The following is a 53,271-nucleotide window of genomic DNA, read 5'->3' as shown; positions in this document are numbered from 1 at the left end:
CTTTAAATGGGCCATTTATTTTTTCTATTCCTGTCCAAATATTCCATTAATGGCACATGCATAAAATAATACATCTGTGTATCCAGTCTTTTATTATTCACAATGTACTGTAGATATGCACTGCAATGGCCTTAATGTTGAAATTATACCTCTTACAGGGTTTATCTACGTCTAACCGGACAATTTATGTGTGGCATATCAGTGTCAGTATAGTGCGTAAAACTGAGAGGTCAATGTAGAGCAAATGGTTTGCACTGCTGGTTCTTTTATTTTTACACATTAAAGTAGAGTATCTATTATGCAGTGATAGGTGCGCAGCCTCATTATGAATGAATGAGAGACATATCATTGTTATGTTTATTATGTGGTCACAGGTATATAATATTCATTAAATCTAATGATGGCTGTCCTTTTCCCCCTTCTAGGATGTTAGGGCTGAGATACCTGTGTGCCAGTCTTCCCTTTTCTTTGCTGTAACCACCCAATTCTCTCTGCACAGACCAACCTCCTGCAGGTCTACATACAGGCACAGGCACAGGCACATCGTGGTCTTGTTGTCCCAGTGGTGCTTTGCCTTTGCATTACCTCTCTGAACAGGATTATATGTGGATATGGTGGTCCTCCACCATTCTCGTTTGGCATACCATGGAACAGGTTGATCATTGCTTGTTTGTTCATTGCTCTTGTTACCAGCCAAGACTCACATAGTGTTCTTAGTGTTGAGTGTATTGAGCTTCGTATAGCCAGATGAGCAGACATATACATCTCAGAGCCGCATGGAGGAGTGGGTAGTACACAGGCATTGTAGATCTTTATTTTGGTTTTCAGTGCTATGGTTTGCTTCTAGGCCAACTGTAGCAACTCATTGAACTTGATCGCAACCAGCCTGATCTGACTTAATTTCCACCACACTCCCTGCATCGTCCTTGATCGTGCTGCCCAGGAATCTACTTTCTGGACCATCTGATCTCTAATCACTAGCTTCATGTCACCATCTTTCGAATTCTGTACCTATCTGCTGTATCTTTTTGACCATGACATTGAGGCCTGCCTCCTTGGTCTCCTCCAAGGCAAAAGTGAGCTCATATAGCTGGTCGTGGTTCCCAAAACATCCAGCAGATCCCTCTAAGGGACCTCACTTAAAACCTTCATTAAAAGTCAACTCAACCTTCTCTTCAGCCCCAGAACAGTCCATGGCTATGGAACACTGTACATGCACTTCCAGTACACCCCTGCCATTGCACCTGAGCCATGTGGTTCTATCACACACTGGGTGCCACTCTGAGATGTTTCAGACAAGACTCTTTCACACTGTGAGGGCTACACTATGCAGTCCTCCTTTCTGGTTTACCAAAAAGTAGATATAGGTGTAGTTACCTACTTTTCTCTGGCCCATTTCTTGCCCTTAACTTAACTAACACCAAACAAATTAATGAGGCAAGTGTGTGTGGTGAGACAGAGTTCTACCGGTTCATCCGTCAACTCTGTAACTTCTTTTGGGCTTTTGTTATGGTCACCTGTGTAGCCAGAGCAAGCTGGTTTGGGACTCTTCTCAGCCTTCCTTTGTGCAGTGTCCTTGTTATTTCTTGGTTTCATTTCTGGGTGACAGCCTTACAAGAGGCCCACCAACCAAGCGTCTCGGGGTGACTGATGTTCAACTCCTGACTGGTTGTACCGGCTAGACAATTACATTAGCAAACTGATCCAGGAGGTCCATTCTTGATCAGACAATCCAGATTTTAAAACAATCAAATTCTAATGATGCCAGACTAAGCCCTCTCCTCAAAACTGTAGTCTGCTCTTAATTACACCAAATAAACACATGGAAAAGGTTATTCTCCCTCTAAGTAAAAACCAACAGCTTGTCATTATTAGGGAAAAGCCATGCAAGCATGGAGAGGTCTATGTCACAGCTCCATGGCAGAGAAAGGGCGGCTCCCTGACGCAATGGAATTTTAGCAGCAGTGTATGCAGGCGGCCTGGCAGGCTATGGCCATGTCCATTCAGAGTGAGCAGGGGAAGCTCACTTGTATTGGAGGAGAGGAAAACTGGGGGAGTGCCAGATACTGTAGGCACCAAGAGGAGCCTTTGTCCAGGGCCGGGAGAGGAGAAGTCTTCCACTGGGATGCCTACTGTAAACATCAGCACATCAAAGTGAGCGAGGACATGCCATGAGACACTCCCAAGAACACACCCAGGGCTTTCCTTCCTCTGTGCCCAGTATACAGCACAGTGCACCTCCTGTTTAATGCAGCTCTCTCGCCTTTAGACCTACTTTCCTGTAAACATTTATGCATACGTGCACATATACCCACACACATGGTATATACACATAGAGTATATATTGTAGATTAATAGCCCGCTGGAGATGGAGTCATTTGAGGCTCTGAACATTTGTCACAACACGCCCCCTCCCACCTCAAGTCTGCGTGCGTGTGCGTGTGCATGTGCATGTCTGTGTCCATATTGGCACGCCCTCTTGTGTTGTGCACCTGATCCTTGTTGTGTGTAATTGTCATGAGTGTATATAAGTCTCGTTTCGTATCGTCAAACTTGTCTGTGTTTGGTCCAAGTAGTGTTAATATGTGTATGTTTAATGTGTAAATAAAACGTATGCTTATGTTCGATGTGCCTCGTCCCCACATCCTGCTTAACCCTCGTCCGTCACAACATTCATGTTTGGCTGTGTAGTGTAGTGACCTCATGAGCCTACAAAGTAATGTGTGTGACCTGAAATTCATAACTATAAACTTTTGTATAATGCCATTAAACTGAATTGAAAGTAGGTTCACCAAAATACCTTGCTTCAGGTCTCATGGAAGACAAGCATCAAGACTGTCCCGCATCGATTTTTTGTCCTGGCTCCAAGATGGTGGAATGAACTCCCACTTGCTGTTTGGTCAGCAGAGTCCCTTGCAGTCTTCAAATACTGACTGAAGACCCATCTATTTGTGGAATATTTAAACGACACCTGACCCTGCTCCCATATTGACTAAATTAGTACTTATTGCAGGGTATTGTTTATTACACTGATGTTGTTTAACAAACTCTAGCACTTATTGTTTATTGCACTTATCATTGTTTAAGATAGACCTTATGTATTTTGTACTTCTAGGTATCAGTATTGATCCCTGTATTTCTACAGTATTCTAGTTCATTGGTATGTAGGACTCTAACCTACTGTACTGTACTAGGATGTATTCTATCAGTAAATGACAAAGCACTTTTGTAAGTCGCTCTGGAGTGTCTGCCAAATTCCGTAAATGTAAATGTAATCAAGCAAGCACTCAAAAATATATGCGGTATAGTGTGAAATAGTTAATACAAATAATGAACTGGGAAACGTACACGTGTAAGCAATCAGTTGTCACTGTCTTCTTCATTACACTAATGCCTCCATCGCTCTAGGCACACTCATGTGAATGACTATGTCATACTCACACCACTGAGACCATGTTTGTGTCAAGGTAAAACACAAGGAAAGCTATGTTTGTGTCACTTTCCTTGTGTTTTACCTCGTTTTCAAGGCTTGTTTACAATCACAGGATCATACATTCCACTTGCAATCACTGTATTCTCAACACAAGTGATGAGTTTTGAAACCAAGACTCAAAAACAGTGCATGTCATTGTAAGTGGGCTGATGTGCACTATAGTCGTCTACTTATCACCTGCATTCTTTTGGTGTGCATACTCTGTTCAAACGGTCTGGGATGCAGTGCATTGTGGGAGCATATGATAAAGCCATTACCTCATGCAGCAATCTCATGACTCACAAAGCTTGCTGTCTCTCAGGGCCAAGCGCTGACCTGGAAAAGGTTTTTGAGATTTTTTTCTTGGTGTTGGTTGAGCAGCAGAGAAACATGGAGCAGTGTTTATGCAAGCAGGCACCTCAGGTGCTACATGAATGAAGGCTGCACAGCCTTTAAGGCACTGAATAGAGAGTGGCCAGTAAACTACTGCTTGCAGTTTCTGTTCACAGGACACACTTCCTCTAAGGCTCAAACCATAACGTATATGACAGCAATAGCAAAGCCAATCATAGATAAGAATTCAGACTATGTTACAGAGATTTAATACAGTTTCAACATTTAAAGTCACAATATAGGCTTCCAGAACAACACCCAGCACTGAATTTTCAGCAATCACTGAAGGAAGCAATTTGTGGTAGCTTGCCTTCATAGGCAGAACTAAAATGAATTTAAAGTGACTGTGATATGAACACTTATTGAAAGTATAAACAAAATCTCTTTTTTGACTTCCAAAGGGCTTGAAGAGCTGTATTTGATTTAAGGAGTATCTAAAATATGTTATTTTCAGTAATGTAACTGAAAATAGATTTACAAAACTCTGAGAGTGGTTTTAAAAATGTGACGGTGGCAGCATAGAGGGCGCGAGAGACGAGGCTGAAATAAAGTGATCTTTATTGTCCATAACTTAAGCGGCTGAGAAGCAGTGACCAAACGAAAACAGAACAAGCGCTGCATCAGCGTTGCACTCGGTCGTAGTGCGTAGCTTGAAGGTCGTTTAATGTGCAGCGCTGACATCAGGAACATAAAAATGAAAGATGGAGGTAAGGAACAGGTGAATAAGGTTAATAGGTGGGTGATTGGGAGTGGGGCTGGTGTGTGGTGAACAGGAGTGGGCGTGTCCCTTGTGCTGGATGTCCGGCCTACCATGACAAAAAAAGTTGAACTATAAAATGTTGTATAACCAAGATCAAGAACAGTGCACACATAACATTGAGCAAAATTATAAAATACATAGCTGAAAATTATCCAAAAATACACAGCATCAGTAACCCTGATAAACTCTGTAAAAAATGAAACGATATAAGAAAAAAAAACCTCAAATATGTGAAGCTAAGGGAGCTCTGAAATGAATGGGAAGGCTTGTGTAGTTTACAAGCTGGTAACAGGCAACACCAGATAATAATCCAAAGAGTGCAGTTCTTTATTTAGTCCCAGTATAACACTGTGTCCAGTGGAAGGTGGAGTCTTTAGTGCTCTTTCTTCCAAATGCTCTGTCTGGTTTTCCTTACGATGTCACCCTCTGTGCCAAATGTTTATTCTTGATACCTCAGTAGGTGGACAGTGCTGCTTAAGCTGACTTCTCTGTAAATGGGCAGAGCTACTCAGCTCTTTAAACTACAATGGAGGAATTGAGATGCACACTCCTGCAGTCTGCTATTCACTTCTGTACATTTACATAAAAATACACAGCTCCTGTGTGACTTCCTGTCAAAGATAATCATCCATTTTATCTGTTTATGAATAATACCTAGTTGTCTTCAATAACTGGCAAGTTGGCAGCGTTTAGAGACAAAAAGCCTGCTCAATAGTATCTGAATTGTTATTAAAACCAAGTAGGTCCTGGGAAGGTTTTGCAATGTCCTTGTGCAAATTGACATTAATAGGCCATATAAAGCTGCAGTTTGTGTTTTGGTTATGAAATTCAGTTCATAATGGACTGATTTTGATACACTTCACACAAAATGGAATAAGATGAACTAGACAAGCAATTTAGCTTTGTTGTGAAGAAGGCTGTGAAGCCCTCATTGCGAGAATGACCTCTCTAGAAATTGAGTCAATTCTTGCTTTTTTCCTCTTTCTCTCCCTTTAGATACACTTTTACACAGCATAGGAATGTGTGCAGGCCATAGAATTTGCCTTGACTAGTCTTATGTAATGTTTAGCCCAGATGGGTAAACTGGGCAAAGTTGAACAGAGGGGGCACCTATTACGTCTGTGCACTAGCACGTTGGAGTACTGTAGCCCAGTGTACCCCTGATGGAAGGGGTCAAATTGGGCCATGCACTGCATCTGCGAAACGTCCAATTTTTGTGATGGTACTGTGCAAGGTGTCTGTTTCTAATAATCCCAGTTAATATGCAATGATAGGACATTACTTAAGAGTCTGCCCTGCCTGCCAAAGAACATTTTTTCACTCTAAATCTCTTTGTGGAAACTTCCAAAGAAGTAGCACACTATGCTTGTGAAGACAAAGGTGCCTATGGCAGTGATGGTGGGGATAATGTGTGCCTGTATGCATGTACATATATAGAATATGAACATATGTACACACACATACATACACACTCACACACACACACACACACACACACACGCACACACACACACACACGGCATACGTGGCAATGAATTTCAATTCCTGTATGTCTCTCACTCACAGGCACACACACACACACACACACACACACACACACACATTCACATACATGTGCGCACACACACAAACACACACACATACACACACACACACATGCACACACACACACGTGCACACACACACACACACCCACAAACGCATAAAATTCCGCTTCTATTCTTAGGAGTGATCCATGCCTTTTTCTCCAGACATCCACTAGGAATAATCACACTCTGCCCTATAAATCTCCATATAATAGTGCTGAGTGGAACTCCACCCTGGCACGTGTTGTGTCTCTGAAGCGACAGGAGAAGCACCTTATGGAGTAGGCGGGAGATGAGTGACAGGTGGGGGAAATGATGAGAGCAGCTCAGCTGTGGCTCACAAGGGTCAACTTCATTGCCATAGAAACAGTAAAGGTAAATTAACTCCTCCTCCGCTGATGACTACAATAATAACTTTGTTAATTAAATTCCATCGCCCACCTCTGTCTTCTCTCTCTCTCTCCCACTCACTCTCTCTCTCTCTCTCTCTCTCTCTCTCTCTCTCTCCCACTCACTCTCTCTCTCTCTCTCTCTCTCTCTCACACACAAACACACACACACACACACATTCACATACATATACTCACACACATATTCAGCTGATGTATGGAAATAATGTGAATTACATGGCAGAAGATCAAATAAATTTACTCTTCATTCTGTCGTTGCTTTATGAGCATATACTACTGAGTTGATGTCAAATTTATGCAAGCTGCAGCAATCTCCAAACATTGTGGAATGTTGTCTTTATTGTGGAACCAATTAGACGTTAACCTTTAAAGCATGGAGACCAATATCCTCCTGAGAGTTCATCCCTCTCAGGTTACCAGGGATTCCAAGGCCTAGAGATCACAGGGGTGTTCAGATTCAGCAACCATCTTACTACCAAACTAGAATAAAAGGTGAAATGATTTTAGAAAACTGTTTTAGCATTGAAATGTATAAATGTTTTGAAATTATTAGTTTGCCTGAGGCTTTTTGTTATGTTCAGCTGCTTTAACAGTATAACATTGTAGGATAACATTGTAACAGCAGTGCTTGGTTCAGCACTGCTGCAGTTTAGTGGACAGCTACTCAAAATCCTGTAACACCATGTCTGGGTTACATATCAATTGACATCAGTACATGTCAGAAGCACTATAATGTCTCTCATAAAGGTGTGAATTTGGACACTGCCATTCCAGTAACCAAGGGTAAGTGTCTATATAACACAGGTGCACACTATGAACACACTGTGCATGTAAGCAAAAAACTCTATAAAACATCTGATCGCATCACATGTGAGTGTGACATTTTATGTAGTGTGCTACCGCTAACATGAGAGACGCACACTATGCTGCTGCTCCACTCTACCTGGTCACCAGCAATTATGGCTGTAATCATTTGACAAAGAACATGTGATTTGAGTTAGGACATATCAACTCAATGTCAGGTCCGGTAAGAAATCACTGAGATGTCACACAGACTTACACACACACACACACACACACACATGCACACACAAACTGGAATTACTTGCTTTTTTGCAGTTCTGTTTCTACTTTTATGTAGTTTATTTTCACCTGGCAAGTCATTTCATAAGATCAAAGAAAAACTAACAGGAACACAGGCTGCCTATTAATAGGTGTCAAAAATGTTACTGCTTTCCTGTGTCAGTGAAGGTTTTATTACCAGGGGAAATCTCACTGAGAAAAAAAAACACATTGCCTATGCTCTATAGTGTAAACTACACATATCTGTTAATCACACGCGACCCTATGCTCTAAAGTGTAAATTACACATATCTTTTCACTGTTATCTGTTAATCTGTTATCTGTTAATCACATGCGGCCCTATGCTCTTCTAACAGCATGCTCCCCTATTCACACCTCATGTGGTACGGCTTGTCACATGCTTGTGTCTTTGTTGACAGTGCTCACTGTGACTGCCTTCTTGTTTGTAACCACACCCCCTATTGTTGTCATTGCATTCCATCACACCTGCCTTGTTTTACATCATTTATGTATGCATTTAAACCCCTGTGTCACTGGAGTGGTTATTGGTCATTGCTCATGTTCACCACTTGTGCTCGTTGTTCCTGTGCTTGCTTAAATTTATACTTCTGTAGTTGTTAATCATTTGCTGTTTACTTCACGTTTCACAAGTCTGTTGTATGAGCGCCATCAACATTTATTGTTTATTTGTGTAGCATCTCATGTTAATAAATATTCGTCAACGTTAAGAGTAGTATCTGCATCATGTTCCTCGCCCTGTGGCACTCGAGCCATCACAGCTCTAAATTGTAAACTACACATATCTGTTAATCACACACTGCCCCATGGATGAAGAAGTTTCACAAGAAGTTTAACATGAGTCCTTTTTGTGTTCTGCATTGTTAACCTGTTTGTTTACCTGGGTTAAACAAAATGGCAGGTTTAATTTAACCTAAATGATTTTACTGTGCACAGACATACTTAGCCACACTATTGAATCTAAAAATAAAATATTGCCCCAAATAAATAATTAAATCTTTCCAAATGAAAAAGAAACATTCTTTGCTAAAATTTACTTATTTGGTATTTATAAAATCTCCATGTAATAAAGTCATGCTTGAGACATTGTAATAAATCTATGATGAATGCAAACGGGAATGGTTAAAACAGGATCAGAAATTCTCTTGTCTCCATGGACAATAATCCCTTGATTTTGGAGAGGAGCTGGGTAGCTTGTACCCAGGATCTCTGCATGGTGCATTGCATCCCAGAGCAGGCCGCTGAAGAGCAGCAGTATTGTGGGAGGATTACAGTCCCTCTTCTTGTTCTTTGTTGTGGCTCCAGAAGTACTGGAGAAAGTGAACAACCTTAATATTTTATGCAATTTAAAGCTACATCTGACCTAATGTACTCTCATAAGAATTTCTTCCATTGACATAACAAATCACTTTTGTAGCTTGCACCCTTTGTTTGGGAATCCATGCTTCAGAATTCTGTGGAATGGGGTTTGCTACACCTCTCTGCACCTCTCATACTGTTTCTACTAACTTCAGGTTTCGTCATAACAGCCTAGTGCCAGATGCACTCCAAATAAGCCTCAAGCAACAGTTAAATTACACAGACATTCGTGCATTTTAGCATATACATTTATCTAGTGACTTACAATTAATGTTGGGTTGCAGATGTAGGCAAACATAGTGTTAGTAGGACTCCCATCGGTTTAGTGTGGTACACTTGCCCAGACCACAGACTGAACCCCAGTCCCCCATGGGAAAGGCAATGTTGTTACCTATGTTGGTTTTCGACAACAAAAAGAATTGTAGAAATGCATGATAACTGAAATACAGGCAGATTGTGTAAGGGATCTTTTCATTGCTCACTAAACCACCTCTTCACTAGTAACACCATCACTGAGACTGAGTGATAGTCAGATTGACATATCTACTTATCACTGCAAGCATCTAAATATTTCACTATTTCATTACTGATCACTGGTCTAGGCTGGTTTTGCACACTCATGGAAGACACGGGTATAAAACACAATACAACAGTAATCCTAAAATGATCAGTAACATGGGAACTCTCTTCCCTCTTCTGTTTCGTACCTGCCCTGGTTCACTGAAAGCATGCCGACCTTGACAAACTTGACTCTGGAGAGAAATGTGTTGAAATCAGGGTGCAACATCAATAGCTCTTTCACACACTGATGTTTGAAGATCCTTAGGGGGTAGTTAGCCAGATGCCTTTACTTTGCATAAAAAAAGCCATCTCTGAATGAGCCAAGAGCTAACACCTGCACATCAAACACACACACACACACACAGGCGCGCACACACACATACAGACCATTGGGCCAAGTGGGAGGATTAAAGATCACACACTGTACCCATATTTGCTTGAGTGCTCAGTTAAAATGGGCAAAAATAAACACACACACATGCACACGCACGCGTACACATACACACACACACACACACACACACACACACACACAAACAATGAAAAAGAGCAAGATTAGAAAAAGTTTGAAGATGGGGGTTGGCCTGACCCTCTGACACAGTAAGCAAATTAAATGCCTCTCTCCCTCTGTGTGTGTGTGTGTGTGTGTGTGTGTGTGTGTGTGTGTGTGTGTGTGTGTGTGTGTGTGTGTGTGTGTGTGTGTGTGTGTGTGCGTGCGTGCGCATGTCTGATGGCACAGCTACCCAAGTCACAGCATCTGAAACAAAATTGATGACAGTTGCAATGAGGATTCTAAAAAAGGTTTTCAGTATTTTTGTGGTGCCTCTGGAATGACACATGTTCACAATGAACACTCACCCATCAATTCTTCATTCATGGTGATTGTGGTAGAGACAGGTCTGGCTAAAGTTGCAGTTTGTGGAATAAATCTTAATTACATTTAAGCAACATTTTAAAATCTTTTTGTGATTTTCATGTTTGCATAATGGTAAAATAAATATCAGCCGCTCCATTTTGAAAAATAAAAACAAAATACCCACACACATGCCTCATGCTGCTGAGAATGGTTTCCCCAGTCTGATACTATACATACTGTACATACATCATACATCTCTGCTTGCATGGCTTCACTCTCTGGGCCTCTGCTTGCTTTACTGTGATTATTCATAGAGTAAGATGTGTGTAGGGATTCCTGACTACACATTCTTGCTCAATGCTTTTGATGTGGTCTTGACTAGGTTCATGTTGTTGGCGTGCTCTGGTCTTTTTGCACTCTGAGAATTACACTGCTTTGTCAGTGGTGACAGACAGTAACATTGACTTGGCAGAGCTTTGGAACACAGTCTGTTTATGGCAAAATTAAAGTCTTGAATACTCATGGCAAATCACGAATTACTGAATGTTCCACACAGCCATAACATACACAAAAGGGAGAAAGTAGTGTGAGTTTGAGTTATGTAAAATGTTTAACATCGAGCATCATTAGTTTCATAAATTTATTCTGTTTTTGTGGAGCAACTTATTTTCAGTATATTTGTTTTATTTACAGTTTACTATTTCAGAATTATGTCCTCTTAAAAGACAAGAGAATTTTGGGAGAGTGTACTGTGAGAGACACATCAGCCATGAAGCCATGTTTAAACAAAAACTAGCAGCAGGAGTTCTTCATTTGGCATGGGACACGAAGCTGGAGAATGCTGTCTGAGGCAGAACTGCACTGCAATAACACACATAACTTCTTCTAAACCTCTCTACTGCCTAATGGAAGAGAGAACTGTCCAACCCCAAACTCCCACTTTGCCTCTTTATCAAGAGGCAAGAAGATGAAAGGCTTGTGTATTTCCTATTCTGGGGAATTCAAAACAAGCCCTAGAAATTGTAGCTGAACAATAACATGAAACAACCGGTAGCATAAACACTCAAATTTCACTAGACTGGGGCTATTAGGAAGCACAGGAACTTGTAATCATCAAGGCACAAAATGACGATAATGAGCACACGTAGCACTTCCTGTAAGTTTTGGAGTGGTAGTCCTTATTACCCAATACACAGAGCAGTGGCATTAAGAATATAAAGTGGAAGCAGAGAAAAGTCAACGAGATGATTTAAAACTCTGCAGCACAGATGTTTTCTGGTTTCTCCAAGTAGATAGGGCAGAGGATAGTGCTATTCAAAGCTTCTGTTAATACTGTCTCCATAAGAGATTACTATAATAGCTATTTGAAATCAGTGTATTCTCTATGCATATCTATCTTCTTGGTTTATCCTCTGCTGTTGTACATAAGGAGCTCCATTCAGGTGGTGATAGAATCTTTCTGAATAGCAGCCACTGTTGGTACCTGAAACATGAACCTCTGCACAGGTGAAAGTTCAAAGACAGGTAGATATATAAGCTACAACCACTGAAAAGAACAGATGGAATCCTCCATGACTAAATTAACCTATAAATTTTCTTACCAGAGCTTTGTGAGGGATCAAATGTATTTGTATTTTTTTTCTGAAAGATTTATGTGAAAAGCGCTATGGAAACTTTATCATATCTTTCCATCCACCCTACCTTTAATTAAGGAATGCTGTGCACCAGCTGTGTGATTAAAGCAAATTGATTAAAGCAAAAGGAAGACTGGATTAGAAAATCATTTTGAAAACATGGCCCTGTATGTAAAAAAAAAACCTTAACATGACCATGTGTGCTGCAGGAGTCTGGAGAAACACATACTAAAAGGACAACTTAATTCATTACACACCATATTCTCACCAGCTCATGTGTGGTTGCTTAAAGTTCCCTCATGCTGTGATTTCCTTTGTGAAGTTTTTTAGTGGGTCACAAGCACACAATTACCATTTAAAAAGCTATTACGAGAGAGAGGCCTGTTATTCGAGACAGGCCTACAGGAATAGTGTGATATTGTCTGGCATTGCTGGCAGAATTTTTAAACAGGAGGATGCATGCTACTCTTAGACATCTGACCTCATTCCTCTGTCCCAAAATGTTAACAGGCTATTTCCTGACTTTTAAGAATTCATCTAAGGAGTATTAATAAGGTCATCGATGGCCCAAGTCATGCAGTGAAAGTAACACACCACACATCCTACCAGTTAGTATTTCATTCTTAATATTTTTTTAACTTAAGTAGTACTATTAACATTGCAGCCTATCTCAGTGTTTTTCAATGAGAATGTGAACTTTATATCCTTCACTCAGTTTCTTGCATGCATGTCATGCAGCAGAATGCTCCTCACCCAGTGTCCCGTGCCTGTGTTTGTGTGGTGGCCAAATGCTGGAGGAAGCCTCAGCTTTGATATTGTTTGAAGAATTACTGGCACAGAAGGCCAACATCCTGAAATAAAGGACTCCATAAAACATGGGCTTTCTAATAAGGCAACCCAAAAGAATAACATTCAGTGAGTTACAATCTAAATGAAACAGACTGTTTTGACCCAAATGATAACAGACTTCATTAAAACTAATATAAATTCTTTTCCCTCATTTGCACTGATGGTCTAACTTATGTGATTGTTTTGAGCTAATAAGCCTCTTTATGCTTTATTATCGCTATAGCGGGAATAAATGTACAATTCAGTGTACAGTTCAGAGGAAAAGAATGTGCATGATAGGAACTTGGCCAAAATGGGGTGAACAGAACTGAAAGAATGCAGTCTACAGTGACTAATAAAAAACATTACTCATATTTCCACTGAGACACATGGGAAATACCTCGATGACGAAAACCAGAAGCACACTGCAGAGCAGAGATATCAGACCTCTTTACTCTCATCCTGAAAGCCAAGCTTTTTGAGATGAAGAATCCTGTGCAGAGCAGACCATGGAAAGTACTCTTTGCTTTTCCTGCTTTGTCACTATTTAATCAGCTCCATCTACCACACTGCAAATGTAGTTTGTCAATATAACATAGGAGTCATATGCCTAGTGCTTCAATACCCACCTCTAGTGGTTTTCTAGGCTATTTCACACAGCTCAAAGGGAGGCAGTAGGTGCAAGCCTCCAAATGTCATGACAACCTTGAGCTGAAGCATGCTGGGGTAACACACAGGACACATCCAACTACTCAGCAACCTTACCACCAGTGGAAAAAAGAGAAGTTCTGGAGCCTGGAACTTTCCCACACATAAACCAAGCTAATGATCCATTACTGCACTAAAAGTGGGAAGTTAGGTATTCAGAGAGAGAGAGAGAGGGGGGGGGGGGGGGGGGGAGAAGAAGAAGAAGAAGAAGAAGAAGAAGAAGAGGAGGAGAAAGAAATAATTACTCTAAAATGCATTGCTAATCAACAAAGATGAATGAATGATAAAGATGCAGAAATATAGCTGAAGAAGATTCTAGGTGCGTAACTTCAGTGTACTGTAGTAAGACCTGCAGAGATATTCAAAACTGCAGTAAAGTACACATAGTTTCCAGATAAACATGACGTGTCGCACAGAGGTGCTTCATCAGCTGTGCAAGCAAAGTACTTATGAATTACTAGTAAGAGGAGCCAGGTTATATATGAAAAAGTGGATGTTTAAATCATTAAATCATAAAACATTCATATATATATATATATATATATATATATATATATATATATATATATATATATATATATACATACATACACACACACACACTCACACACACACGCGCGCACACACATATATAAAGATAGCGCAAAAGAGAGATAGATAGATAGATAGATAGATAGATAGATAGATAGATAGATAGATAGATAGATAGATAGATAGATAGATAGATAGATAGATAGATAGATAGATAGATAGATAGATAGATGTCATCAGAAGTAAAGATTTCTTGTTTCCATTGGCAAGGCATTTTACTGCTAATGGCCACTGCATTAGTAACATATCTATTGCATTGCCAGTTGTTGCTATGGCAGCAATGAAGTTTGGAAACTCAAGGACACACACACACATACACCACACATACCAATCTGAATAATTCACTGTGGACTGGGACATCCAAACCAAAGGCCAGATGCAGTTCCCCCAGGAACTGTGGTTTGAGATGTTCTGACTACACAGAATGGGAAAGAGGTTTTTGTGTCTATGTGTGTAAGAATAATGTTCCAAATTATGAAATGAAATAAGAAGATTAAACCTGTTAAATTAAATTTTATTAAATTCCTCTTGCAGTAGTACCTTATATTAACCTTTGTCAAAATAAAAAGCCAAAAACATTTCAGTATTTCAGTAATATTTCAATTCTTCTTCTAACACTTGGTCTGCAATAGCCCTGTTTACTTACTGGTGCACTTTAAAATTTTAAATTATTCTAAATAGATGAAGTCTACAGATAAAAGGAAGTCCCAGGATACAACCCAGAGGCTGAGGAGTCATGTGAAAGTAACACAGACATGGTGGAATACTGACCTGAGATCAGCAGAAAACTAAAGGTTCAGTCAACACAACAGCGATTTACAAGAAGCATCAAAAGCCTTTGAAAACTTCTTCCTTTATTTCTTTTCTCTCTGTTCTTTATTTATAAAGGATGAATTCATGAGTTATGACATGTCTGATTCAGAGTGATTTGATTTACTGTAACTCAGTTAAGTGCATAAGCTTTCTCAAGTCTGCATAAAGTTTTAATAATACAATTTCCAAATGCATTTATTTATTTATTAGGAGGAGGGTTACATAAAGTAGTCACCAGACTGGTTCATATTTTGTTAAGGAGGTAAGGACATTTAGCTTCCTTTAATTGTGCAGGACAAGAGTCAAGGTCTCTTTAAATGACTACAGACAACTGTAGAGGAACAAGGACGTGAAGGGAAGAACAGGTTAAAGGAGAGAGAGAGAGTTAGTGAATACAACAGAGGAAGAAGAGACAAAAAATTAATATAGTAATATATCTCCACGTGTTATAAAATAGTCCTGCATTCTAGTCTCATAGGCAAAACCTTTTTTATATATGTTGGCTGAAATATTTGTGGAAACTGTGAGATACAAGCCATCCACAAGAACACGGGACAACATCCATGTGTCAGTGGAAACAGAACTGGAAAGAAAAATGCATGTGAGATGCTGAGCACTAAACAACACACACACACACACACACACACACACACACACACACACACACACACATTAGCTCTTAATGATATTTTTTTCCTAAACTGGTCCTTAACCTCCAGGATCAAATGCATAATGGGAGTAAATTGGGGTTTAGTAGTGAACATCATGGTAGAAAATGTAAGTCAAAATATGACAGAGCTCCCTTTTGTTTCCTTTGGTTACTCTGAATAGCTTAGCAAGATCAAATTTCATTCATATACAATATCTCCCTTGTACCAATTGCAAAACTCAGAAACCACATTATTAGCCCTTAACATGCATTGAACAGCTTCTGACTGCAGTGGACCAACAGTACAAGAATAAAAAACAAAATAAAATAAAAACTAAGAATACTATGCTTCTTCTTTAATGTGGCAACAGTGGGTTCCCCTGTTTTTTTATTCCCCATGTTTTGATGCTGTTGGATAACTGTCCACTCCATGGAGCCTGCAGTGCAGTACTAACATATTTATGATGGACTCTAAGTTTTCCGTGCTTAACATGCACAGTGCTAATAGCCTCAGTGATACACCCAGTTCATCTAGAGAGAGAGAGAGAGAGAGAGAGAGAGAGAGAGAGAGAGAGAGAGAAGTAAGTAGAATGAGGCAGAAGTTTGGGATGTCACCAGTGGGCAGGGAGGCTCCATAGGGATTGGAGCAGCATGCCTCGTAGGACAAGGAGAGTCCAACTGGGATTTTTCAGCACCACAGCACCTGGACCAGCCTGAGACTAATAGAAGAAATGGAACAGAAGGGTCAGCTGAGTAAAAAAGCCCCACACAGGATTCACAGCTTTAAAATTCATTGCTGCATTTTTAAGAAACAGGGGGTCAACAGTCTCTAGCACACTTTAAGCTTCTGTTCTCTACACACAGATCCCAGTCCTAGGCCAAAAAGCCTTTTTAGTGGAGAATCAACATTAATAGCATGCCTTCTAACGGTTCACTTTATCTGTGCCTGGAAAAGGGGTAAGGCAGTGTAAGCTGCATATCATGCTAAAGATAAGATTCAGGAGTTACTGACATGGATGTTCCCAGGTGAGTTCTGACTCACTAAAAGTTGGCTCAGTACTTATGCATAACAACAAAAATGTATTAGCAAAAAAAACAAAAAAAACAAAAAAAAACAAACAAAAAAAACAATGTCCAGTATTGAATCACCTCCAGCAACACTCATTTGACTCCAGGAAACAGTGTAGGAAAGTATACCAGAGAAAGCGCCCTCTCACATTTCCAGCTTGGACTCCAGAAATGCTGTCGTGTGATGTGTGGGTGCATGATTTCAGCTGTGCACTAAGGTGAGGGGTAGACCAGAAGGTAGCACTCAACTTGAACAGCAATAACATAACTTAATAACCAAGTGAGAGAATCTAGCACAGACAAAACTTGCAAAGACTACTCTGCTCCAGGCCTGTAAATGTCTGCAAGCTCTTCTTATTTAGGATGATGAACATATTATTTTACAAAATTTGAATTAAACCCATATACACGTTTAGGAGCAGGGAAATCCAAAGACAGATATAAGGCCCACTTCGTTGCATTTTGTTTACACAGCACACTTATCAACAGCATAATTACAGCGCTTTTATTTTTGCGCCACCTACTGGTGTAATATTGGAACTGTCGCTATAATTTCAAGCGGTAGGTATTTACCAATATATATTGTTAAAGGCAATTTTACAAAAGCCAGTCGAAAAAAACAACAACATCTGAATGCAGCTGTGTTGGGAACTGACGATTTGGTTTAATTTTTCGTGCTTACTATTAACACCAGTAACCTGTATGACGCCCTGAAGCGTTGTAGATGGAAATTGTGCAATTCTAATAGTTTAATTTGAATGAGGCCTGAAATGTTATTATTTGCAATAATGTTATTATTTTAACGGTGGTCTATATCAATGAATCTTGATGTTCATAAGTCTGATTTGAGCAGCTTGTAACGGCCGCAGTGCCGCAGGTCGCGGAGCAGGACGCACAGACTCCCTCGACAGCGACAGACGTTTATTAACGGACGCATATAACAATGGCACTCACATACAACGTAAACGATGAACACAAGCGCAGGCACTGACAATGTGAAAACAGATATGAACAAAGGCAACGACCGACAGCGATGCACCCACCCACAGGGGTTTAAAGACGTAAACACAGGACAACACTAACTAGGCGTAGTTGTGCGCGGACATGTAGGCGTGACGACGATCAAGACGGACAAGAACCTCCCACTGCGCGCAGCGGGCCGTACCACGTGACCAGCGAAGTACATTAACAGATCTGTGTGTCATTCGGGAAAGGAGATAAAGTGGTGCAGTTTCATTTATTGTTTTAAGTGAATTTAATTTGTTCGAAATACGCAATTGTTTAATTTAATTGTAATTTTGCCGTTTCATCTTTATCGTGTCTTATATAACGCTAACACAAGCAATCCTGACCTTAAAAATTTCTGTTAGAGCTAGTTTTTCTTAATTAGCTTGATTTAAACATTTACCAGTTAGGCCCTTTCTGCAAGTTTTTTTTTTTACTTTTAAATATAGCAATTCACTTTAAAATATTTGTGCCAAATATAGTGTACATCTGTGATGGCCATGAAAGTGAACCGGACAGCAGCGGTGGTGGACCAGCGTGTCAATGAGAAAGACCGATCGCGTTAGTAAACACAAGAGACCAAGACCAAGTTTTCGCAAACACAAGTTTGCTACAAAGCTGACACGAGCACAGTTATTGTCCTGCAAAGGTGCTCACCAGAAATAACACCAAGTGTGTACTAACCCAGGACAACCGGTTCCACATACCTGTGAACGAAGACAGGAGACACTCCGCAAAGGATTTTACTCCCCTATCAACAAGTAGATTACTTTTGGTTATTTGCTGAACATTTTAGAATCAAAAATTTCAAATATCTCTGTAAAACTAAAACTTGCAAAGTTGCAAATTAGTTAAAACGTGAATAGCTAGTAAGATTAAATAAAAACAGTTCTTGTTGGTATACTTGATATATAACTACATATCCAGCAATAATGCCCCTGAACTATATACTTGATATATAACTACATATCCAGCAATAATGCCCCTGAACTAAAGAACAAGAATACAATATATTTTTGAGATGGATGTTAATCACAAGTCCATTTACACTAGATGAATGCACGAGGCATAACGGGGTCAAAGCTTGTGGGATTCAGAATTATTTACTTCCAACTGCTGAGCTACTTTTATAGTTATATAACTTTATATAGCTATATATACTATTACCTGTTATGCTGTGGAAGTTTTTACGTCTCCAATTTCTAAAATTAAATGAACTACATAAACTATACTGTTTAAAGGCAAAGTTATACTAAAGTCAAAATATGATAATTTTATTGGCCAAAGAAAATGTCAATGTGCCTACATTCACATCATAAGGCTTCATAAGAAGGTGATATTGGTTCCTCCACCCATATCTTCATGCCATTCCATGGATCACACTCCTCCAAAGTAGACAAGGTTGCTGTGATCTGCACTAAGCTGTGGTTGTCACACTATGAGAAAAGAGTTTAGAATGTGCAGAGGCACTAATTTGGGGTTTTGGTTTGGAAATGGGAATGGTTTCCTTAGTTCCAGCACTCATGGAGTGTCTTGGCCTCTAGTTACAAAAGGTTTAAAAACAGTGAGGTTCTAAGCCAGGTTTCATTTCATGCAAATCGGTCTCTAGTGCAGAGTAGCTAAATATTGAATAAGTCTATATGTTTTGGAGTCAGTATGCTTCTTATTTATACTAGTTTTTGTTGATATGCAATATTATTTTTTTCCACAGCTTCACTGGAGAAAAAGCCACAAAAGTGAGAATTCTTCATCATCACATTTATGATCTGAAACAGAAAACTTCAAAATGCATTTATTGCTTTTAGTAAAATATAATCAAAGTAATGTTGGAAGATGTATCCAAGATTTTTCAGGCCATAAAGATCAAATCAAGATGTTAGACAGACTCAAGGTGAAATAAGTATGTTTATTTGTCAAAAAATATATAGACAATGCCCTTCTCCCATGTGTAACAGCTTCTTTTAAAGGTTGTTTATGATATGGATGTTACTGAACTAGGAAGGATATGCTTTGTATTGTGATAAGAAATCTGACAAATGTCTGTGAGATGATGAGAATTACCATGTAGAATGCACATGTTTTGGTTCACTCTACATACAGATTTACCTAAATGAAATTTGTTATTTATGAGCTGCATAAATGGACTGACCTATATATATATATATATGACATCAATTCATATAGGTAGACATTCAGCTGTAAAGTACACAGTGACACAAATTAGTAAATATGTTTGTTTAGTACACATTCCAAATAAGTTCATCTTCAGGTCCATATTGTCCACTAGAAGCAAACAACTGTGTAGAATTGTAATAGACAAAGGGGTTGTTAGTGAAGGGGAAATTGAGAGTTAAATTGAATCTTCCTTAATAGTTATGATAGTGGCATCACACTGGGTTAATCTCATAATCATATTCATCATGATGAACATTATCTCTAGAGAGACAGAAAACTAGAGAGAGTAAGAGTAAGAAAACAAAGAGATATGGAATGTTTAGTATTTATTTTTGCTAACATTCTCAATTTATAAGCCCTATCTCAGTAAATTTATCTAACCTATATATAAACCTCACTGAAATGGAGACTTAACCATTTCCTTCTATAAACTGGACATGAAGGTCCCTGAATCTCAGAAGGGTTCTAATGAAAAATGTAAAACTGCAAACCTCATAGTCTGCATCTTTGTTTTACGGGAGTTGGGCACTATTGTTACAACATAGGCTAGGTTGAGCCATAGCAGAACTAGAGAGTTGTGGATTTAAATATTATTTGTTACGGGCGGCCATCCAGCGGGAGGGACACGCCCACTCCGGCTCAGGATCACAGCACACACCTGCCCCACTCCCAATCGCCGTCATATTAATCATACTCACCTGTTTCACATTTCATTCCCTCGTTATTTAAACCCACAGGAGCCGGAAGGCAGTGCTGCACATTAGTGGTCTTATCACTGAGTATATGACGGCGCTGCTTTACGGAGTTTGTTTGTTTGTTTGTTTGTTTGTTTGTTTGTTTGTTTGTTCGTTCGTTCGTTCGTTCTACTCTACGTGTATTCACTATGGACAATAAAGAGCACTTTCTATCAGTCGTCTCTCGTTCCCTGTGTCGCCACCGTCACAATTTGGAAAATATGATACAATCTTTTCGGAATACTGGATAAATCCCCTGAGTTTAGTAACATGTATATTTGGGTTGGCTCATTGTTTTTTCTCTAAACCTAACATCACTTTGAAATAATGTAGCATAGTGTTATGAATGTTTTATATAATTAAAAATTGGAATAATGAATGAAAATCAATATACACAACATACATATGGGAATATTCACTGGATACTTGTGGGTGTACATACATATAACTAAAACAAGCATTTGAAGGTTTTGTGTTGATCCAAGGTGCTTTAATTCTCCCAGAGATTAATTAATAGCTGATTACAGAGCTAATTAAATAAATAAAAACTAGAAAATGCAATAGGAAATTGCAACTTTACTTCATACCAGTAGAGGGCACCATTCACTAAGTGAATGTTTTATATCTTAAAAATTCTGGTGTGTTCAGATGTGACATATATGTGACAAACCTCTCCCTCTGATGTATACTGGAGGGTCTCTATGGACCAGCTGGGAAAAAAAAACCAAGCAGTCAATGCATTCATGTAATTTTCTATTAAAAAAAAAATGCACATTTTACTAGCATTATTTCCATGACTATAGTCACAAAGCCTACCATATACATTTGAAAGGAAATGTGCAGAGGGATGGGCTGTGAATGGTCCTTTGTACTGAAGTCATGAATGAAATTCAATCATTCTGTCCAATGAGTTATCATATTGTTAGAGTAACATTTATGTGATGATTCTGAGGACTTAAAATGAGTTGAGAAGCCAGAGAACGAAGAAGGTGACAGCACACTTGCATTCATATACATGTTTTAATTCCATAGAGACAGCAGCATCTGTCTAGATGCTGTAAACCATGTCAGTGGCTTTCCAGAACTTCAGTGTGGGCATGTCAGGACAAGCAAGAAACAAATACATAGAGAATTCTATATGCTCATAAATGCATAAACTAGGGTTCAGTCTTGCGTGAGTACACTCGCACACACATACACACACACACACAGAGTAGCAGAGAAGGTCAGCACAGTGGAACACTGGCGGTTATTTGCAGAGCTGGCAGCAGCTCTGGTGAAAGACATGTAGTATTGTACTCAGTATGATGGATCAACATCTCTACCCTCCAGTCTTGCCAACGCCCCATACAGCACGTCTAGAAAATATAGACTTTAATGTTCCTAATACAGTACATTCTCTAGTTCAAGACAGATAAATATGTCTGCCACTCCAAAATATATACAAAGATCCATGCATCCACAATATACATACAGTACAATAAATAGAGTCCAAACATCAATAAAGCAGTAAAGTGGACAGTTTTTGACATTACCACGTTGAGCTGTAGAGCAATGGCAATAGGCAGCATTCACAAACCAAATCTTGAGGTGGAGCCCACAGCGATGCCAAACGCAGAACAGCCATGTAGAACTGGTCAGGTAGAAATCGATATATTCTTGGCAGTATGCGGCAAGCAGCGCAAACCAGGAAATGTGCATGAAATTCACATGATATCTCAGAAGTACTGCATCACATCTTGAGGAAAATATTTGAGTAGTCAAATAAAAGTTAACCAGGTGCAGTCTCTAACACTGTGGCATGGTGAAGCTTTTATCTACCCCACAGCCTGCAAGCTAATGGTAGATAATAGGAGATTGGCATTAACATTTGTTAGAACAATATTAATCAGATTTATGCAAAGTTTTTGCTTTAAGAATTTGCATTATGAATGTCAGTTGAGTCCCCTTATTGCTTCAGTACAATAAAGTTCTTAATATAAAACTTAATATAAAAAATAAAGGTAAAAAAAAAACAAACAACATAAAAATACAGCAGCCAAGAGATAAGGGGGCACCAGTTAAATTCAGCTGTTTTACCAACCAGACAGCTTTAGCAGAATAAGATGCAACTGGCTAGCTTTCACACTACCAAATTACACTGCAACTCACACTACCAGATCTTTTTTTTCACTAGAGGGAAAACGAAAGATACACACACACCACTCACTCACTGCTTAGACTTCACTAGTGTTCACCACTGTGGATACGGTGTGTTTTCACCCACCCCTAGAATAATCAAAATTAACGAAATCTATCAAAACTTAAAATCGCGTTTACTCCAGCATGACATGCCTCTGTTCGCGTCTGCACAGTAGGTGGTAGTAACCCAAACACACCAGTGTTCCACCTGTTCATGACCAAAGAATAATTACATGGCATGGCATCTATGTAAGTATATGTTATGGACAGAATACACAGGGCAACTGTGCACTGTACATTGTTCAACTCCACAAGTGGGGGGGGGGGGGGGGGGGGGGTCTACTTCAATAAGCTTTGTTGGGCTTTCATAGTCACCCACACTGACCCCTTGTGGTCTGGAGAGAGGTTGGAAACTCGAGATTGGAGTTGTGGGATGCCAGCCCTATTAAAAAGCATAGGTTTCTTATGTTTCTTTTTGTTTAATATGTTTCATCACATAGAACTAAGCCTACTGAAGCCTTTCCCTGTCTCTGCCTCAGTGCTCTGGAAAATGGCTAAACATTTTCTAATCTAATAGTTTATACTGTTTGTTCAAATTTGTACTCTGAGTTTCTGGTATAGCTGTCTCAGTTCGGGAAGGTTTCAGTCATCTTGTATCTGGAATTTACTTTCTGTGACAGCTGTCCACATGCACAGGTAAAATAAATATAGCATAGATATAACAGAAAAGTAGATTACCTTCATAAATTTGGAGCAACTATTCATCCAGAACCTAAATATTGACTCCAAACCAGTAAACATATAGACATAAAACAGCATTTTTCCACTCTATAACAGAATTTGGAGTTGAAACAAAACACAGCATCACTTCATATACCTTGTAAACCAAGGTATATAGTTAGTTCATAAGTACGATCTTTTTTGATGCCAATTGATCAATAGTTTTAACAATTATTGAACAATCTGCTTTAACGGTTTTGAAAATTGATGACACAATATCTATATCATCTGGATTTTAACTGAATTGCACATCAAATCAATGATTTTCCAACCACATATGGGGATAAAGTACAAAGAGAGGAGAGTGAGGCAAGAAGAAGAGTGGGAGAGACGAGGAGAAAAGAGCAGCAGGGTAAAACAGAACGACAAGAAAACATTTAAGACGAACCCCGTTGGCCCTGTGGAAGCCGGTTGCTAGGAAACTGTCTGAGGGTGCACAAAAAAGCACCTCTTTGAGCTCTGTGTCCTTTCATAGTGAACACCCATCTCCCCCGGCTCACTAGGGTCCCTCCACCCGCCACCTCGTCTCCCAGCAGGCGGTATGTACTGCATGGAGGAAAGGGAGTTGGGCATGTGTGTGCCCAACACTACAATATACTCCTCTCAAAACTATGTCAACTCTCCAAACAGAATCTAAAACCATGACAAAGGCCAAAACATTACCAGATGTGCACCAGTAAAACATTCACTTTTCACCATATAACTCCTTGGTGCTACATGAGCCCATATATTATCACTATTATCAAGTACACTAGCGGCCACTCATATCAGAGGAGGCCTGTGGGCTGAGTGCCAATGCATTGCTTTCCAAGTTTAGGTAAAATAATTACTTTTTCCTCTCTGACTCCATGCTCTCAACCTCTTGTTTAACCGGAAACAACTTAAAGCCTGTCTCTCCTCCTCTTGGCCATTCTGAGAGCCCCTTCAACTCCCCCTAATCCTAATATCCTTATCTACAATGTTTGCAAGTGCTACCTATAGAGAAGGGAAGATATACTCAAACAAAACAAAAGGACCAGTGTACATATACACTCCAAACATCTCCAGCTGTAACATGTATTCCCATGGCTTCAGGTTTTTCTTTTTTCTTTTCTTTTTGTTCCTTTTTTTGTATTGTTAAGAAACAAGCCAGGTGAGGAGTAGAACAGTCAACATGACTGCATCTTTTTTTCATGGGTCATGTATGACTGAAGTAAAAACCCACATGAAAACCAATTGTTCCAGTTACACGGGCAATATCATTTGCTTGTGTGTATTAATATAGCAATTATATAAGGGCAGCTTATCTGTGACGGTAGAGACACTTTTTTTCTTTGTCACAGACCAAAATATTTTTTCAGGTTGAAACATTTTTAGGAGGGAGTTTGGACAAAATGTTCAAATTAAGGAGAAGCATGTTCTCTTTTGTTTTTCCCAATTTTAAGTATAATTTCTAATGCCAAAATCTGGTGGTTTTTTGAAGAGATTAATGCTGGAATTGTCTCGGGATATAGTAGACAATTCATCTACATGTGACATTATGCAACACGGCGATCGACATCATGATGCGGACAAGAGCAAGCTTTCTGATATCATTTTCAAATAAACCCTCATCATGTAATTAGCGATATACATTTTAGACAATGACATTTTTAGTCTCTGCTTTTAGATATGCACGCATCTATTATCAGTTATTTCCTACTGCATAAATGAACAACACCCACAAATGCACCTCTCCAAGTTGTTCGTTAAAGGCTGTTTTGATGATAGTCACTCATAATTCTGATTGGTCCAGAATTAGCAGTAGGCACAAACTGGATTAGGTCTCAAACACTCCTGGCATGATGCTTCTGTCCTGGGCCCATTTATGCCTTTAGGAAAAAAAACATTTATAGCAGTCCAGTCAATTTGGAAAATGACCTATAGGGACATGTAATTAATGAGCAAGCCAAGGCTGCAGGCTAGCATGAATTTATGTCCACTCTTCTATTCATTTAAAAGGCCCATAATGAAACATTGCCACAATTAATAAAGCTGTTAAAATAACGGCTTTAGATTATTGCAAAAACATTCAGAGTAGAATCAAGAGCTGAAAAGTAACATCATTCAAATTCTCATGAACGTTTCAGCTGCTCATTTTATGCATGAAGCAGTACAAATATGAAGGACTGAGAGACTCTGGAAGCTCTCTGAGCTTGGCGATCAGAACACACTGCATGGTGTCTTTAGGACTATGGGACTAGCAGGCAAGCAAAAAACAACAATAATAATAATAATACAAAAAATTAAAATTACATGAGAATATTTACATATCATCAAAAGACAGTGTAGAATATTCAGGAGGAAAGTTTTTAAGCAATTTTGTGTGTGTGTCTATGTGTGTGTTAAAAATTGAATTAATATTACTGAGTGTCCTTCCAATTATAATCTTTGTGCCTCCAGATGAGAACTGTAGGGCAACATTCTTGGGTGCACTCATATAATCATCGCCTTGTGAATGAATTAACGCAGATGAACTGCAGGGATGATGGGAGGAGATCAGACACTGTAACAGTAGCATCACAGTGGAAATGCTGTACCCCTCACGGAGAAGTGCATACTCGGAAGGCCTCTCTAACAATACATACAATTCCTGATTTGATGTGAAACATTAAAAAAAACAAAAATAAATATGTCTATATTACACATAACGTATAAAAATTTATGCTGTTATGTACAGAAGGTGTTTTTTTTTAAAGTAAAAAAAAACAGTTGATTTCATAAAAATGCCAAAATAAATTTCTTAAAATAAATTTCTATGACAATTTACATTAAACCTTAGCCATGTGGCTAATATAACAGTACAATAAGCTGTCATAGAGGTTTACAGCAGTAATTGTTATAATGTACACATGCATGATACAATAATTAATATGATTTCTTACTAAAATCCAGTCATTTGCATCACTGTTGTGTCTTCTTTTAATAATAACTTATGACAGCAATATGCCACTGGTATATCACCCATGTCAGGACTAAGTAATAAGCTGTCAACATTGTAGAGACGCAGGATGATGGCCAATGAGTAAAGTTATGATGAATACTGGAGCTTTGTAATACCTCAACAACACTTAACAAAACCAATAAAAGACAGTTCAAAATAAAAATCAATCTTTTGGCTTGTAGGTCAGTCTTTTTGATAACAATCTTTTTGATTAGCAGGTAATCTTTTGAACACACGTTTTCAAATATTTCAAATATGAAAACAATTTGGGAATAACTTCATGTCAGTACAGTACATTGGTTCACAACAATATCTAGCACCTCTTGCATGTCTTAAATATATTTTGGTATACAGGTTTCCTAAGTTAAAACTGACTCCAGCTCTGTTTAGCCCTCAACAATGTGCACTTCCAATATGAACCTGCACTTATAAACCGATTGGGCCCACTCCAATGATATGAAGCTGCACATATAATCCAGCTGGGGTCCATCAACAGACCTATTTGAAATCCATAAACCTAGTCCAGAGCATACAGTTAAGAAATGTGTTGAGTGAAATGGGCAGCATTGGAAATCATTTCACCAGAGTTAAGTCATTAATCTCACAGCAGTGAGTGGCGCTGTAAGCAAACAATAAATGTATTACTATTGTCTCTGCTTTGTAACAGGCCAAAAAGATTTATGGTGAGCAATGCAATGAGATTCATGATTACATAAGCCAATCACAAAAAAAAGAAAAAAAAGAAAAAAAAGGGATATTTACTATTTTGCTTTAAGTTGTATCTCTGCCACATCTAAACTTGTTTGTTTATGTCACAATTATCGCAGTTGTTCTAGTCCTTGCTTGGTGGTCAGGTTGCATGCATGCTGGTGCACCTGTGCACAGAGTGCTAACCAGAGAGCACTGCTAACTGGATTCTTCATTTCTACACTCTCAGCAAGGCATGCAAGCACAGGGCAGCTCTGGATCACAGATCACATAGGAGCTGAAAAACACAAACTAGCGCTTCTATTCTAAAGCTTTGAAGAAGAGCAATGTTAGCATGCAAGGCTTACACTGTCCTCTGCAAACACAGCTTTAAAATCCTTGCCTATAGAGGGTTTTTAGGCAGATTTATTGCATACTTGACCAGTGGGGAGTTCTCTATAAGGCCTACTAGCCAAACTATTGATTTTTAGAATTTTTCTACAGTTCTAAATATGAACCCTCACACACACACACACCGGACAGAAGCACTCAAGCTCATTGCATTTGAACATTTATCTCCATATTAGAAGGACAGAGCCATGTTGGACATAGCTACATGTGTTCTTGGAGTGGCATTCACCAATGACGAAAATAATCTGCTGCACAGTTTTTGTTTGGCCCTCCATGCATCTACTAGGATTTGATCCAGAAGCAGTGCTGTTCAAAGAAAGCAGGAAGCATATTGCTGTGCATTCCTTTCACCAGGTTAACCAACAAAGCAAGCAACTGCACGTAAGAATAACGCAGAATGCAAAAGGCAGTGGTGTACTTCATTCCTCTAGTCCACAAGGGGGCCTTCTCTCTCTCTTTCTCTTTCTTATTTCCTAACTCCATTCCACACATCCATCTCACCACTTCCCAAGCTGCTCTAGCAGTACAGTGACATCCGGCTGCGTCGCATAGCCTCACTGATCAGGTAGGCCGGGCTCACCTCAGGCTCCTCTGTCATCACCACAATGTTCTGCCACTCGCCGCACTGGTTGGACTTCTTGATTGTGTCCACCACGCACAGTGCATACAGACAGTCCTCAAACGTGGCGGCCATGGTGAGAGGCCGCCCATCCCACGTGCGCCGATCGTCCTGGTCCTGGAAGGCCTGCCGCACGGCCTGCACCATGCGGATGGTGCCAGTCAGGTAGGGTGAGGGGATGTCGCTGAAAGCCTTGTCCGGCAGTGAGGCGTCACCCAGTGGCGTGCTGTCCTTCAGAAGGAGCTCGCGGCCGCCCTCACCGCTGTTCTTCTGGCCGTACAGGTCAGTGCCACTGACCGTGAGGCGGCCAGCGGTGCCCACCACCACCACCTCCTGCCGGAATTCGCCAGGCACGTTGAAGTTGAGAGTGACGGTGCAGCAGGCTCCGCCTTCCAGCACCATCTGGAAGGTGCAGAAGTCGTCACTGGTGATCTGCCGGATGCCCTTAATGTGGTCCGTCTGCTTGACGAATGTCTTAAGGAAGCCGTGTACCTTAGCAGCTCGATGGCCCGTCAGGAAGGTGAGCAGGTCAATGATGTAGCTGCCCACAGAGTGTAGCCCTCCACCACCCATCAGATCATCACAGCTCCAGTTGTACTTCTTCCCCAGGAGGCTCCCACCGTGCACCTGCGCCTCACACACCAACAGCTCCCCTACATAGCCCTCCTCCAGCAGTTCCTTCATGCGCACGAAGGCTGGCAGGAAACGCAGTACATTACCCATGATGCTCAGCAGCTTGGGGTAGTACTGCGCCGCCGACATCATGCGGAAGGCGTCCAGTGGTGTGGCCGTGCGGTCGCAGATGACATTCTTACCGATACCTGGAACATGACAGTGGGACAGGTCAAAGCGTGACTTACAACATTATGCACCGAAGACCAAACAATGACCACATCAAGCAATGCAGTCCCAAGATTTACTGATGTAGTCTGAACAAGCCAAAAAGGTTGTTTCAATGTTGTCCATGAGCTCAGAGTAAGCACTGGAATGACTGTCCTCCCTTTTAGAGGAAAGAGACACCCTCCGCTTTCTGGATCATCCAGAGTTGCTGTAGCTCTGCTAGAAAGCACACAAAGTAAAGTGGAACAGGGTCACCGCACTTCAAAAGGGCTTTAATTAGGACTTTCCTTTCATTTCATCACTTTGGAATCCCCACAGATGGTATGGCCTGATAAATATGAATATACATGTAACATGCCGATTCAAAGCAAAGGCATATTTAAATATGTGGACATATTTAAATATGTGGATATTTAAATAAATCTGCAATCCATATGAGAAGGGAAATTAATCAATATACAGAGATACAAAAGACCAATTAAACTTGAAATTACTTTACCCACAGCAATTAACATATTTACAGTTCTCTCTGCCTCAGTGTGATTTCTATAAGAATGAGGCAAAGTCACAGAGACACCTTTAGAACAGGATAGTAGGCTTCTCACACACCTGCCAATAAGAAAACAAATCCTCAATAATCGAGGGTGTGTGTAGGAGTATTTTGTACTTTTCAAGACTTTTGAACTTCTTGTCTCCAATAGCAGTTGAGAAAACCTGGGCTTATTTTTACAATGTCACGGTATGGCCCCTCCTCCCAGACATCTCCCTGTGTGTGCATGTGTGTGTGTGTGTTTGTGTGTTTGTTTGTATGGCCATGCCCTCCCCGTGGATGGCAAGAAGAGGAAGGGGAAGAAAAGGCGTGATCGCTCTTCCACAGCCCCTGCAGGGAAACCTTCCATCTTTTTGGGCACACTCCATACTACTACAATTGGGGAGCATGCCCCTGGAGGATTTTTGGGGGGCCCTGAGTGTGGTCCATGGTCGGACTCTGCTGAGTCCCACAGACCCTCAACAGACTACCGGAACTGGTATGATGACGACCAGTATCCAGGTTCGGCCTCTGTGGAGTCCTATTATCCGTATTGGGACTACCGAGAGGGTTACGAGAAAGACAATAGGAGGAAGTTGTATACAGTCGTCAGCCTCCGGTCTGACTCGGACCTCGACCGCTTTGAGGATACAGCAATGGAGGTGGAGGAGATCCTCCATGAGGATCCTCCCTCTGTGTCCAGTATCGGGTCAGCAGACTCCGAGAGCAATGAGCCTCCGGTGTCCAAGGATTCGCCCAAGGCACGCCACTTTAAAGCCAGCAAGCTGCTTCGTGTGACTTAAAGAGAAGAGGCGCTGTCATCTGAGGACACTCCCTCACTGAAGGCACACACCCAGAGAATTTGTGTGCCTTCCTGCAAGCTTCTCTGGACTGTTTCACAACCCCCTGTGTAGTTTTGTTCATGTACCTGTCCCTATCACTGTATCCGGCCCTGTCACACTTAATGTGACAGTCGCTTTGTCCCCCTTTGTGTCTGTTCCTTTTCCAGTCAGTGTGTTCTTCCCTATGTCTGTCATCATCTTGGTCCCTGTCTTCTTCCCCTCCGTTCTGCTCATGCTGGCTGGTGTTGGGTCGCTCGGTCCTACAGCCTCACCGTTTGGCATTGGTCTGGGGGCCATAGCCCGATAGGCTGGCATGCTGGGAGTCACGCCGTTGAGGAGGGGTACTGTCACAATACGGCCCCCTCCTCCCAGACATCTCCCTGTGTGTCACATCCACCCACTGTTGTCACATCCATGTGCCACTTGTGCCAGTCAGGGAAGAGGGTGTAAGGAGGTCAGTGTGTGAAAAGCGTGTGTGTGTGTAAATGTGTGTATGTATGTGTGTGTGTGTGTGTGTTCATTTGTATGGCCATGCCCTCCCCGTGTATCACACCTGTTCCTCGTTTTCTGTCATTACTGTGCGTGTATTTAAGGTCTTGTTTAGTCATTGGTGTTTGTCAATGATTGACCCCATATTAGTCTATGCACAACACTGTCTTTGGTGTGTCTGTCAATAAATGCCGTTGTGTTTTACACAGCTTGTCTTTGCATCGTTGCGCCAAGCGTCCTCACGGCAATCAGAACAGACAAAGACCTATCAGAAGCCCCATCCATTTTGGTCTTAGCATGGCTACATTGAAAACAGGTCTAGAAACCAGAACCTTGGCCATAAATGCATTGTGACTAAACACTCCATAATCTAACAACACCTTTAATGCCATGACCATGGATTTTGGAAGGTATGTACTAAGGGCAAAGCTTTATATTATGGTAGGTGCTTATTAAAGGTAAATCTTCCTGCCAGATGTGTTATTGTGCTCGGGAAGGACATCTGATTGGTCTAGTCAGCTGGATAAGGTCAGCTGATTGTTCTGGTCAGCTAGATGAGCAGCATGGGGCTGAACCACTCTCATAGGCCCCTCTCAGTGTCCTCTGGTCTGAACTTCTCTCCAAAGGGACTGTCCGGCTTTCCAGTGACTCCCTGAACAAAAATTTTCAAGATGATATTCCATTAGCTCGCAGCAGAGGAACCCAGGCTCCAATACAGGCATCAAAATTAAACCCACTTTTGTATTGCCAATTATGCGATTGAATAAAAGGTGATGTGATAGAGATGCTGAACTTGAGAGGTTAATTGTGAGGCTCTGATCTTGAGACCTGCCATGGGTGAACTTAAGACTCTTTGATGAAATGACATAGCCTAAGGGCCGATATATTTTACTGCAAATGTATAAGACACTATATTAATGTTATCTCCTTCCTCTGTTGGGTTGTATTTTGGAGTATGAACTCCACTTTAATTTTAATTATGTAACTATGTTCACTCAACTTAATATATTGTGCTTGTTTTAATCACAGCTTTAGAAATGCAATCAATGGATGTCACAAATGCTTGATGAATGTTCGGTACGCTACTCTGCAGCATGTTTTCTATTGATAGATGGTGTTATTTTCTGCTGTCCTGGAAAGGTCACTAGGACGTGGAACAGTGAGTCATTTCCACACATGAACACCTAGCTGCCTCGAGACATAGTGAATGATAAAATGGGAGGAGGGGTGATAAGGATGATGTCAATCAGAGAGAGAGGAGAGAGGGGGATAGAGGAGAGGGGAAGGATACACAGGGGACAGCTGTGTCAGCTGAGAGAGGGATAGAGACAGGGAAAGAGAAATATATATATAGAGAGAGAGAGAGAGAGAGAGAGACAGACAGAGAGAGAGAGATGAGGGAAGGATACACAGGGGACAGCTGAATAGAAGAGGCCACAAAATGTGTCATATGCTCAATGTGATTGCACAGTTAATTGTTGATATATGACAAATCACGAAAGGTTCCTAGGGCTGCCATGCCATCATACACATTCACTCAAAAACCCAGAAACCAAACACCCAGCTGTGTATTGGAGGCATGCTATCCAATCTCAATGGTCCGTGGGTGTTCTGTTCAAAAGCTTTGACATATGCAGTCATTTTCTCAGTGGAGAGCTAATCACAGGCAGCGAAACAGGATCTAGTAATGTGGATGTGGAAATTAATATGCAAAAAAAAGGGTATGAAAGATGATATGGAGAAAGGGACACTGAGGGGGGGGGAGAGAGAAAGAGAGAGAGAGAGAGACAGATAGTAGGAATGGGGAGCAAGTAAGAGAAGGCGGAAGGGGAGCCTCATTATTGTGAGACTAACCATGTCTGTGTCCCCCCCAGGGACCAAACAAGAACTAATGGGCAGCAATCTCTCTCTCTGTCTCAACCACACATCATACACACACATATCATACAAACACACACACACACACACACACACACACACACACACACACACACACACACACACACACTATAGTAAAGCTGTGTACAAGGCAAGCTAATAATTTTTTCATGGTTACGATATACCACATAACACAGACTCACTACCATAAATGTTAGCGTAATACAGGATCTCACTACTATTTGCCTGTGTTAAATAGAAACAACTGCCTGTGGAATTTACAGCTGGAACAGCTAATATAACCCTCATTTCAATTCACAATTAGGGTCAGGCTTGCTGATAGCCAGGAACACCACTGCCTCAGAGGTGGCTCGGAGGCCTGATGGAGAATCCGTGCTGAACCGTAATGGAGCGGAAAGCATCTCTGGGATCACCTCCCTCTTCATCAATTATCCAAAGCCAGTGCAGTCTGCCTTCAAAATGCCTGCCAGCATGACAGGCTGCCGAGGTCCGCTCTCAGGAGCACATTGACATTTCAAAGGCCAGACTGTGTGAACCAGTGACAGGTCTTGCCTCACTGACACTCTATTCTCTCTTGAATATTACGCCCTTCCACAGTGATATCATGTCTCTGCTCGGGACACTGAAGGACAGCATGAAGCCCGATGTCTTGCTTTCAAACCCTGATTCGTGGCACTCAGACTTAAACACTGCTCCTGTTCCCACTGCACTGCACCATGCAGTGACCAGCATTGCTACCTTTCACATTGGAGGTCAACATGGGTCGACATCATTCTGGACATTTTCTCATCATATGATTGCCTTAACATTTTATTTCACATGTGCAATCTTCTTGAAATCTTTCTCACATGTGGATGTGGGTGGTCTGACACAATGCAGGACAACTCAAGGTTCATTCCATGCCCCCATAGAGTGCTTTACAAATGCAGGTATCTCCAGCATAGACAGCATGACAAGACAAGTCAGGGAACTGAAGAAGATGATAAAGAACAGCACGCGTGATGTCAATGAGACTGCACCTACAACACTGCGCAGAGAAACGATAAGCTACAATAATTCTCACTCATTCAGTAAGGAGAAGTGAGTCATGTTGTGTGATGCTTGACTCACAGAAGGGGAATTCTCTCCACCAGGGCCAGAGATCAGATCTCAGATCTCCCTTGCTGCCACCACGCTAAATGAGCCCACACAGACCACAGCTGTGTAGCTCCTGTAGAAAACACAGGTCTAATTAAACACAGGCTGGTCTCCATAGTGCCCTGCTTTAACAACCCTTAACGCAGTGCAGGGCTCCTCTGTACAGCTGCCTCACTCTTATGGAAAAAGCCAATGGGGCTTATTTACAAAATGCCTTGTTTGTGAGTGCAATGTGAGACCATTAAACTATCTCAAAATAATAAGTCATTTTAAATTCCTAAATATATCTGCATGTAAACTAGTGCTTTCAGTAACATGTAACAACATTCATTACTCTCATCCAGACCCTATTTAGAGCATCTTTATTTCTAACCAACCGGAATGATGAAATCACACCTGAGTCACACCCAAGAGATAGATAATCACTTCTCCTTTTCTGACCATCCAACATGAATACATTATTACAGGGTACTGAAGCTAAGAGAGATGTGCTGTGCCAGCTAGCCTGATAATTGCTCTGCTAAGAGCAGGGAAAAGCATTGTCTACTGCGGAGTGCTCTCTCTCCCACATGGGGTGTAAAAGAGAGAAACTGCAAGGGAGAAAGAGAGAGGAAAGAAAGAGAGAGAAAAGAAAAGGACACAAAGGAGGTAATTACCCAGCCATCCATCCTAGCACAGCCTCAGAGAGAGAAAGAGAGAGAGAGAAGAGGGAGAGAGAGAGAAACATACAGAGAGATTTAGATAAGGTAACTAACTAGTAGAGGCACAGACAGGCATCTATACACAGGAAGAGGGAAAACTCCACACATTAAATGGAGGGAAAGAGGAAACAAGATGTACAGAAGGACTCTACAGTCTTTTCCACAGCAAGCCGAACAGCCTCTGGGCAATAATCCTCAGACTCAGCTAGCACACCTCAGTATAGCTTACAGAAAAGCGCCTGTTGACCAGACTGAAGAATTTGGCCCAGGACCTCATCAGCAAATGTTTTGAGGGCATATATTTAAAAATTGCCAAGTACCATAATAAAACTCAGTAAATTCTGCTAAAACAAGGTCTTAATGTAAAACAACATGTGCTAGAGCCCCACACCCCACAATTAGCCGTAGTGTCAGAGGGAATCGGTTACCCAGGAAACAATGACACAGAGGCACAGCCAAGCACACTCACAGTAATTGACCAATGAGAGCAGACGTGTCTGTCTGGAGACACAATAGTAGTTCCACCCATTAATTTCACAACACACACACTCACCTGACCCCGTTACATCAAGCATGAAACAAACAGCCCTATAGCGGGACAGGGAGCGAGTAAAACAGGTTCTGCTTACGCATCACACACACAGGTAAGTAGCAGAAAGCTAGTGCATGCACTTACAAAAGATTCCTCCAACCACCCCCGCTGTTGTCACATCCATGTGCCACTTGTGCCAGTCAGGGAAGAGGGTGTATGGAGGTCAGTGTGTGAACAGTGTGTGTGTGAGTGTGTAAATGTGTGTGTGTATGTGTGTGTGTGGTGAGATAGGATGCAGCTGCATCTCTATGAGAAAGAGCCAAGCAGGCTCCAGTTGAGCTGTGTTGATGTGGAACGCACTATTTCACATTATTCACAGAAGGGACTTACTTTGCCGCATGACTACACAATATTCTAATAAAGCTGTGTGTTCACAGGAGCAGTCAGACATCAGGCCATAGGAGGCTGTGCCTATAATACACACTGAGTGATTGGGCTGTTCTTGCCATTTATGTCTTCATCACCCATTAAACACAGTAACCACCACAGATTAAACAAAGGAACAGATATGGAACAGATATAAAGGCAGAACTGTGAAGACATGGGAATCATAAAGAGAGGTACTAGATTAATGTGTGATATACATGTTTAGATATACAAACTACAGGGTATACTGTTATTGTACCACCATTTATGCATGCACATGCACCCACACGCACGCATTCAAACATGCACACACATACGCATGCATACATGCATGCATACACACACACACACGATTGAGATACACACGTGGTGCAGCCTTTGACCAAAAATAGAATACCTACATACATTTCCCCAATGGCTGTAGATACTTAAGAACCACTAAGCACAGAAGCTTTACAATGCACCCTGAATTCCTATATGCAGGATGCAGACACTGAAATACAAGCACAATGACTGGAAGAGGGGGAACTGGAGGAGCAGAGAACGAGGAGGTGAGAGAGAGCATGAGATAGGAAGAGAGAGAAAGAAGGAGAGAGAGAGAAAGACAAAAATAATAACAGAGAGAGCTTGTGAGCAGGAGAAGAGGAGGCCAACTCTCAGATTAAATTACCAGTCCCCTGGGCAACTAGTCCAGACCATACTGAACTATTGATCTCTCGCTTGCAAATGTGCGCACATGTGCAAACACACACAAACACATGCACACACTCCTTGTTCCTCCTTGAATATTGGCTATGTACCTAAATCATTCAAATTAGCAGTAATCAGACCACTTATCAAAAAATCTAACCTAGACCCATGTCAGATAGCAAAATACAGGCCGATCTCAAACCTTCCATTTATTTCCAGGATCCGAGAAAAAGATGTAGTTCAGCAGCAAACCTCATACATGAATCAGTACCAGATACATGAAGTGTCTCAGTCAGGGTTTAGGCCTCATCACAGTACAGAGACAGCGCTGACTAAGGTAGTTAATGACTTGTTGTTGGCTTCTGACCAGGGTTATGTCTCTTTTCTTATCTCTTTTTTGCTTGTTCTCAGTGCAGCATTTGACACAATAGATCACAACATTGTACTAGATAGACACAAAAATGTTGGGATTAGGGGAAAAGCCCTTTCCTGGTTCAAATCTTATCTAGCCGGTCGCTACCAGTTTGTTAACATAAATGGAGACTTCTCAGCATACAACAAGGTTAGCTATGGTGTCCCACAGGATCTGTTCTAGGGCCTCTGCTTTTTTCTTTATATATGCTACCTCTAGGTGACATTATATGTAATTACTGTGTTAGTTTCCACTGCTATGCTGATGATACTCAGCTATATGTCTCAGCCAAACCAGAGGACTTATATCAGCTTAGTATTATTGAGAAATGCATAAAGCATCCCAGTCTTTCGTTGGAAACTCATGTAACTATTTCTCAGGAACATTGCACAGATTAGGAACATACTCTCCTCACATTATGCAGAAAAGCACCACTAAGTGCCTAAACAAGCTTCAGCTAGTTCAAAATGCAGCATCCATATACTGGCTCCAAATAAAATTTTGTATTGATTATAAAATACTTCTAATAACCTAAAAAAACACTGAATGGTCTTGCCCCACAGTACCTTAGAGAACTCCTAGTGCATTATGACCGACCACGTCTGCTCTGATCAAAAGGTGCAGGCTCTTTACTTGTACCAAGAATAAGAAAATCTACCACAGGGGGCAGAGCCTTTTTCTATATATCTCCCACACTATGGAATAACCTTCCTGTAAATGTTCGAGACTCGGGAGCACTGAGATAGTGCCCCTGTGCCTCTGGTTCCTTCTGGCTTTTAGCTATGCTGCGAGATAGCTAGATCTGCCAGAGTCTTTGTACATTATAGTTCCTTAATTTACACACTCTCATACCTGGACATGCGTAATAATTTCTGCCAAGGTACACCTACGTCTGATGTCATGATGTTACTAAGCCTCAACCCATCTCAGTGATGTCCCCTGCTGTAGACCACCACACCTCTTCCCCAGCCGACTACTTCTCCATTACCCTTGATGGACGATCTCATTCAGGATGGGTTTCGGACATGCACACACCATCAGGACCAGACTAGTACTTCTAGAAAACCGGACTAGATGTTAATAGCATTTTTTTTTTCCATTTTATTATTATTTATTTATTTTTCTCTTTCACTATTTATTCTGCTTCTTATTGTCTACAATGTTAATACAGTGGTGACCGTTGTCGGCCACAGGAGGATGGGCCCCCTTTTGAGTCTTGGTTCCTCTCAAGGTTTCTTCCTCATGCTCTAGGGAATTTTTCCTTGCCACTGTCGCCCTTGGCCTGCTCACTGGGGGCTTGGACATTTCTAAAGCTATTTTGTGACAACATGTTTTATAAAGCACTACATAAATAAATTTGACTTGACACACACGCACACACTCACAAAGGTTGTTCATTGCACAGAATCTTGAGGATGTCCCCAAGTCTATGTTTTACAGTACTACAAAATTATACTTAAATTTTGTTAATGAAAGCACCAAAATAGACAAAGCTACCGCAACCATCTATAGTTGCTGATAACAATATAAGTTTAGGGAATTACAATAAGTTATTATGGAACTAATGTATGTTCTGAATGCCATACATCATGCTTTGATGCAATGCAGAAGCAAAGGCATGATCTCATCTGAAAAGTCAATTACAGTATAAACAGGAGACTTATTGCCATGGTATCCAAAAAAGCTTGTATAAAGTGCAGCATATTTTAAATGGGAACTGCCAGACAGAAATCAGAACCAAGTGTAGCTTTTAATCAGTCACAACGGTGACCACTTCCATTCTCCAAAAACCAAGATGGAAAAAGCTGAGCTGGAAATCAGTCAGTCACTACCTGTGTGATATCTCCCACTGTCCCTGTTCTTGAAGGGAAAGGGCACACTCCACCCAGATTACTGTATGACACAGTAATTTAGAGCTCAGTACTGGCAATTAATGGCTAGGTGCTACAGTTCTACCCCTGAGCCAAATCATCCTCAGAGGCCAGAGAGACCTTTTAAAACAACAACAAAAACAACAACAACAATATTAATCTGTAGTGCAGGATAGTTACTGTTACTTCACAGAATAGCACATATATGAGCGGGTTGGAAACAAAGCAATGCATAAACAAACTGTTGCGATTAGCTAATAAGCGCTTTTTGCAGAACTCAACAAACCTTTGCCTCACACATTCCTCAAATCCATCTGCAGACAAACAGGCAAAGTAGACACAAGCTGATAGCAACTAACAAAATGTAATGTAATGTTTGACATTCCTTAAACTGAAAGTAGGTCCTATTACAGAGCACACCTAGTTTACAAGACAGGGAAAACAAAGCAGTCCTACACAGCCACACTACCTTTCATGCCAGACTAAGAAGACTAGCAAGTGGACAGGTCCAATTTCCTGACACTGTCCTGCTGAAAAAAAACATGCTTAAACTGATTGCTGACTCTTCCAGCCAAAAGCAAAATCCATGAGCATTAGCATGTTAATGCAGCTGCTATCAGTCATGATGGATGAGGCCATCTCTAGGGCCACAGGAATGTTTGTTTTATGGATCCAAATGAGGACTCAGATAAAAGAATGGGGATGACCATGACACTAACACAGTTTTATACTACAGAATGTGGCATAAGTCATTTGGGGCAAAATTCAAAAGAAAAATATACTGCATTTGGTGACTAAAAAGCTTGTGGTGTATATTCAGTAAATCTGGGACAAACCAAAATGTGTTTACTGCAGCGCAAGCAACAGCTTTACATGTGAAAGAAAACTGGGTCTCATTTACTTTTTATCCAGTGCATCTGGGCCAAGTGGCTACAATAGAAAAAAAAAACAACAACACAGATGCTGAAGTATTTCACCTCTCTTCAACAAACAAAACAATTCCAATGCTGCTATTTTCAAACCTGCAAATATTCGGATATCTAATGTGAAGCTCGTCATGAGAAGTGACTCCTGGACCCCACTGGAAGGTTCCATGCTATATTTGAATGGCAGAGGATTTAAAGAGCATTTGCATTTAGCTTTCATGAAAGACGTGCATGACTCAAAAGTCCATTACTTTTAATGAGAAGCTTTTAGTTCAGGTGGTGTCCATTAGCATCACTCAGTGGAAACTGTTTGCTCACTAATGCCCCCAACAAAGCCCCTCTTAAGGACTGTGTCCTACAGTAGGGCAACATTTAGAGGCTTTCTCCAGGGTATTCAGTGAGTTCTGTAACACAGTGACTGGATGTACTACTGTTAATGATAGTGCTTTTTGTGACTTTAGTTTTTATTACTGTTACTGAAGGTTTTTTCCTGTTCAGCATTGCTCCTCTGTAGTACTGGTATGTACCTTTGAGTAAACCAAGGTGAAAAGTCTTCCCCTGGGTCACTGCAGTCCTTGGTCACTACCTCTGCTGCTGCTGCGGGCTGTACTAAACTACCATGCTTCGTCCACTCCCTCTCCCCTAGACTTCTCTTTGATGCACTGATGCCATAGTGAGTTCCCATGGATGTCTTGAACTGAAGTGCATAAATGATGACATTGTAATAGGTAGTTAACCAGGAATGACCTGAAAAGCCTTTTAAGCGCAAATGAATGGGCAGTGGGCAGACACTATATAAATGAACAATGAGCACCCCCTGAGAATGGGTCGCCTCTAATTAATGGATAACATGAATGTCACAACAATTAAAGCTATAGATAATTAGAGACCGACGTATTAACACATGTACCAGTGTCAACCGACTTTAACTGTGCATGTAACACCAATGAGCTGCCCCAGTGGACCCTCTGTGTGTCTCCTTTTTCTGCTACACAAAAGAAACACATGCACCACAGCCCATCACAGTCTCCACGGCCCATCAGCGCCACATGACTTTAAGCTCCAAACCTGGGTGCGGTCAATCCCCAGGACAGCAGGCAGGAAGCACTGACTGCAGGGCCACACTCTGTCTCCCCCGGGACATGAGCTAGCACATGGCCCATTGGCCACATGGGCAATATTACGTAACCATACATTATGCCCTCAAGGCACACTTATTCTGGAAATACAGATGCTATAGCAAGAATAGAAAAGTTTTCTAGATGCACTGTAAGGTGCCAATAAATGTTATCTTGAACTCAGTGAAAGAGTGCATATAAACTATATGGACAAAAGTATTGGAACATATCTCTTAATCATGAGTTTTGAATTCAGATGTTTTCATTCAGTTCCATTGCCACAAGTGTATAAAATCAAGCACCTAGCCATGCAGTCTGCCTTTACAAATATTTGTGGAAGAATGAGTTGTTCTAAAGATCTCTCTTAATTCAGCTGTGGTACTATAATAGGATGCCACCATTGCAACTACACAGTTCTTAAAATTTCTTACCTACTAGATATTCAATGATCAACTTACTGAAAAGTGGAAGTGTTTAGCAACCACAGAAACTCAGCCATAAAATGGCAGACCATGTAAAGTCACAGAGTGGGGTCGCCAAGTGCTGAGGCGCATAGTAAAAGAAACAAAACTGTGAAGAACTCAAGAACTGTAGAGTTCCAAAACTCTTATGGCAAAAAATGTGCACCAGGAACTTCATGGCATAGGTTTCCATGACCGAGCAGCTGCATGAAAGCCTTATATCATCAAGCACAATGCCAAGCATCCTATGGAGTGTTCTGCGGAGTGATGAATCACATTTCTGTATCTGGCAGTGTGATGGACGAGTCTGGGTTTGGCGAATGCCAAGAGAATGTTACCTGCCTGACTGCATTGTTCCAAGTATAAAATTTGCTGGATGAGGGATAATGTTAAGAGGATGTTGTGTGAACAGCTTGCAGAAGATCGTTTTCTGTCTCACCATAACTGTGACCCAGGGCACATAAAGGCATTGCTATGTGGAGAACAGAGCCCTGATCTCAATCTCATCAAATACCTTTGTGATGAGCAGGCCCTCTCGTCCAACATCAGTGTTTGACTTCAGAAGTGCTCTTCTGAACGAACGGGCAAATCATCCCATAGGCAGACTCCAAAACTTGTAGAAACCCTTCCGTCCATTCCAATCCTAATATATTTTTTTTACTGGGTGACGCAACAGGAACAGAGCAGGCAGAGAGAAGCCGGGCACACTGAGAACAGCATCATAGAACACCAGTCTAACAGGATGGAGAGAGCAAGTGGTCTCATGATACTGACCCAATGGATCCTCGTTTCAATTAAGACCGTCAGCTCTGGGAATCCTCTGAGCAGGTGCTATTGACAGACATTGTCAGATCTGACAATGCAGCATTTTAAGGGACTTTCCAAAATGACCAACGCCACACAATCCTGAGATGCAGAAGACAAACTATACCACATTGCCTAATTAAGGTTCCCACTGGTCTTCTTAAATAGAGGAGACATGCTCACAAATAAAACACACACACTTAAATACATCTATTGTAACACTGAGTAAGATGAGGTAATACAAATGTGTAAGTGAGCATGCTTTTTATTTGGAACTTTACCCAAATTTGGAACTTTACCCAAATCTGAACCATTTTAAAGTGGAAATTGCAAACATTCAACTACAACAATGGTATTGAGTATTTTGTAGGGTGTGAACTGCAAAAAGGGTGTAACCTGCACTGGATAAGATGCACTGGTCTCCTAAGTAGCCAGTTAGAGATATTTGTGCTTCAAAACCCATTGTGAGATAGTCTTTATCTTTTGCACTCACTGGTGCTTCAGAAAGCCTTGCGTGTTTGACTTCCATGCTGTCAGTCTATGCATAGTCCATTGTTCTCCTAGGCCAGGCTGCAGCCTCCCTTATCTTCTCTCTCCCAGCTGTATGAGTGGCAGTTGGCGAGTAGTCCTGGTCACGTCCATGTTTGAGTCACCGTTCCCTTCTCTTTTCATTTATGGTCAGTGTGTGTAGGAAGCACAGACTTTGTTACTACTGTGGAACTCAACATAGCTGAACTTTTGGAACTACCTTTCATAATAGTTTTAATGTAGTTACTGAATAATTCACAAGTTACCAAATAATATGCCTTAAGATTAATACTAAAAAAGAAGCCTGGAGTTTGAGCAATGTAGTCTGTAATATAGTAATAAATAAATTAGTGTTCTAATGTATGACAAAGCTAGATGATAGCGGTCTACAAACTTGAGGGGCAAAACAAATTAGAAATGTAATTATGCCCCAAACTTAGGTTAGTAACTTAGAAAATCCAGTTTTGTTCAATTAAGATTTCAAGTCACTTTTCAGTTCAGTGAAAATGAACCTCAAAGGATTCTTTAAAGCAAACTGAGAAATGTATTTCCTGCCAATGCACCCTCTATATTAGGGAAGTGAATATGAGCAGAAGGGTGTTGTTAATCTGGTTGAAGGAACCCTGGTCTGAACTGCCTTATTAAGACAGTGATATTGTGTACAGAACCCTGTGCATCATGCTTGAGCTTACCATTAGCTCTGTCACCACAGGGAACTTCCTGTATCATGTAACATCATGGCAGTGATGCAAGAGACTTCAGCCAGCATACAGCAAGCTTCTGAACGCACTCAATTATCATACACTCCCACAGACACACACACACAGTCATACAAGCACACACACACACACACACACACACCCAAACACCTCAGAATGCAGAAACAAGCCACAGGAAGTCTATGAAATGTGTCTGCACACATGCTCTTTCCTATCTTTCTGAATCAAACTAAAGCTAGTACAGCTAACACAACAAAGTGCTTCAAAATATTCTGAGCATTTTTATCTCCAATATATCTCATGTGGAGTGTAAACAATCCCTTTACTAGGAATAGTTTATTTCCTACATTGACAGCCTAAGTCTAAATAAGAGGCAGATGACTAGAAGGCCCAATCAATGTCTCTCTGTAAAAATGTCAGCATTCAGTCTGTGTGGCTCCAGCTTTGACCACTGACCAACTTTCAGGATTTCTCTTGCTTTTTGAGCACACAGAGGTCATCAACCATAAGGCTGAAGAGCTGAACTTCTCGATCAGTGCACTATCAACTTCACTACTACACATAAAAAAGTCCTGATCCTGTGAATGCTTTCACTGAACGTTGTGCCATGAGTTGAGAAAAAGGTATGCAAGTTATTTTATGAGACAGGTTTCCTCATGTTAATTATACCTAATCATTTTGGTGAATTTACAGTACAATTATTTTTATGGTCTCTTCTACAAATTTTGTGGGCACTTATAAATTATAATTAAATCTGCATGGTGGGGTCATTCAAGCTAGGCCCACTTCATTAAGGAGTGGTCCTGGAACAGAACTACGGTCCTGCTGCTTTAGCTCTTCTCCATGAGTAGGAATGAACACTGCCTGCAACTCCAGGAAAGCTTTTCACTCCCACTGTAGAATATCTTTACATAAACACACACTGTAATGCATTTAGCGAGCTAAGCTAATATCGCATGCAAATGGGCTCTACTGCACCTGTCTTATGTGAAGTCAAATGAGGGCATTGAATCTTTTAAGAGGCAGACCCAAAGGGGAGCACACTGAAGGAAGAGGACCTGCTTCCTCTACGTAGTGAGACCCCACGGGTCCTTATGCCCATGAACATATAGGTTGCCCCACCCTTCCTGGCACAGCTCACTTGTCAGTTCTTACAGAAGTAAGGCTGAAAGCACCATGCCAACTGATTAATTTAGTGAACAAAGGTATTTTCATACAAACTTAAACCGTAATGCACGCTCTTTCCTTCACTCATTCTCTCTTAGCACCATTTGCATATAAATAGCTGCTCAGGAGGCTTAAGACAGAGGGCCTCTAAAAGAAGCGATGACATTTACTAGAAGAATGGAAATGGCAGCATGACTTTCTCTCTCTGGGGGTCTGGTGAAGGCGTCGAAAAAACAGGATTAAATATGTCCAGTTGGATTAATGGGTGATTCCACTCTAAAGCAAAAAGACTACAAAGGAAGCTGGATTTTGGGATAGGACAACACAGAAACTGAAGTCTTAGGTTTGTGGATCAGTTATAGAAGAATGGTTAGGCTGTATACCCTTTCAAATCCACAGTTGTTGAATCCCCCCATCTTTGTGCCTTAATATCTAATGCTCCAGCATAAGATGAAACAATATCAAGGTATTTATATAAAGTAGCATACCTTTCAGCTGAATACATACTCATTCATATTCTCTGGAACAGGTAGAATAGGGTGGTGGGCTTACACTCATGGAGCCCCCATGGGATTAAAATCAAAACAACAGCAACACACAGTGGAGAGTATCCACAGAGCCTACAGTTTAAAGTGCTTTAAATCCAGTATAAATATACACTACAGGTCCATTCTGCTTTTGCACCTAATCAGGATCAAACCCACATCCATCTCATTGCAAGCCAGTAGCTGCAGGGACTTAACAACTCTATTGCTCATGCCTCAGAGTGAGCTATTATGGTCCTACACTGCTGAACGCAATGCTACAGAAGTGCTCTTTGGCATTTCCAAAGCACTACACTCAGTGGTGTAGTGCTCAGAGCTGCCCGCCAGAATCCTGATTTATTCTTGGACCCCTGACGCTCACCCAAGCGTCTGTGCAGATGAGTCAGTATCTACTCCTTCAGTTGCGACCTGTGGCTCGAAATCACATTATTCGGTTTTGTTACATTTTTCTTCATGTAAACATTTTCAGTATATATTTTCAGTGTTTCTTGCATAAAATGAACCCCATGGCTTCATGCAGTTAGTCAGTTTAATGAGTTGCCCACAGGTTACCCTTCATGCCTTAGCATAGCCAGGCAGGGACTTCAGGATTTGTGAGGGCATAACCTGATGGTAAGCATCATCCCAGCATTTGTTTTCTGTTAGCTTAGGCCCTATACCCAGTTCCACCAAAGATTTTGCAGCTCCAAGAACATCAGTGTAAAGCATTAGAATGTACTACCTGATTAATGAAAATGTAAAAGTATGATGCTTTTGGGGACCTCACCCCTGACCAGGAGTCACTTAAAATAACTGGCTAAGAGGCACCATGTGATCAATAAACTCCACTGGTCATTCATTATTTGCTGTACATGTGCTGTCCTGAATCACTGTGATCAGCTGGTGTCTAAGAAAAGCAAAGCTTGTAAACATTCTGCACTCCATTGTCAGGAAGAGCACTGTCAGCTGCTTCATGCCCTAGGTAAAGTGACAGGTGCACTGGAACATCAACTATGATGTAAAATCACACAAAGACATAAAAAGAAGAGTTTAACTCCTTGTGGTGTGCTAAAGAAATGCTCCATGTAGAGCTGTAATGTGAAAGAGTGTGCCACATGGTAGTTAAGTTATTATGCCACATATCATTACATGACCTCAAGTTCCTTCCTTTTCATGTTCCTCATGCAATCTTTCTAGTGTCCATTAGCATGGCTGCTTTCTAGCTAACATTCCTGCACTGGGATAGTTTATTAGCCTATCAATGCACCACAAAATTAAGCAGACCAACAACTGCTTCACACCCTGGAAAGGAGAAAATGGTTTGCATTCTGGGACAAATTTTAAAGCTGCATAGTCACTTTGCCTTTTGTTGAGAGCTGTTTAACACTGTTATGTGTGTCAGCAAAGAATATCTTCTCAGATCATTTCAGAGGAAGGTATGCTAGAAGGTGAAGTTAACAGGATGCTTGCACAATTTGGGGATATTACAGCAACAGTTGATATCAGTCTTTGTTTTGAGATGGATAGAGGGTTACTACATAGTTTCTGTCAATGCAGTCTTTCACAATGCGACTAGACACAGACCTGTATGTGACACATTTCCACACAATGACTAAAATACACTTTTTGGTAGTACTACATCAAGCATTCCTGTGGTCACAACAATGCAATTGTTTGGCAGCCATGATTTCATACATTCAAAGCTTGAAGAAAACCACTGAGTGACCTGATATGGTGCGGTGCTCCCTAGATAAAGGAAATATGTGTTGTGGCACAATAACACACAAAAACTAGATGTATCCATAATCTGCTACCCATGTAGTAACATTACACTTGGCCATAAAATCCATGTTTTTTTTCAGACGTTTTAAATGGATTTGTTGTTACACCCTAGTATGAATACAGCAAGCCATTCATTGTAAAGTAAGCCTACAAAGAGTTGTAGACACATACCTGTAACTGACACAGTTATAGACAGCATTTCACAATGTGACTACAGCACACTTTGACTGGCTACACAGATAAGCACACCAAAAGACCTTACACAAAGAAAAAACTTTGCCTGACAGCTCTGTAACAATACATAAAAAGATTCATATGAATTGCTGAAAACCAGGCAAAAGAAAATGCCTCAGTGTTCCTTGCTGGCAATCAAAGCAGCAGGGAATGCTGGAATCACTAAAACAGAGTAAACACTAACACCCGGAGAATGTGGGAATCTCTAAAGCAGAGTAACCGCCAACACTAAGCATTATGATGCCCAGAACTGGAAATGAGGTACTAGCCCCAAATCACTGACCAAACACACATGAAAAATCAGTCAAATCTGATTTCCCAACTGATCCAAACCACAATACATTCATAACAATACAATACATTGAGTGTAGATCAGCGACCATTCTCATAAAAAGTGTTTAGTCCTCTCTGTGCAGAGTGAAACTGAAATTCATGAAGTGATACTGAATGTTAATAATGCAAAGGTTTTTATTAAACAAGACATTGTTTGTAATTATCAGTAGAGAATGACTAAGATGTAAAAGGAAACATCCTTTACTCTATTCACAGTGAAAAGAGTGATCTTTTTAATGACCTCGCGGTGGTCTTAATACACAGTGCTACATTTCAACTGTTAATTTAGATGATGTGAAACAAGATGGTGTCCTTAAATGTCAGAGTTCTGCGCAAATGGAAGCTATGTAAATAGCATTATGATCGTTAGCTCATATGTTGATGCAGTTCTGCTTTTTAGCCACATCGAAATGGGATATTTTTGGGTCATGATCAGGCATGATCTCGGGCTCAGTGATGAATCATAGTTATTTGCAATCATTTGCTGGACACCTGTGAGCATCATTCTGCCTGTTCCTTCACACTGCTGGCGGGACACCACAACCTGCCTGCCAAAACATGTGGGTGTATGGTAAGCAGGGAGGTCATGTACGATACCACAGTGCCCGAGAAATCTAGTCCTGCAATGGGCTAGGATGATTTGTCCTGCCAATATCAGTGTTATGGCATATAAAACTCTAGATTGCGGCATTAAACCAACAGCCATGACTTGCACCGTCAGCAACATATCAGTAGAGTGACAGCTTAAAGCAGAAGTAGTAGGTGTGTTTCACCACCAAGCATGTGTGCAATCACACCCACACACATTTCTCTTTAGCAGTCCTACATCTTAAGGAATGTTTTACATGTCATGACATTGTAGAATCCCCTAAAGGGCATGATGCAATGTTGATTCTCTCAGCATACTGTGCAGCTCTGCTGCATGCCCTGCTATGTGCAAGCCTGTGTGGGAGCTGTTGAACTACATGAGCCCTCTGATTTTGAGGACACCGTAATCAGATTTTTAAAATTAGTAAACACATCACAGCGTCCAATGGCCACACCAGATGTTGCATGACAGTGCTGTTGTGAGAGTGGATTTTTGCCCCACCTAGGCTGCAACCAGTTCACATTTGCTAATACCTGAAAAACGGTACATGAACAAACAAACATTCAACTTAACTTAAGATTAGAGCTCAGTGAGCATCAAAAAGCCATTGTGCTACTTACTGGACAACCTGAGATGACTGAATCAGTTCTAAGGAGAACATCACTTCTCGTATTCTATTAATCCTGTACCTAGCTATCCTTAAACACTGTTGTGCTGACAAAAGCCATTCCTTATAAACACAAATAAAAGCATATGCACGTGGAAGTTATGTGGTTTTAAATATTTTTCAGCCAATATAACGTTGCCACTCACCTAACGTTTTGACAGCGATTTGTCGCGTCAGCGGTGGAGGCAAATTAATGCAAACCAAGTCCACATCCTGGTGAAGAAGAACGTCGTCAATCCGGTTAGTGTAGAAGGGAACATTCATCTCCTTAGCAAGCTCCTCAGCCTCCTCTTGTGTCCGTCCCCAAAGAGCCTTAACGGCAAACCCCTCATTCTTTAATAAAGGGATGATCACCCTTGCGGTCAAGCTGGTACCAAATACTCCGACCCCGGGAAGCATGACTTGCCTATCGCCCAGGTTTACAGTTCTTTATGGGGTTTCTTGGCTACCATTGCAGGCTCACAATAAAACAGGGCAACAGAAGCGTGTTAAGAGTGCCTCCCTTACATCAGGTTGGCCATCCACCTGCACAAAGCGACCCGTTGCCACGCATTTTCGCATCCGTTCCACGACCACGTATCCGGGGCTATAGCGACTGAAGCATTTTGTAGCTAAATGCAGTACCTTATATTCGAAAGTCGACGGATACAGAATTGCAGCATTCTAATCGCGATGCCTGTTATCTAACGTACATGCAGCTCTGTACTAAAAGCGAAGGACACCGGATATCTCGCGCTGTAATTTCGCTTTTGAGATGTAGGTGATAATAAACAGGTGCCTCGATAATATTCATTCGACAGTTCAGTGTAGTCGATAAGGTTTCCCCATTTCCATTCAGAGACGGACTCCAGTGGTGATATGTTTCTATCAATATTGCAACCATGTACTGTGGCCAGTGCGGCGTACGTCAGCCTCCGAGTTCTCCCCTCCCTTTTTAACCCCTTCGAGCGAGAAGTGGGCGCGAGCTGCAAGAAATACACACGTTGCTTTCTCCAGGAAGCGTGAGAACACGTCATTGCTAGCAATATTTAAACAAATGTCGCTTTTGAAATAATCAGTATACTTAGGAGTTTGTTTTCCTAGTGTAAGCAAAATTTGAAGCAATGACTGAACTTGGAGGAATAAACTGTACCTTGGAGGAGACTTGAAATTTTATAATAATTAGAAACACAATACTTTGAAATAATAATATGATAATTCTGTCATGTTTAGAAATGAGAAATTAGTCATTTGTACTTAGAATAACTGATCCTCTAAAAAAAAAAAAGATAGCAATAAGTCTCCTGCTTTCTTTCAGTTATCAAATTTTACTTGGAAATGTTTTAACGTTTTTGACTATGCGCCGAAGGTTCTATCTTAATATTTTGAGTTTATATCAACACCTTATTATGAGAGTTCAGGGCTGTCATTTTGCTCAACAGCAAATGGTTGCTTACAGTATGCACTAAAGTAATACATTCCTGCTTCCAGAAAATCCTGAACACTTACTGCACCTGTAAAACCTGATGAAGCAGCCTTCCTTTGTGTTTTGGCTTGCTATCAAACTCAAATATCTCCTGAACGCATTGAAAGTAATCCTAATTATTGCGTAAGTGGAAAGTTGTGTTGTACACGCCCAGTATATTTTGTCAATAGACTGTGTTTTTCAGCTAAAGCTTTGGGAAAAGTTGATGGATCCGTTTCTGGATTTAAGCCCAATTTGGCCACCGGGGATTCTGAGCTAAGGACACTTAATTCAAATGACCACTGCAGATTTGCCCTGTGAGCAAAACGCTCTACTCCAGGCTACAGCAAGGGCCTTGCGTTTCACTCCCTCCTGTCAGTTCATGCTTGCAAAAACATTCAGAACGCACCTCCCTTGGTACAAAACAAATTAGTAAAAAATAAAGTAAAAAATTAAAAAACAAACAAAAAACAGAGTGCAGGTCATTTGCCTTTGGTCACTGATCATTAAAGCAAGAGCAGGCCTACAAACAGTGGCAGCAAACTCTGCTCCACATACTGTACCTGCTGGGTCCAAAGGGCATATCAGATCTAAGGTCACTGTGAGCCCAGGGTTAGTGAGGGCTATGGGTGGCACATTTATTGTTACATAATTCCAAAGACAAAAACAACAACAACAACAACAAACAACTTTGACTACTTTAGTGACACTGCTGAAGATAATGAGTAAACGAGCGAGAGAGAGAAGTGATGCAGTCAGCACTGAACAAGGGCTTTGAATGATTTTTTTGGCTTCCAAAATGTTTCTTGCTGTCTACTGCAAAAAAAAGAAGGTATAAAAAATATAGTATATAAGTACAAAGGAAATAAACACTCATAAATATTCCCATTCATAGTCATCATAATTATAAGAGATAAGAATCCTATGTTGTTATGTGTAAGACATGAGCAACTTGTTTGCAGAATACAAAAAGAGCATACAGGCCACCAAACATTCCTCCATCCCTGTCTGTTCTCTATCATGCAGTTGCATACTCCTGGTGCTGTTTTGCTGCCATTAAAGGTCAGAACATATGCACATGCATGGCATGTGAACAGAATGATTATCTGCTGACCATGCACTTTGAAAAGCTTGAATAAAGACCTGAAATTGATTCTCTGGTCACAGAAATAATTTTGGAATGGTAAGGTTTTGCAGTGCCCTAGGCCCCGATGCATTTCTTCTACACATTAAAACAACAGACAGAGGACAATTACTGCACAATATGCCACTTATCTGTAGAATTATGTGAAAAATGCAGATTTCTATATGGAAGGTCCCCACATCGCCCCAAATAATACAAAAATATATAATTTTATTTAAACAAATACATTAAAAAAAAACAAAAAAACATAAACATGTAGGACAGGTTGGAACATGTGCATCATATTTGCCTAAATTATTACAGCAAAATGTATTTTGTGACTTTTGGAAACTCAAGACAGTACTGTGGAAAAGTCTTAGGCCACCCCCCATAATATATTTAAACCAATTTATCAAAGCAGCATGTGAATTGATTGTTTAAAAACATAAATGGATCTATGATCAATTTTTCATTTGACTGGCTGGTTATGATCCCATAGAGTGATACTATACAGCTTCAAATATGCTGGTGAATCTATGAGTGGTCCATCAAACTTCAGTGGGAGCCATTTTACAAAGTATTGTTTATTACCATTGATATTCTTTTGTATTAGGCATTTATTTATGTGTTATATAAGAACAAAAAAAAACACTTAAATATAAATACTTAATGCCAAATAACTATCTTTTAATTTATTGAGTGATGCAAAACGTTTGCACAATAATGTACAATAATCCAAGGAATACATATTATTTGGAAATACACTTTGCATATTTTATAATTACAATCAAAAGTGTACATGTTTACTTGAGGATCTTTGTATACAGATGAAGACAGTAGACATGCACTGTTTATTTGTGGAGTGGCTGAACACTTGATGTTTCTGAAGCAAATATTGACTGAGTCACTGCTTGTGGCAAGATGGATCTCAGTGTCTATATTTGCACTGGTGTAGGAGAAAATAGAACCAGTCTTTCTCTGACTCAAACACTTTAAACGGTGATAAGATGCTACATGCTTGTTCATGCTTTTAATCAATATAAGGAAAACAAGAAAATGAGAATTGAAGTGGTGTTGAAGCTAATCATCTAACAGACTAAACCTTCTGTGTGATAAAGGAGGGAAGGTGGCTTATCTGTTTCACCCAGCGGAATCCTTTTATCACAATATGAACGCCGCCCCCTATTGCAGCAAGCCACCATGAAAGTAAAATTTCACACTGGACAGATTCTTCCTGCTGCAATAGGAAGTGTAGTTTGTTGGCCTTCCATTGCCTTTTCTTGGTTTAGTTTCTTAATAGAATATCATTGATTTTAATGTGCATCCACATTTCAAAGACTTTAGATGCAAAGCCACTAAAACAAACAAACAAACAAACAAAAAAAGACAAGCAGATGGTGGATAAATTGCAGTATTTTAAGTTAAATTACAGAGCCACAAATTTAACTTTAAGGGCTATACTTATATTTTCATCCACAAGTAACAACTGCAAATATTTAGTGCTGCTTAGTAGTAATGGGACAGAATAGAATTTGATGAACAAGGCTGATCTCACACAGGGATATTTTTTCTTTTCATGTTCACATTGTTAATATAGAAAATATAGAGTTATATAAATATATACTGATTAGCCATAACATTAAAATGACCATCTTAACGTTGTGTAGGTCCCCCTCGTGCATGGACTCCAAATGTTCTCTGAAGGTGTCCTGAGGTATCTGGCACTAAGATGTTAGCAGCAGACCCTTTAGGTCCTTCTGGCAGTACAAATGAATCATGTGGGTGGATGGAACTCACCCACCATCAAGACAAGAAAAGTCCTCACAACGCACATCAGGTTTCATAAATACACTAAGTGGATGAAGTGGGGCCAAGGATCACTGGGCATCAGAGCCACTATGCAAAGATGAAACATTAAAAATCCAGGAGTATGCCAGGAAGATGGCCCCGAATGATGAAGTGGTTAGTGAGTACCTCAGACAGCAGAAACCTGAGGAGGCTGGGAATGAGGAGGAGCAGGAACCATCATGGGAGGATAAACCCCTACACGATATGTACCACTGGCAAATAGTGGAAGTGCCTGAAATGGAGAAATCTTAACAAAGAGATTGCATGACGCTAGCAGGCAGAGCTTACATGGA

At 40.7% G+C, this 53,271-nt stretch overlaps 1 protein-coding gene across 1 annotated transcript; it reads right to left on the bottom strand.

Moving 5' to 3' along the window:
* Positions 1-23,222: 23,222 nt before the first annotated feature.
* Positions 23,223-49,474, bottom strand: si:ch211-276f18.2 (glucose-fructose oxidoreductase domain-containing protein 1). Its single transcript, XM_027002995.2, has 2 exons — positions 48,710-49,474; positions 23,223-29,164 (listed from the first exon to the last, which is right to left on the bottom strand). Exons 1-2 carry the CDS (start codon positions 48,960-48,962, stop codon positions 28,242-28,244), a joined length of 1,176 nt encoding a protein of 391 aa, XP_026858796.1. The 5' UTR covers positions 48,963-49,474; the 3' UTR covers positions 23,223-28,241.
* Positions 49,475-53,271: the final 3,797 nt, after the last annotated feature.

This window comes from Electrophorus electricus, chromosome 10, assembly GCF_013358815.1.
Source record: "Electrophorus electricus isolate fEleEle1 chromosome 10, fEleEle1.pri, whole genome shotgun sequence".
Lineage (NCBI taxonomy): Eukaryota > Metazoa > Chordata > Actinopteri > Gymnotiformes > Gymnotidae > Electrophorus > Electrophorus electricus.
The sequence above is the reverse complement of the archived record's forward strand: the minus strand, read 5'-3'. Positions and strand labels throughout refer to the sequence as shown.

What these genes read in the sequence shown, in the direction of transcription:
- si:ch211-276f18.2 (XM_027002995.2), bottom strand. Translation starts at nt 48,962, where the DNA reads ATGCTTCCCGGGGTCGGAGTATTTGGTACCAGCTTGACCGCAAGGGTG. An exon ending in AATCGCTGTCAAAACGTTAG is followed by an intron (nt 29,165 to 48,709) that starts GTGAGTGGCAAC and finishes GTCATGTTCCAG; the next exon opens with GTATCGGTAAGAATGTCATC.